Raw genomic sequence first — 72,089 nt, 5'->3', positions numbered from 1 at the left:
ACATTCACAAACATGAATCTATCAGTTTACATGGCCAGATCTTTGGCATGTCTTTAGAAAAGTTAGCACATTTTTTATAAGCATCAGTAAATCAGCATCTTATTATTCCGTTTTTTTTGCATTAGATTATCTCGGTTTTGGGACGCAAGCTTATGATAACAAAAATGCAATTATTCATCGAAATCGTACATTAATAATAAAATCAGGCTACCGACATATGGGATTCAATAACTCGTTTCTGGAATTTATTCATTGCGAATAAATTAAACTGTTCTGACGATTTCAAGGTAACGTTTGTTTTCTGACGATTTTAGTTTGAACACACTCGTAATCCGTCAGGCTCAGGCTCAATGGCACGTTCATGTAAGGACTATAGACAAGCTTGTTTCCGCTGTAGAACTAGTATTAACTAATAGAAAAATAACATCTAAGTGATATTTGTGTTTGTATAGTTTTCTTCAAAGGTGTAATTTCTAACATCAAACTTCAGCAATACACGACAAGCCCAGCGATGACAACTAAAGCTATGACAGAAACCATCACCCAGCGATCCCATCAACAGGGAAATAAACAACATAGAAAGCTGTACCACGAATATATGAGACTGTGATCATATTTTTTCGTGAATTTTCACTTTTTTTTTAAGTTTTCTGGTGGTCGGCATTTAAAACTTATATACAGTCATTTTAACAATCATAACGACATTTTTAAATGGTAAACGTATATCATAAACATGTTTGCTGTGGTTTATACTTAAGTTATTGTTCTATGACTTAGCACATTATCATTAGTTTTTAAATTGAAACTAGTTTACCTTTATATAATATTGTTTTCTCTTTCTCTTAATAACAACATTTTTAAACAACCTGTTTTATGAGACGGTATTCCATCAAATGCGCTGTTTTCGTACACAGTCCTCGGAGATCCGCGATCTTGAGGAAATCTTTATAGATTAAATACCAAGGTTACTGTTTAATGCAGATTAAGAAAATATCGAGAGTTGCAATTGTTATTTTTTATTATTAATTAAAATGATGTCAAATCAAATTGATAAGGTTAAGGGTGTGATGCTGTATATTGGCACCATTTCAGCAAACGTATTGATATTTCAGGAAATGTTTTTTCTGTTTAGTCTTACACAAGTTTAGCAAAGCCTCGTTTTGAGAACGAGCTTAATAATTTCATGTACACCGCTAAGTAGTTATTAATATATAATATGTTTAACGATGCTTACAAAACTTCGACTATATAGAGTGTTCATTATGATCATACAGTTTGAACTAAGAATAAAAAACGTCCTTATGCATGGAATAATACTTACTCTTCACAAGAAAGATCAAAGGCAAAAAGCTTAAAGACGAATTAAAATACCTCCGTTTTAGAACGACCACAATAACCACTATGAGTACGATTAGTGCCACGCCCCCTCCAGCTGCCCCGACAATGATAGCTACAAGTGAATTACTCGTTTTGTCATCTTCAATAGCTTCAGGTTGATTCCTCTTGTTGTTAGCTCCATCAGGGACGGTTACATTCACATCTGCATATAACTCAACGATTTAGGTGCTTTGTTTGCGGCACAAAAACAAGCAAATTACACATGGTAAAAATGAATTTTATATTTGTATTTTCATTATATTAATTAATGTACCACGAACTGACCTTGACACATATCCAAGTTTATATTAAAAATGGAGTTAGTTAAACAATGAAATAGTATTTCTCTTAGTACAATATAAAATACTTTTATATGCTAAAGTTTATTTGCATCGTGGAACTTATTAACATTAATATGCATACTATCAGTAATTCGTTTAATTTCCACATTTCCCCCTCTGAATTCTTTCACACAGCCATCGATACATTCGCCATCTACATCGCACAAAGCGGATGTGTTGTCTGCAGATCTTAAACACATTTCAGGGCACCTTCGATCGCAGAGAAAACCATTATATTGAGTTCAAAAAACGACATAGAACTTTTGAGGCAATAATTATTTAAGATGAGAGAGGCCATGAAGCATGAGATTGAAGTCTTACGCCTAGACTTGGATACGCTGACTAAAGTAAATTCTCTTTTCAACGAGAGATTTCACGCAACCCAAACTCCAAACGACATATTTAAACTGTAGCCTTTCCCTGTCAATGAGTAAATTGGCTTATATCAAAATGAATCTATACAAGCCATAAATAAGCGTAAGTGTTAATCAATTAATCTAGCTTAACATTTTGCTGAATTATGTACATAGTATCTGATCCTTCGCTTTGTTCAAAATGATGTATTTATATACATACAGTGTTAATATTCCATGAATTGTATTAAGGACTACAAAAGGAGGCGGTGGCTTCACATGCTTACCTTGTGTACGAACACGCCTTTATCATTCACAGTGTTTGCAAAAGTTTATCAAAATACATGTGTCAATCGATTTCAATTGTTGTCACAGCGAAATGTTAAGTCTATCTTCATGCACTCTCGGAAGTGTTATTTTCAACGCGCTTTTTGGTGGCAATCTGCTCACTGTTGAAGGTGTTTTTATTCTATGATTTAAAGTTGTTTTTTTTTCTATTTCGGAGTTATTTATGACATTTACAACGTTTTTCATACACATGTGGACGCGTATTTTGCTGAATTACAATGATTGAACAAACAGTGCGTTGAATTATACAGGATATATTTTAAAGGGATCTTTTCACGCTTTGGTAAATTGACAAAATTGAAAAAAGTTGTTTCAGATTCGTAAGTTTTCGTTTTAGTTATGATATTTGTGAGGAAATAGTAATACTAAACATTAACCATGCTCTAATATAGCCATTATATGCATCTTTTGACGATTTTAAAACCTAAAAATTATAAAGCGTTGCAACGCGAAACGATTGAATAATTTGGAGAGTTCTGTTTTTGTCGTTAAATTTTGTGAAACTACGAAGATTGCTTATATAAGGTAAAAAATACGTCAAGAATGAGTACTCGGCGGAATAGCTCAGTAGGCTAAAGCGTTTTTACTTCAAGACTCTGGCAGGACTCCAGGGGTCACTGGTTCGAAACCTGCTCCGGGCAATGTTCTTTTCCCTTTTTAAATTTTTTTCTTGATTTTTTACTGGAGCTTTTACGATCCAATGTTTACATTTATCAATATAAAGCATTTAATGAATAAGTTAAAAAATGCCAAAATCTGTGAAAAGGCCCCTTTAACCGTTTAAACAACTATTTTTAGCTTCGTATTCCTTTACCATTTGAAGTAGGTGATTTTTTTTTATTCTAGAAAACCGCTTCACATTCTCAAGTTTAATAAAAACTAACCGTAAAATTATATAAAGGCAACAACAAATGAAAGCAAAATGTTTAAAATTAATATTTGGATTGTGTTAATTTTTTAAAGGATGCCCAAAATAAAACGCTTGTGTAGATCAAGATTGGTAAAGTTGCTCATTATTTTTGAAGACAGCAGTTTTATCGACATCTAAAAGCAACCTTTCTTATCTACAACGTGAAATTCAAACACATGGTACCATTCGAACGCCGGTAAACGTAAGCTCCAAAAACAATTTCAGAAAAAATAGTGTTAAAGACTACATTTGTTTCAATCAATCATACCCGAAATCTTCATATGAATATCTGGTGATCTTAAAAACTTATCAGTTATTATACGTTGTCAATAGCATATAATTTGTAAATACTTTAGTACAGTGTATTACAAGCTACACCATTACAATAACAATGGTAACAGAAAACACATGACTTTAATTGAAATTTACATACTCGTTATTATGATTCACCCAGATTTGCCTTTAATTTCTAAACGAATTGAGGCCAATGTGTAGTCGTTTCATGTTGGCCATGTTTTGCACATTGGATATCGTATATACATTTGGGTATTAATTTGTATATTAATAACCAGTTGCTGTTACTTACCGTTCACCATTTTGACAACTTTAAAATTCGCTTCACAGAATCTGACTATAAAACGTTATGACATCGCCTCAATGTTGGGATAGTTACCGGCTGTACTATGTCTGTCATTCTTTTCTCTGCAGCGATGAACTTATTAGTGAAAACAGCAGAGAAGATGAGCCAAGGTCCATCTCAGGTATACGCCAGCCACCAACAAGAGCCTTCATGGATGACATGACAATAACATCTAAGTCTGTTCCAGAAGAAAGATGGATGTTGGAAGACTAAGAACGACTGATCTGATGGTTAAGCCAGCAAAGTCCAGGAGCTGAAGAAAGGAGAGTTACAGGACCGATTTCGCTTTAGAGTCAACGGAGAACTCATCCCGACATAGACTTAGCAGACAGCAAAGAGCCTTGGCAAGTGGTTTAGAAACTCTCTCAACGACAAGGAACGTGTAAAAGAGATGCGGCAGCATTTAGTTGAATGGATGTAAGCCGTGGACAAGAGCGGTCTACCTGGGAAGTACAAGGCTTGGATCTACCAAGATAGAGCACTACCAAGACTTCTGTGGCCTCTTTTGGTGTACGACGTCCCAATATGGACTGTCGAAAACATGGGAAGAAATTAAGTCGCAACATCAGAAGATGGCTCGGAGTTCCAAGAAACTTCTCAGTATCGGTATCGGCCTTTACAGCTCGGACAGGAAGCTACAGTTTCCGCTTTCATCTCTTACATTGGATTTCAAGGTCACCAACGTCAGGCAAGTCATGATGATGCGAGACAATGCAGACGAAAAAGTCAGAGGACCACGGGTGGAAGTCAACATAGGTCAGAAGTGAAGAGCAGACAAGGCAGTCAACGACGCAGAATCCAGGTTCAGACACAGCGACGTCGTGGGGACAACTACTTCAGGCACTTTGGGAATAGGATGTATCAAAAGAGCCAGTCGGAGTGCTGCATCAATCGCAGAGAAGAGGAGGATGGTCCACGACGAAGTTCGGTCGACAGAGGAGGAGGCAAGACAAGCGGCAGCCATTGGAATGAAAACAACATGGCAGTTGGTTTAAGTGGTAAGGGGTCCAATCAAGAAGTGTGTCTTGGAGTGACATGTTGAAAATGGACCACCATAGAATTTAATCCCTTCTACGCTCTGCCTACACCAACCAACCTTCGGACCTGGAAATTCACTGATGACCCCACCTGCAAGTTATATGGAAGGCCAGCAAACGTAGAGCACATCCTATCTTCTTTCAGAGCAGCACTTACGAGCGGGATATACCGATGGCGGCACGACAAGATTCTCAGCGAAATTACAGCAAGCATTGATGTGGCACGAAAGAAGAAGCCATCAATGCACACTTTGCCAACCTTCATCAATTTTGTTAAAAATGGAGGATCAGTACCAAGCAACAACAGGTCTACACATTCAGGCATCCTAGATTCAGCGAGGGACTGGGAACTTATTTTAGATCTGAAGAAGCAGCTAAAATTCCCGATAGACGTCGCCGCAACCACTTTACGTCCTGACGTGTTATTGCTGTCAAGAGCAACGAAGAAGCTAGTGTTTCTGGAACTTACAGTGTCATGGGAAAAGCGAATGGAGGAGGCACGCGAGAGAAAGAAGGCCAAATACCCGCCGCTACTTGATGAGCGCCGTCGACAAGGATGTACGATCTGGAACCTCCCTGTCGAGGTTGGTAGTCGGGGCTTCGCCGGGCAGTCACTCTGGAAGGCCTACGGGGTATTTGGCATCACTAGAATGGCAAGGGGACGGACAATAGAAGATGTCTGCAATGGTTCAGGCAGATGAGAGAGCAACAGCGGACAGCTAATTTTGATCACCCTCGGCCGGCGCACCTCCGGATGATGGCGTGGATAGCGCAAAAACATCTAATGAAGGAAGACTCCACCTGAAGAAGAGACTGATGCATGGACATTATCCATAGTTTAAAAGTGAGGAAACAGTCATACTGAACATTAACCATGCTCTAAAATATCCATTATATGCATGTTTTGACGATTTAAAACCTGAAAGTTATAAAGCGTTCAACGCGAAACGATTAAATATTTTGGAGAGTTCTATTTTCTTATATTTTGTGATACTATGGCCGAGTGGTCTAAACGATAAACTTTTACTCCAGGGGTCAGTGGTTCGAGCCCAGATGAGGGTTACTTTTTTGTTTCTTTAATTTTATTCTTGTTTGTTTTTACTGGAGCTTTTTAGATCCAATGTTTTCATTAATCAATATAAAGCATTTAATGACAAACTTAAATACATGTCAAAATCTGTGAAAAGGCCAGTTAAAACTTATGTAGAAACCATATGGCTGAGAATTTTTCAGAAAAAAATCCACCACATGTGTCATAACTCTTTGATCTTGTTATGTCCCCCACCACTATAGTGGGGGACATATTGTTTTTGCCATGTCTGTTGCTTTGTTTGTTTGTGTGTTTGTTTGCGTAAAACTTTAACATTTGCCATAATTTTTGCAATATTGAAGATAGCAACTTGATATTTTGCATGCATGTGTATCTCATGGAGCTGCTGCACATTTTGAGCAGTGAAAAGTCAAAGTCATCCTTCAAGGAAAAAGGTCACATATATGTGGACATAGTATTTCACAAACACATCGCTTGTTGATGTTAGTGACGATCGTTGAACCAACAAAACAAATTAAAACCTACGCCGTATTTAAAAAAAAAAAGATATTTCTTGTTTATGGCTTAACGGTACATTGAAGGGATAAATTGCACCTTTACATTATATTTATGTAACGCTCAAAGCGGTGATAATGTTGTTTGATATATATATAGGAAAAGCAATGTTGCCGCCTCATTTTATAGTTCTTATTTAAACTACAGGGTAGCCAGTACCCTCAGGGTCAAAAGAATATATGCACTACAGCTAAAAGTAGACGTAAGCAGTCAGAATTGTGTAACCGCCGTTACATATTTTAACCGTTATAATATTTTTTATCAATTTTAGTGTATTTATAAAGGTAACAGCGGTTACAGTCATTTATATACGCGGAAGAAGGTTATGACTGTTTGTTTATTTGTCTACTTGCTGTAACATTAATATCAGTGGGTGAATAATCGATCAATCATTGTTCGCGTAACAAAATCAGCTATGATGAAAATTTACGATTCCGAAAGAAAATAAGTGTATTTTATACATAATCATATTTCAAATAATTCTATATTGTTGAAGTTATTATAAATGTATCGTGTTCTTAATTATTTGGCAAAGCTGTTTAACCCAGCTTTACACCTGAAATGACCTTTGCATAACGCCAGCAAAACCAAATGAATACACTCCATTCCATTGGCTTATTTGAGCATAACCCCTAGAACTATTTACAAAATCATCGCGTCTTATGGTAAAGGATGTAACACTGTTCAGTATAGGGAAATGCGGACTACTATCTGCATGCTCATAGAAAACATTGATACACATTTTGGCCCATTTTCAATTATGCATAACCGGTAAGTTTCATTCCCAATTAACCCAAGACTTTCAGGGTCAGTGCTGGATCAACAAATCGTCAGGAGAAGACGGAAAGTACAATCAATCAACTTCATATGATGATAACACAGTATTGCTTTCAAGATATCTAATAACACAATTTTAGGGAAAGATATTAATGCAAACCTATCGGTAAATGCCATTGTCTTTTACTGTGAGACAAAAACACCGAAATAGTATAGTGTCCATGATAAAAGTGTCCTATAATTATTTAGCCACACATGTGTGGCATAAGCGGTCAGTCTGTCTTAAAATCTGCCCTGCAAGCCAAAATAAGCTACCGACATTTGCCAGTTTGCTTTAAATAACACAGTGTGAGTTCAATTTTCAATCGGAAACTATCGAGGTTTAATGTTCCATTTACAAGACGCAACATGACTTTTAAAGACCCGCGTCATTCGAAAATGGTTCATATGCAATATGATGCAGAAGTAGATTCAGCCCAGCCTGCGCATCCGCGCAGTCTTACTGAGGAGGATACTAATGAGATAACACGAAACATTGCGTGCTTAATTTTATAGAGGAAAGCGTAATCCATGATCAGACAGCGCAAGAGCACAGGATTGGCTTGAGCTACGCTAGCCGCATATGCCATAAGACCAATTTTCGAATGAAGCGGATGTAACAGTGTTATTTGTATTAGTGGAAAAAAAACTGCGTCTTTATCAAATATCAAAATACCACAAGTATCGATGACGAAGAAATATTTTCATTATAAGTAATGTGAGGACACAAATGATGTTATCTCACCTAGAAAATTTGTATCTACAAACATTGTTATGTAGTTTAATATGCTTATAAAAAAACATTTCATGAGATGGATATGAGACTATTTAGTGAACAAATGACACAACAATAACTAAAAAACGTAATTTTCTTACCTTTATTTCAAAGTCAGGATATACGCCGAATATATTTTTTAAAGATATTTCTTGTTCGGTGCTGTTTAAATAAAACTACTCTTATAACCATCATGACCATTTTATTTTAGGCCACAATAAATTGATTAAATGTTCGTCAGATTTGCCGCACCTTAAAATCTTTAAATGCAATAAAAATATTTTTATAATTATTTTGCTTTAGCAGCAACAATTTTGCTGCGCACCTACTCATTTAATGATTTAGTTTAATTTAGCCTACGTGTTTTACGACATAGTCTCTTATAACGCTATGCGTTATTAGATTGGTTTATGGTAAAACAATGGCGGCATTCGTCTGTCTAGTCGAATCGACCAAAGACACAAATGGAAATATTCCATTTTCCAATTTTTTCCCGGGGCAAAGAGTCAGTGCATCACAGATAATTTTAGTAATTTATTTATCTCAGCCGCATCTACATCAGGATGTGAAATGTCGCAGGTATGCGTACGTTTGGTGAAAATCTGTAATAAACTTGTTGGTATTGATTAAGTTAAAATATCAAACGTTAACATGCAAACTGTTGATGGCTAAGTCCAAGGTGTACATTTTGCCCCAAAAACGTAAGTTTTACATAAGTGCGAAAGTGAAGATACTTTCTGCACCTCAACAACTTGACTGGGATTTGATTGACTTTTATATTAAAATACAAACTTTTACTACCTATATCTTATTGTTGTTTCATTAGGAAGTTATGTTTTTTTTTACTTAACAAAACTTAAACTTCTCGTTTCTAATTTTTACAGTGCTAAACAAACAAAAGTAATGCATGGATAATCAAATAATACCATAACCTATGATATTTTGAACTAATACAAAATCAAGAGATTTCGTGTCAGTGTTGTTTTTTTCCTAAAATAACAGCCTCTTACAGGCTGTATTCTAATTTTAAAAAGTACAATATGCTGTTTTCCAATGGCAAAAAGGAACTTGTTTTTCCAAAAATCTGGCCAAAATTTCCAATAAATAAATAAATATGCCAACTTTTTAAATAAACTTAATTGGTTTATTGAGTTTATCATACAGCTGTTTAATTCCCTAGCACTTTATAATATACATTTTAGGAGGCAGTTAAACATGCACTTATTAAAGGGGCCTTTTCACAGATTTAGGCATGTATTGAAGTTTGTCATTAAATGCTTTATATCGATAGATGTAAACATTGGATCTAAAAAGCTCAAATAAAAAATCAAGAATGCAATTAAAAAAAGAAAAAAAGTAACTCTCAAGAAGGCTCGAACCACTGACCTCTGGAGTCCTTGGGTAAAAGTCGACCACTTAGACCAATCGGCCATCCGTGCTCTTACAACGAAATATATATTTTATACTTTATATAAGTAATCCTTGTGGTTTCACAAAATATAACGACAACAACAGAACACTCCAAATTAGTCAATAGTTTCGAGTTGCAACGCTTTATACTTTTCAGGTGTTTAAATCGTCAAAAGATGCATAAAATGGCTATTTTAGAGCATGGTAAATGTTCAGTATTACTGTGTTCTCACAAATAGCATAACTTAAACGAAAATTTGCGAATCTGAAACAACTTTTTTTTAATTTTGTCAATTTACCAAAACGTGAAAAGGCCCCTTTAACAATGTGTATACTGTTATTTATAATAATAATAATAATGTTTAAATTTTCCCAAATTTCATGGTTTATCTCATTTTTCCCCAATCGAAAAGGCACAGGCTGTGAAATATAACGCGAAGATAAATCACTGTTTATGCTTGATGTTTATTGTATTGTTTATTGTTTCTTGTTATTGAACCATCATTGACAGAAATCTGAGCTTGATAATGAAAAACAACCTTGTACCGTGTTACATTTAAGTAGTCACTACCTGGTGTGAGTAAGCAGAACAGCTATTGGAGATTTTTTAAATTTATTTTTTACAAACATTGGATAAGAGCTAAAACACAGTTATTACTACTTAATGATCTTGTACTGGTATTTTACAGATATCGTGCATTTATTTGGCAAAATATTACAGTTTACATAGACTATATATGTTCTTTTTTTAATTTTTCACTCTCCGCTCGCCTGTGATTTAAAAAAAAAGTAGAATAAAAATTAATTTATTTTTATTTCGCTCGCTCGCTCTATTTTGTGGGGGCTTAAATACGTAGAACAAATCTTCGATATGTCGTGGCCTTATCGATGGCTATGCTTGCCTTCATATTAAATCGTTTTGTAAGTCCTTATTTAATTGGTCAAAAAGTGGTGTGCTTAGTTTAAAATCTGGGTCAAATTCGATAATCACAATATCACAAAACAAACTGGGTGAGAAAAATCTGCAGATATAAAAACCCGAATGGAGGGCTAGAGCAAATGTATGCGCACATATCGGAGATTGCATGATGAACAGGTCTTAAAGACGCAGTACATTAAAATTGACAATGCATGATCAAACATGACAATGGCGAGTATAATTTGAAGTGAGCAAATAAAACTAGGAGAAGGTTTAGTTGTAATGTAGCTTATTTCCCATTTGGCAACGAGGTGGTCATCGCCGTCGGCAATGGCCCTGAAAAACACAAGAATTGATATTTGATGTCTACAAAGTACTAGCATATTGTTTCTCTGTGATATTCATAACATAGTTGGACGCGCGTAGCTCCAGCCCCAGCCTGCGCATTGGCACAAAGTGTTCATGGGCTAAGGTGTTTGTTATTGCTACCACGAAACATATTGTGACTTAAAAGCGGATAGGGTAGCATTGACGAGTAAGATCCGTTTTCGCATGACGCGGCTTGTATGTGAACATATATATGTATAGATGAAATATTATTACCAGGAAGACACTGGCGGTTAAACAATTTCTGTTTATACTTTTCAACAATTGTACTTTTTCAACAAAAATACATGATTTGGTCGTTTATTTTTTGTTTGAGAATCATTGAGAATCATTAAAACGAATTTTATCATATATGAATATAATATTGTCAAAAGCCACAATAGCCTATATTAGATACCTGGATGCAGTGCCTTTTGATAAAAAATAAACGGGTGACTAAAAGCCGCTTCTTGTTACCCGGGGGTGACTAGAAGCCGATTCATGTCAGCCTGGGGTGACTAGCGTCGGCTTGAAGTCACCCCAGGGTGACATGAATCGGCTTCTAGACACACCCGGGTGACTTGTGGGCCAGTTTAGGTCGAAAATGACCCAATGAGCCATAGTAAATACATTAACTTGATAGATTTAACGAAATTAAAGAGCTCAAGTAGTCAATAACCACAAGAGAGAATTTAACCTAACCAAATAATGTAAAAACACCATTGGGATACGGGGGCGGTCCGGTTTGAAAGAATACCTTTTTATCTTTACCGCTCGGCCATTCCCGAATTTTGAAGTTTTTATTTAATGTAAGTGAATATCAGGTTTAAAACAAAATTCTTAACGAAAACAACAGAATCGCTCCAAATCATGCTATCGTTTAGCGTATTTAACGTGTGTAACGTTTAATTATTTTACTAAAATCATATTATGGTTACTGAGGAACATCTATTTTCAGTTTATGTCAGTTTCAGTATTTAGTGTTTAATGTTTTGCTTACTTATTCAAACAATTCTTTAATTTATTGTTTTGTAAAAAACTATTTAAAAATCACTCTGCAGAATAATCTCTCTAATAATTAAATTACTCATCATGTTGTGTATCTATGCAGATAAGATTAATTTGTGAAAGAAATTTAACATTGAACGAAAAAACCAAGCGACATTTAAAGTTTAAACGAACCTCCCGAAATAGTTCAAGACAATAAAAGTTAAGTAGCACATTTTCATATACCTCCTTTAGTACAATTGCACGATGAACACCCGTAAGCCCTATTCAGCGTTCTAAGGCATTGGCCCTCGCTGCAGTCCCTTACACCGAGATGGCAGGCATACGGATGGCCGATAAGCGGAGTATCGCTGGTTGCGCCCTTGCACCAGTCATCTGAAATGCACGATGCATATAAGAATCCGAATTAAACACTTTTTTCCTATCTGCTCACAGTTGCTCAAAATGGTAAAGGCCGCATTACAAACCTATTATTGTCAATAAATATATATGTATTTTTTGTTTTATAAAGTGTTTTTTCTCTTTAAAAATTATACAATTGTTTGAAATCTTTCTTATATAGTAATGTTATGGTAATAGGCTGTTAGCTTAATTGACCTTAATGTCTATAGAAATGGTGCCAAAACCACAGCACACGTTATGCATATAAAGCGATACTTTTTTATCCACACATTGATGAATTTAGTTTGGGCTTGTCACAAAATGCCTGCCTAGCCACTTTATTTTATTTCGTAATGACTTCAACTTGTTTATCATGATGACCTAAACTTGGTCACGTAATGTACATGATGATGCGTCGTTTATTCTAATCGAACTACCCACGTGTCATGGATGTAATTCACCATGTCACGTTTTTCCAAAATACTAATCATAATCACGTCTCATTTACAAATACTATTTTAATAATTGGGTATTGATATTTTGTACAAACAAAAAATATAGGGCTTGGTCCAATGTAGGTTACTGAATAGTACACATTTAACACATGCTGTAATGCAGGTATCACTGAATTGCACAATTTTAACAAATGCTGTAATACAGGTATCACTGAATATTGCACAATGTTAACACATGTTACCTCGCTTACCTGGTACCACCTTTATGATCCCTTCATCGGACGATTTAACATCGCTGTTAAACATTTTCGACGACGGTTTTATCGAACAACGAAGCCGCTTGAAGTTCATTGACATATTAGCCTTGTATAAGGCAAACTTCAGTGTCTGATAGTTTCCACAAGATTTCGTATTCAGTTTGTCGTCGAAAATAAACCATATTGAGTTGTTTGTGTTGTCCTTCTTGAAGAGAGCTTGAAACTCGCCATCGAAGTCGCTTTCTATGATAAGCCGCCCACGCGGATCGCCTAGCTCGCCCTCGCAAACGAAGGGGAGGTCAGCTCGCGTGAACTTATTGTTTATTATCTCCCTTGACATAGTCAGCTTTGGAACTCCCGGAAGTCCTTTAGAGAAAAAAATTAAGTCTATTAAATAAACTATACCAACTGTTATAATTGACGAATACTATAGAATAGTGTTTTTATTTTTATTTTCGTATGATACTGTTTCGCAAAATGCACATTTTAAGAGTGTTAACAAAAAGTTTTTAGCACTATAAATCCATGTTTTATATATCTCTTTTTTGAAAGTATAATACCATGTGATGTAGCTCAATAATGGTATATGTAAAAATATAGATTACATATATAAAGGCAAGATGTTTCCAAATCAATTGAATTCCTGTTATATAAATGAAACAATAAATAAAATTTACTGATAAACCTTTTAAATAGCTTCGTTTTATCGGTTGCCCGTTAACACGTCTTGGTATTCACAGTATAAGTAACAGCCTGGTAAGCAACACATACCGGGATAATTAACTACGTTGGACGTACTTACGCTGGAAACGAATTCTCTGCGTCACATTGATCCATGTCAAATCAGTCATTTTAATTGAGCAGACGTATGTGACAATACCCGATTTTCCGGCAGAATCGTTGCACGAGACTGGGTTAAACAAAAGATCTATTCTGACAGACTGATTGGATAGTTGTGTCGTATTGAGTGCGGAAATGTGTCCGTGTGTCTGTGCTACTGGTACTGTGAATTCTCGGGAGATGTAGAGCTCTGTCCAGTCTGTCAGGTTGGTCATCTCGAACGTGATATTTCCTGGTTCCCCGATATTAAATGTGTAGTATGGTTTCTCGAAATCAACTGAAATGGCAATATTTATAGCGTGTTTTGGTAATTAAATCGAAGGTTGAAAAGACTCGCATATATGTTGTATAAAAAATGGCGCACACCTTTGTAATAGTTTATTTGAAAAGTTCAGCATTCATTTTGGAACTTCAAATCAATAAACTTTTCTGACAAGACATTGAAATTGATAAGATTTTTTATAATTATTAACTTATAGACATTTTTTTAGTTAATTCATTACAATAACCCTTCTATTTAGTATGAAAATCTGACTTTTACATCGATTTCTGTCTGCTTACCTGAAGGCTTTGAAGACTCTGAAAATAATACACAATCGAGTATTACAAAAAATCAATTACCAACTCGTCATTAAAATCAAGTTACAGAAATTTATGTTAACATTAGCATAGAGTATCCTGCACACACATGCGACACTTGATTTTAATATACCAAATATTGTAATGAGCATCCAAACTAAATTTAAACTATATAATCGTCGTTTAAACAAAAGCGCGATCACAGAGGCGTGAAATATTATTGTGTTTTGGCGCGATGGCTAAAAGGCGTGCCTAAACATGATTCGACTCCGATTTTAAACTTAAATTGATGTCGGCATTTCACAATGCATCTTAAATGACACACTTGGTTAGATGTTTGATTTTCTTTAATGTCTATAATGAGCCGAACACGCGACCAATTAAGACGCTGATTACAATCGGGCCGTCATCACAAAACTGTTAATAACTTAAAATGACTCATGGAAAGTGTATACAGCAACGAAATATCGATTCAATCCAAAGCTATCAACGCTTAACGGTGTGATTGTAACGTTCACAAAGCTTTACGTCATGCGTGTACATGTACTCAAATTCGGTAACGCGTTTTTGTATATACATAGTTTAACAACATTTGATTTTTTAAACTAAATAAATGTCTGCGTAACAAGAAGTATCATTTTTAATGCGAAATACGTATGTAAATGTACATAAACATAAGGGTTAAGTCATAAGGTAAATATTTAACTCTTGAAACGGCACTGGTTCGATAATCCGGAAGATTAGTTCATCCGGAAATTTCTGCCGGAACGGACGTGTCTGGATAAACGCGGGGTCACTGTACTTTTTGGGATATGCATTGTTTAAAAAACATAATTGAAAGGAACAACGTCTTGAAAATTAAAAGATAAATGAAAGGAAAGAACTGTTGTTATTGGATGATTGTTATAATACGTACATCCCACAAATATGAATTTATAGCGATTACTCTTTCGCCTTATTATATCATTGCACTTAAACTATATGTAACTGTTAAATGCTACACAAGGCATGTATTTTTGATATTTATATGTAGATAAAGAAGAGGACGGTCAATCAACCCTTACTATGTTATTATATTCATGTCTTTTAAATCAATAGAAAGCATCATCACAATGGGCTCTTACTAATTTCTAAGAAGAACACGACTGCAAATGTTGCTCCCGCCAGTACTATTGTTACAATTACACTGGCGAAGGCAATACAGTAGCACCTGTTCTTGCTACGTGTACTATTGCTAGGTGTACTATTGCTAGGTGTACTTGGGGTGTCCGGCTCAGTGTCACCTATTTCATCGTACACCTCGCTATAGACATCGTCATGTTCGTATTCCCTGCTGTTTGACAAAGACCTTTCGGGTTTCATCTGAAACTATAGCTGAAGTGGATACATATGGATTAAGAGGGATTAGGTCGTTCAATATACACGTATACCAACATTTACATGGATGTAGTCTACTGTGTATTCTGCATGACAGACTGACTAGTAACGTGTTTAACATCATTAAATGTCTCTTTTTTTTTATATAATATGATAAAAAAACTATTGAACATTATCCAAAATCCGTGTTATCAAAACATTCTCGTTGCGTGGTGTACGCCGTATTTGTCCTAAAATATACGTATCGAAACCCGACATTAATTACATCGAATTTAATTGTTTATTTAAGCTAAGTACGTTGGCTGAATGATTTTGCAGTAAACCATATTCGGTAAAATATTCGGTGAAACATTATCGCTGGAAAAAGTTTATTTACTAATTTTCGATTATTATTGCAGCGGAACGGTTAACGAAACGATGATTGTTCAAAACCTTCTTTTAAAAACGCTATCTGAAGTGCCTGGTTGACCTACCTTCTCCAGACCAGTTGCAACGCCTTTTGGAATGCCACCAAAGGTATATTGGCTTTCGTCATTATCGAACGTTGTGTACGGTTGATAGTCGGGTTCGGGTGGATTATCTCTCATCAGACCTCGATACCCATTAGCAACAGCCCCTCTACCCGTCTGTACGTTCGTCCCTCCTGAACTGCCGTCGACGTAACGTGCATGTGACGTTAGAAACCCAGGGTCATCGTTGGTGAGAGGCGCTTGTAAACGTTCACTCCTTAAGCCACCGTTAGCCGAATGAACTGGTAAGCTTTTACTCCTAGCATGGCCGTTAATCAGCTGATGGCGTGTCCTTGACCTTTTATCATCGCCATTGGCTAACTTTTCACGTAATACCAGTATATCACTCTTTACCAAATGTCCCCGTATCCTTTTCCCATCAGCATAACCATTGGTCAAAGGCGAATGAGCCCTAGTATATCCATTATAAAGACGAAACACGCTTCTGTCTCTGTGTTCACTCAGCGGTGTTAAGTAATCGATGTTTATATCTGTGGTATCTGTCATCTTATTTCAAAAGTTTTATATGTTTGTTGTTGTGTTTATACATTTAGATTGTCTCTAATATTTTCGATAAAAACATAGATCTGAAGTGTTATGTCCTGGTTGAGGTTTTGAAATACTCCGTTTGTGGCTAATGTGCATCCTTGTGTGAAGACATTGCGATTTCAAAATCATTAATACTTATAATTTAAAAAATTGCGTTATTGCGTTAAATCTGATACAGATCTGCCATAATATTTCAAAATAGTGTGATTTTTAAAATGTGCTTAAAAAAATTCCACTCATATTTTCCGTGCCTGAACATACCAACTGAATATACGCGCATTGTTTTCAGTTAAATTAAAAATACTGATCTGAAATGCTATGTCAGCATCCGACTTACAGAACTAAATATGATACGTCTTACTTCCTGATTGAGATTTTGAATTACACCGTCCGTAAGACAGGTACATTATTTTGTGACACTTTTTCAGAATACATACATAAGTTACAAAGAAAGAATGAAAGTTATTCAATGTATGAATTTATAATTATTTTATTTATTTAATTATGCAAACATAATACAATTATCAATAAATAACTGTAGATTGATATATTAATTGCGATAACTAATTTAACAACCAAAGTAAACGGCTACCAGTTAAAATAATTAAGACAAAATATGCAAATATGATGGCAAATATCATTAACTAACGGGAGATATGTATGTTGAGTGGAATTCCATAACCAAATTAATAAGTAAATTACTAGTCAAATATTGCCCATATGGTATATATCATACACTGCCCGTGATACCGTCCATAACAAATAATTTGCAAAAAAAAACACAACTTACTTTGGTATATACATAGTGTTTACGTAGTAACATGTTGTTTTTTTATTAAAAAATAAACGTGAATGCTGATTGGGTTTAGACATAAACCAATTCGGGTCCACGTAAAATTAATATTTGTCAATATGCATGGAAAAAGTATTTAAGAAAAAATATTCGGTGGTTATGTGGATCCAACCTTGAATGGAATGCTAAAACAGACAAGTTGTGTATACATTTAAAAAGTAAAAGAGCTTAACTCAAACACATCTATTCTTTCTAATTCTTATAATTAACAGTGCATATATTTTTACTAATATTCTTTATTTCTGTTACATATGGGAAAACTAAAACAAATCTTATATTTAAAAGTACACACTTTACCAAAAATGTTGCAACGATCATTTAGTTTAATAATTAAAACATAACGTTGGGTGCTATTTAATGACAAAGTTAGATACCTCACAATACAAATACATACAATTTGAACAATTTGTCGCAAATTTACATGAATGAACTGTGAATCTTTTATAACAACGAAGCGCACAGTAAACGGACAATTATACGCAAAATACTACTAGTATTTTGTATAAAAAACGAACATTTTAATTCAAAGATATAAGTGTATATAAGTGTATATAAAACATAGCCATGGGGATAAAAACCTGTTTATTGAATAATTATATGACAAAAATTAGTATATATCTTCACGAGCTAATGATTCTTAAGGGCTTTATTTATATTTTATTTATAATTTGAACATTAAAGCGTGTTATGAAATGTTGCATACATGTAAATAACTTATATATGTAAATTTGCTACAATTACATGGCTTTTTTTAATATGTTAGCTCTTAGATGGAACATTCAAGAGATGTTGGTCCTTGAAAAAACGACAATTCAACATAAGAGTAGCAAAAGAGTACACTAATCGCTAAAGATTTATATTTAAATACACAATTGACAGTCCAGTGATTTTTTTTCAAGGCGTATTTTGTTGCATTCGAGTAATCCAATTTAGAAGCACATAACGACTGTATTCAAATTAACAACATCCCAATTGTAAAACTTTGCATGTATTACCGGTATTGGCACACACATAATACTCATGTTTTATGTTTATAGTTTTATCGAGACATCTGATGCTTATAATTCAATATTTTCTCCACTAACTTCTAATTTATTGTTGTATTGTGAGAGAGACTATCTGAAATGAATGCTTGTTTGTAAAAATACGACCTCACGGTAAACGTCCTTTAACTATGCGAATACATAATTTATATCGCAGCAGAATAGGATCTGAAAGACAAATCTACATAAACATGTTAACTGTTTTAATAAGAGCATTGTCCAAAAATATGCATATAGGTAAACCTACTTTACTTTAAGGCATTGTAAATTAAGGAAATTTGGCTAAATTATGAGGTATTTTGTTCGCAAATCGCAATGAAATGGAACATGCAGTTAATAAAAAAGGATTGACTTCAAAAAACGACATAGAACTGTTGAGACAAGAATTATTACAGATGAAAGAGGCCACGAGGCATGAGCTTGAAGTCTTACGACTAGACTTGGATACGCTGACATAAGTAAATTCTCTTTTAAACGAGAGATTTCACGCAACCCAAACTCCTAACGATATACTTAAACAGCAGCTTTTCTATGTCAATAAGTAAATTGGCTTGATTCAAAATGAATCTATACAAGCCAGAAATGAGCGTAAGTGTTAATCAATTTATCTATCAAACCTTTTGCTGACTTATGTACATTATGGACTTATGTACTGATCCTTCGCTTTGTTTAAAATGATGTAGATTCTATTTTATATAAATGTAGTGTTAATATTCCATACATTGTAATAAGGACTACAAATGGAGGCGGTGGCTTCAATTGCTTACCTTGTGTACTTATACGCCTTTATCATTCAACGTGTTTTCAAAAGTTAATCAAAATACATGTGTAAATTGATTTTAATTGTTGTCACAGTGAAATATTAAGTCTATCTTCATGCACACTCGGAAGTGTTACTTTGAACGCGCTTTTTGGTGGCAATCTGCTCACTTTTGAAGTTGTGTTGATAATATGATGTTAAGGTGTTTTTTTTCTTTTGCAGAGTTATTCATAACATGTTCAAAGTATTTCTTACATGTGGACGCGTAATTTGCTAAAATCACAATGATTGAACAAGCAGTTCTTTAAATTATACAGGAAATATTATAACCGTTAAAACAACTATTTTAGCTTCATATTCCTTTGCCATTGGATGTAGGGGATTTTTTTATTCTAGAAAACCGCTTCACATGATCAAGTCTTAAAAAACTAACCCTATGATTATATACAGGCAACAACAAATGAAAGCAAAATGTTAAACATTAATATTTGGATTTTTATATTTTTTTAAAAAGGATATCAAAAAGAAAACGCTTGAGTAGATCACGATTGGTCAAATTACTCATTATTTTTTTAAGACGGCAGTATTATCGACATCTAAAAAGCAACCTTTCTTATCAACAACCTGAAATTCAAACACATGTTACCATTCGCACGCCGGTAAACGTAATGTCCAAAAACTAATTTCAGAAAAAAGTAGTGTTAACGACTACATTTGTTTCAATCAATCATACCCGAAATCTTCATATGATTATCTGGTGATCTTAAAACTTATCAGTTATTATACGTATAATAATAGCATATAATTTGTTAATACTATAGTACAGTGTATTACAAGCTGCACCATTCCAATTACCATGGTAACACAAAACACATGACTTTATTTGAAATTTAGATACTCATAATTATGATTCGCCCAGATTTGCCTTCAAGTTCTAAACGCATTTATTCCAATGTGTAGTCGTTTCATGTTGGCCATGTTTTGTAAATTAGATATCGTATACATTTGGGTATTCATTTGTATATAAATTACCAGTTGCTGTAACTTACCGTTCACTATTTGACAACTTCAAAATGCGCTTAACAGAATCTGACTATACAACGTCATGGCAACGCCTCGATGGTGGGATAGTTACCGCCTGTACTATGTCTGTCATTCTCTTCTCTGCAGCGATGAACTTATTAGTGAAAACAGCAGAGAAGATGAGCCAATGTCCTTCTCAGGTATACGCCAGCCACCAACAAAAGCCTTCATGGATGACATGACAATAACATCTAAGTCGGTTCCAGAAGGAAGATGGATGCTGGAAGACTTCAGAGTCAACGGAGAACTCATCCCGACATAGACTGAGCAGCCAGTAAAGGGCCTTGGCAAGTGGTTTAGAAACTCTCTCAACGACAAGGAACGTGTAATAGAGATGCGGCAGCAGTTAGTTGATTGGATGCAAGCCGTGGACAAGAGCAGTCTACCTGGGAAGTACAAGGCTTGGATCTACCAACATGGAGTACTACCAAGATTCTGTGGCCTCTTTTGGTATACGGCGTTCCAATATAGACTGTCGAAAACATGGAGAAGAAATTAAGCCGCTACATCAGAAGATGGCTCGGAGTTCCAAGAAGCTTCTCAGGTATCGGCCTTTACAGCTCGAGCAGCAAGCTACAGCTTCCGCTTTCCTCTCTTACATTTCAGTTCAAGGTCACCAACGTCAGGCAAGTCATGATGCTGCGAGACAGTGAAGACGAAAAAGTCCGAGGAGCGCGGGTGGAAGTCAATACAGGTTGGAAGTGGACAGTAGACAAGACAGTCAACGACGCAGAATCCAGGTTCAGACACAGCGACATCGTGGGGACAACTACTTCTGGCAGGTTGGGAATAGGATGTATCACTAGAGCCAGTCGGAGTGCTGCATCAACCGCAGAGAAGATGAGGATGGTCCACGGTAAAGTTCGGTCGACAGGGGAGGAGACAAGACAAGCGGCAGCCGTTGGAATGAAAAAAAAACCCATGGCAGTTGGTTGAAATGGGAAGGGGTCCAATCAAGAAGTGTGTCTTGGAGTGACATGTGATAAATGGACCACCATATAATTGGATTCCTTCTACGCTCTGTATACGACGTGTTGCCTACACCAACAAACCTTCGGACCTGGACACTCACTGATGACCCCATCTGCAAGTTATGTGGCAGGCAAGCAAACCTAGAGAACATCCTATCTTCTTGCAGAACAGCACTTACGAGCGGGAAATTCCGATGGCGGTACGACAAGCTCCTCAGCGAAATAGCAGCAAGCGTTTATGTGGCAGGAAAGAAGAAGCCATCAATGCAGACTTGGCCAACCTATATCAATTTCGTTTAATAGGGAGGATCAGCACCAAGCAACAACAGGTCTACCAATTAAGGCATCCTAGATTCAGCGAGGGACTTGGAACTTATTTTAGACCTGAAGAAGCAGCTAAAGTTACCACCAGACGTCGCCACAACCGCTCTACGTCCTGATGTGTTGTTGCTGTCAAGAGGAACGAAGAAGCTAGTGTTTCTGGAACTGACAGTGCCATGGGAAGACCGAATGGAAGATGCACACGAGAGAAAGAAGGCCAAATACCAACCGCTACTTAATGAGCGCCGTCGACAAGGATGGACGACCTGGAACCTCTCTGTCGAGGTTGGTAGTCGGGGCATCGCCGGACAGTCACTCTGGAAGGCCTACGGGGTACTTTGCAACACTGGAATCGAAAGAATAGAGGGACAATAGCAGATTTCTGCAGGCAAGCAGAATCAGCCTCAAAATGGTTATGTCAGATGAGAGTGCAGCAGTGGAAAGCTAATCTGTCTCCGATCAATGTTCATCACTCGGCTGGCGCTGTCGTGGACAGCGCCGAAACATCTTATGAAGGAGGACTCCTCCTGAAGAAGAGACTGTGAGGAAACAGTAATACTGAACATTTACCATGCTCTAAAATATCCATTATATGCATCTTTTTGCGAAACGATTGAATAATTTGGGGATATCTATTGTTGTCGTTATATTTTGTTATACTATGGCCGAATGGACTTTTAATCCAGGGGTATTTACTTTTTGTCTGTCTTAAATTGTATGCTTGTTTTTTTACTGACGCTTTTTAGATACAATGTTTTCATTAATCAATATATTTCATTTAATTACAAAATTCAATACATGGTAAAAAAGCCCCTTTAAACTTATGTAACAACCACATGGCTGTGAATTTTCCAGAAAAAAATCCCCCCACATGTGTCATAATTCTTTGATCTTATTGATGTGAGTGGCGATCGTTTAACCAACAAAATAAATTAAAACATACGCCGTATATATTTAAAGAAAATTTCTTGTTAATGGTTTAACGGTACATTGAAGGGATAATTTGCACCTTTATATTTATGCAACGCTCAAAGCGGTTATAATGTTGTTTGATATATATAAGAAAAGCAATGTTGCCGCCTCATTTTATAGTAGTTTCTTTAAATTTCAAGATTTAAACTACCTGGTATCCATACCCTTTGGGTCAAAAGAACATATATGCAATAAGTAGACGTAAGCAGTCATAATTGTGTAACCGCTGTTACATATTTGTAACCGTGATAATAATTCAAGTGTATTTATAAAGGTAACAGCGGTTACAATAATTTATATACGCGGAAGCAGGTTATGGCTCTTTGTATATATATGTCTTCCTTCTGTCACATTAATATCAGTGGGTGAATCATTGTTTGCGTAACAAAATCAACTAAGATGAAAATTTACGATTCCAAAAGTAATAGTGTTTTTTTATAAACAAACACATGTCAAATTCAAATTATTCTATATTTTTTAACAAGTTATTGTAAAGGACTCGTGTTCTTAATTATCCGGCAAAGCTGTTTAAACTCGCTTTTCACCTTAAATGACCTTTGCATAACGCTAGAAGACCCAAATGAATACACTCAATTCCATTGGCTGATCTGAGCATAATCCGCAGAAACATTAGCAAAATCACCGCGTCTTCGTAGTATAGGATGTAACACTGTTCAGTGTAAGGAAATTCGGACAACTCTCTGCATGCTCATACGAAACATTGGTACACATTTTGGCCCAGTAACAATTACTCATTACCGGTAATTTCTATCCCCAATTCCCCAAGACTTTCGGGGTCAGTGCTGAGTCAATAAATCGGCAGGAGAAGACGGAAAGTACACTCAATAAAGACTTATGTTGATAACACCGTATTGCTTTCAAAATATCAAATAACACGAATTCTATGGAAAGAAATTAATGCAAAGCTATCGGTAAATGCCATTGTCTTGTACTGTGAGACAAAAACACCGAAATAGTATAGTGTCCATGATTTAAGTAAGGTCCTATAATTATTTAGCCACACATTTGCATTAGCGGTCAGGTTGTCTTCAAATCTGTCCTGCAAGCCAGAATAAGCTACCGACTTTAGCCAGTTTGCTTTAAATAACACAGTGTGAGTTCAATTTTCAATCGGAAACTATCGACGTTTAATATTCCATTTACAAGACGCAACATGACTTTTAAAGACCCGCGTCATTCAAAAACGGATCATAATTATGCTGCAAGCGTATCTCCAACCCAGCATCCGCGCAGTCTTGGCAGGATATGCAAACTGAAGAGGATACGAATGAAATCACACGAAACCTTGCTTGCTTTGTTGTATAGGGGAAAGCGTAACCCATGATCAGACTGCGCAAGAGCGCAGGTTTGGCTTGAGCTGCGCTTGCCGCATATGCCAAAAGACAAATTTTCGAATGAAGCGGATGTAACAGTGTTATTTTAACTAGTGAAAAAAAAACTGCGTCTAAATCAAATATAAACATACCGTATGTATCGATGACGACGAAATATATTTATTATAAGTCATGTGAGTACACATATGATGTTATCTCACGTAAAAAAAATTGTATCTACTAACATAATTACTTAGTTTAACATGCATGCCCTAATGAAAAACATTTTATGAGGTGGATATAAGACTATATTAAGTGAAAAAATAACACAACAGTGACTTAAACAACGTACATTTTCTACCTTTATTTCAAAGTCAGGGTATACGCCGAATATCTTTTTTAAAGGTATTTCTTGTTCGGTGTAGTTTAAATAAAACTACTTCCTGAACCATCATGGCCATTTGATTTTATCGATGGCTATGGTTGCCTTCATATTAAATCATTTTGTAAGTCCTTATTTAATTGGTCAAATAGTGGTGTGCTTAGTTTAAAATCTGGGTCAAATTCGGATATAACAATATCACTAAACATACTGGGTGAGCAAAATCTAAACAATAGAAACACGAATGGAGGGCTAGTGCAATTGTATGCGCACATATCGGATAAGGCATGATAAACAGGTCGTATAGACGCAATACATAACAATTGACAATTCATGATCAAAAATGCCAATTGCGAGTATAATTTTAAGTGAGTAAATACAACTAGAAGAAGGAAAGATGATAGTGCAGCTTATTTCCCATTAGGCACCAAGGTGGTCGTCGACAATGGCCCTGAAAAACACAATAATATGATATTTGTTGTCTACAAAGTACTAGTATATTGTTTCTCTGTGATATTCATAACATAGTTGGACCCATGTCATGCGATAAAGGGTATTATACCATTTGCTTCGTGCGTAGTTCAAGCTCCAGCCTGCGCATTGGCACATATTGGTCAGGAGCTAAGGTGTGTGTTACTGATACAACGAAACCTTTTGTGACTTAAAAGCGCATAGGGTAGCGAGTTACATCCATTTCCGCATAACGCGGCTTGTATGTGATCATATATATGTATAGATGGAAGTATTATTATCAGGAAGACACTGGCGGTTAAACAATTTCTGTTCATTAATTGGTTTTCTGTTGACAAATTATTTAGACATGCTTTAAAGGGTAGTGTTAAAATGTTTTATATGTTTAGAAATCTCCCATATTAAATGCATAAACTTGATAGATTTAACGATATTAAAGAGTCGTCTATGACATCATGATAGATTTTAACCTAACCGAATGATGTAAAACACCACTGTAATTCGGGGGTGGTCCGGTTTGAAAGCATACCGCCTTAACCGAATAAAGATTTATTTAAGTTAATTGATTAACATGTTTAAACAAAAAAATAACGAAAACAACAGAATTGCTCCAAATCATGCCATCGTTTAGCCTTTGTAACGTTTGATTTTTAGTAGCACTTTTTCACATACCTCCTTTAGCACAATGGCAGGAATAGCACACATAAATGTATGACAGAGAGTGAAAACAGTTTAGAGTGTTGTCCTGGCTGCAGCCCGCTGGGACGCCCAAGACGATGCCGAACTCGCTGCACATGACTCCGAGATGACATTCGTACGAATGGTCTATGATAGAAGTCTGCTTGGTTACGCCCTTGCACCAGTCATCTGAAATAAAAATGCAAATAAGAATCCAATTTAAACACGTTTTCCCATCTGGTCACAGTTGCTCAAAATAGTAAAGGCCAAATTACAAACCAAATAGAGTCAAATAATATATTTGTTTTGTTTTATAACGAGATTTGTTTCTTTTTAAATTATGAAATGTTTGACAAACAATTGCCTGAAGTCGCTATTTTATGTTAATCTTAAGGTAATAGACTGTTAGCTTCAGAGACCATTTATATTTGTCGCAATCGTGCCAAAAAACAGAACACGATATACGGTACATATACAGCGATACTTTAATACACACATTGTGCTTGTCACATAATGCCTGCTTAGGCACTTTATTCCAGTTCGTAATGACTTCAACGTGTTAATCATGATGACACACACTTGGTCACGTGATGCGCATGATGATGCGTCGTTTATTCTAAACGAAGTACCCACGTGCCATGAACGTAATTCACCATGTCACGTTTTGACAAAATACTAAGCATAATCACGTCTCATTTACAAATACTATTTTAATAATTGGGTTTTGACATTTTGTACAAAAATATGTACGGCTTGGTCCAATGCAGGTATCATTGTACACATTTAACAAATGCTGTAATGCAGGTATCACTGAAATGTAGAATTTTTACAAATGCTGCAATGCAGGCATCAATGGATTGAACAATTTAACAAATGCTGTAATGATGGGATAACCGAATTTCGCAAGTTTAACTAATGCTTTTATGCATGTAGCCATGAATTGCACATTTTGTTTTACAAATTTTGTAATGCAGGTATCACTGAATTGCACAATGTCAACAAATGGTGTCTTGCTTACCTGGTACCACCTTTATGATCCCTTCACCGGATGATTTTATATCGCTGTTCAAAATTTTCGAAGACGGTTTTATGGAACAACGAAGCCGCTTGAAGTTCATTGACATATTTATCTTGTGGAAGGCAAAATAAAATGTCTGATAGTTTCTACATGAATTCGGAGTAAGAGAGTCATTAAAAATAAACCCGATTGAATTGTTTGTGTTGTCCTCCGTGAAGAGCGCTTGAAACTCGCCATCGAAGTCGCTTTCTATAATAAGCCGTCCACGCGGATCGCCTAGCTCGCCCTCGCAAACGTAGGGGAGGTCAGCTTGCGTGAACTTATTATTTATTACCTCCCTTGACATTGTCAGCTTTGGAACTCCCAGAAGTCCTTTAGAGAAAATATTTCAGTCTGTGTAATAAACTATTACAACTGTTTTAATTTACGAATGCTATAGAATAGAGTTGTTTTTTAAATTGTCGTTTGAATCTGTTTCACAAAAAAAACATTTTTAGTGTGTACGAAAAATGTACAAGTTTTAGCAATATCAATCCATGTTTTATATGTATTCTTTTCGAAAGTCTAATACCATGTGATGTAGCTCAATAATTGTATATGTAAAAATATAGATAACATATATAAAGGCAACATGTTTTCCAAATCATTCGTATTCCATTTTTATAAATGAAACAACAAATAATATTAAAAACCTTAAATAGCTTCGTTGTATCGGTTGCCCGTTAAGACGTCTTGGTATTTACAGTAAAAGTGTAACAGACTGGTAAGCAATACATACCGGGGTTCTTAATTTCATTGGACGTACTTACGTTGGAAACGAATTCTTTTTGTTACATTTATCCACGACGAATCAGTCATTTTAATTGAGCAGACGTATTTGACAATCCCCGATTTTCCGGCAGAATCGTTGCACGAGACTGGATTAAATAGAAGATCTATTCTGACAGAATGGTTGGAGAGTTATGTCGTATTGAGTGCGGAAATGTGTCCGTGCGTTTTCGCATTGGGACTTATCCTGTTGGCCGATTCGACTGGCACTGTGAATTCTCGGGAGATGTACAACTCTGTCCAGTCTGTCAGGTTGGTCATCTCGAACGTGAGATTGCCTGGTTCCCCGATATTAAATGTGTAGTCTGGTTCATCGAAATCAACTAAAATAGCCATATTGATAGCATGTTTTTGGTAATTTAAGCGATGGTTGAAGAGATTTACATCTATGTTTTATAAAAATGGCGCACACCTTTATATTATCTTATTTGAAAGGTGCAGGATTCATTGTTGAACTTGAAAAATCAATAAACGTTCCTGACAAAACAATGAAATTGATAACATATATTTTATAATTATTAACTTATAAACATTGTTTTTACATAATTCATTAGAATTACATCACTGTTTAATATGAAAATTTGACTTTTAAATCAGTTTCTGTCCGCTAACCTGGAGGCTTTGAAGACTTTGAAAATAATAAACAACCGAGAATTACAAAATTACGATTACCCACCAGTCATTATTATTCAAGTTACAGAAAGAAATGTTAACATTAATATAAAGTATCAAATTACTCTCTGCAAACACATGGGACACCGGATTTAAATAATAATATCAAATAATGTAACTAGCATCTAAACTAAATAGATATATAAACTAAATAATCCATTTACTTATTGGGATATGCATTTTTAAACAACATGGAAAGGAAAACCTCTTGAAAGTTAAAAGACAGATAAAAGAAAAAAAACTGTTGTTATTGGATGATTGTTCTAATACGTACATCCCACAAATATGAATTTATAGCGAATACTCTTCCGTCTTATTCTATAATTGCACTTAAACTATATGTATACTGTTTAATGCTGCATACGGCATATATTGTTTGATACTGATACCATCATAAATAAGAGAACAGTCAATCAATCTTGACTATGGCATTATGTTCATGTTTTGTTAATCAATAGACATCATCATCGCAATGGACTCTTACTGATTTGTAAGAAGTACACGACTGCAAATGTCGCTCCCGCCAGTACTATGGTTACAAGAACACTGGCCAATGCAATCAAGTAGCATCTGTTCTTGCTAGGTGTACTATTGCTAGCTGTACTATTGCTACGTGTACTTGTGATGTCCGTCTCAGTTTCACCTATTTCATCGTACACCTCGCTATAGACACCTTCCTGTTCGTACTTCTTACTGTGTTTTGACAAAGACGGGTTGGGTTTCATCTGAAACAATGGTTGATAAATATGGATTAAGAGGGATTGGACCGTTAAATATACACGTATACCAACAGTTACAAGCATGTAGTCCACTGCATATTCTGCCTGACAGATTAACTTATAATGTGCTTCATATCATTAATTGTGTCCTATTTTGTTAAATGATATGATAAAAAACTATTGAACATAATCCCAAAACCGTGTTATGAAAAAATTCTCGTTGTATTGTATAAGCCGTAATTGTCCTAAAATGTACGTATCAAAGGCCAACATTTATTGCAACGCATGTTAATTTTTATTTTAACTAATTACTTTGCTTGAATGCTTTTGCTGTAAACCATATTCGGTAAAATAACAAAAATCGGTGAAACATTATCGCTTGAAAAAATATTATTTACAATTTCATATTTGTATTGCAGCGTAACTTTTCCGGAACGCTGATTGTTCAAACACTTTTTTTTAAAAACACTATCTGAAGTGTCTGCTTGACCTACCTTTTCCAGACCACGTGTAACGCCTTTCGGAATGCAACCAAAGGTTTACTGGCTCTCGTCATTATTGAACGCTGTGTACGGTTGATAGTCGGGCTCACTGTTATCTCGCATCAGGCCTTGATACCCATTACCAACAGCCTCTCTACCCGTCTGTACGTTCGTACCTCCTGGACTGCCGTCAACGTAACGCGCATGTGACGTTTCAGTCCTAGGATCATCGTGGGTAAGAGGCGCTTGTAAACGTTCACTCCTTACGCCACCGTTGGCCGAATGAACTGGTAAGCTGTTACTCCTAGCATGGCCATTTTTTATCTGATGACGTGTCCTTGACCTTTTATCATCGCCGTTGGCCAAATTTGCACGTGATAACGGTATATCACCCTTAGCGTCACCATTTACCAAATGTCCCCGTATCCTTTTCCCTTTAGCATAACCATTGGACAAAGGCGAATGTGCCCTTGTATATCCATTATTATGACGAGACACGCTATTGTCACTTTGTTCACATCGGTGTTAAGTAATCAATGTTTATATCTGTGGTATCAGCCATCTTATTTCAAAGTCTTATATGTTTGTTGTTATGTTTATAAATTAACATTTTCACAAGCAATTTCAATTTCTAAACTCACCAATTTGATTTACGTGCATTGATTTCAGCTCAATAACACAAATATATATGAAGTGCTATTTAAATACGCGTCTTCAGATAAACTTACAGACCTTAATATGATACGTGTTTCTTCCTGATTGAGGTTCCTAATCACTCCATATTTAGGATATGTAAACAGTTATGTAAATATATTTACACACACTGAATAAACGCCCATTTATTTCAATTCGATAAAAAATACAGATCTGAAGTGTTATGTCACCCGTCTGACAGAAGTAAATATGATACTGGTTGCTTCCTGGTTTAGGTTTTAAATTACTCTGCATTCTTGTGTGACGCCATTGTGACTTCAAAGGCATGAATACTCCTTATTGAAAATATGAATTCAGACGATTATTTGAATACTTTTGCGTTAAATCTGATACAGATCAGCCATCGTATTTCAAAACAGTGTGATTGTTAAAATGTGCATTAAACACAATTCAACTCACATGTTCCGTGCCTGAACATACCAACTGACTGTTTTTTTAGTTTAAGAAAAATCTTGATCTGAAATGCTATTTAAATACCCGTCTTCAGATAGACTTATAGAACTTAATACCCTGATTGGGGTTTTGAAATACACCGTCCGTAAGACAGTAACATTATTTTGAGACACTATTTCAGAATACATACAAATAAAACGTGTAACGGAAGAATGAAAGTTATACAATGTATGAATTAATAACAAGTGTGTTTCTTTATTTATGCAAACATACTGACGGATATCAATAACTGTAGATAGTTTTATTAATTGCGAGCCCATATAAAATTAAACAAGCAAAGAGAACGGCTTACAGTTAAAATAATTAAGACAAAATATGCAAATATCATGGCAAATATAATTTACTAGCTGTGTATAGTGATGTTCAGTGGAATTCCATAACCATATAAATAAGCAAAATTTAAGTTCAATGTTGTCCCATATGGTATATATCAGACACTGTCCATGATAATGTCCATAAAAAATAAATTGCAAAAAACTTAGTTTGGTAAATGCATAGTGTTCACTTAACAACATGTGTTATTTAATGAAAAATAAAAACGTAAATGTTGATTGGGTTTAAACCTTAAACAATTCGGGTCCACGTAAAATTTAATATTTGTCAATATGCCTGGAAAAAGTATTTAAGAAAAAATATTCAGTGTCTATGTCGATCCAACCTTGAATTGGAATGCTAAAACAGACAAGTTGTGTATACAGTTAAAAAGTAAAAGAGCTTAACTCGAACACCTCCTATTCTTTCTTATTGTTCAAATGAACAGTGCATATATTTAAACTAATATTCTTTATTTCTGTTTATTTTTTTAATATTGGAAAACATCAAACAAATCTGCCATTTAAAGGTATACGATCTGCAAAAAAGGTTTCAACAACCATTTAGTGTACTGTTTAAAACATAACGTTGGGTGCTATTTGATGACAGAGTTAAATACCTCTCAGCAATACACATACATACAATTTGAACAATTTGTCGCAATTATATATGAATGAACTGTTTATTTTTTATAACAACGAATAAAACAGTAAATGGTCAATTATACGCAAAATACTATTTTGTTTTAAAAACCGAACGTTTTGATTCAGATATATAGTCTTATATAAAACATAGCCTTCGTAGAAAAAGCCTGTTTATTGAATAATTATATGAAGAAGCAGTTTAGATGTTCACGGGCTAATGACCTTTAATTGATTTATTTGTTTTTAATTGATAATCGAACATTAAAGCGTGTTATAAAATGTAGCATACATGACAATTACTTATGTATATAAATGTGCTATAATTACATGTCTTTTTGATATGTAAGCTCTTAGATGGAACATTCAAGATATGTTGTTCCGTGAAATACCGCGATTTAGCGTAAGAGTAGCAAACGAGTACTGAGACATAATCCTTGATACACGATTAACTTAAACAAAGTCCATTTCAGATTTATGAGCGTTTTATTTCTGCTTATCAAACTCAACGCAACGTTTGCAAATGTTTATGAATTCAAGATAAAAGCGAAGATCCCGAACGGGCCCCACCCGTGACAGCAAGAAATTACGACCTCTCCTATCCGGCTGTTGGCGTGATATTGACTATTTACTAAAAACAAAATACAGAAGCTGATTGTAACGCATGCAAAATCTGATGGGCCGTATGTAAAGTCATATGTCTTACAACTGCAACGTAAATATGACGTATGCAACGGAAACATAACGAATACATAAGGAATAGACCGATTTATTTTTACAAACAAGATAAACAAGGACTTCTGTCAAGTCTTATTAACGTTTAATACCCGAGGCTAATGAAATGTTGATCTAGATGACTACCTATTGAAGATTGTATGAAATTTGGTTTATAGCGTTAATACAAATTTCGATTATTATATTGATTCAATAATGCCCTAAATATTCGTTACGTTACAGTACATGAATCGCTAAATATTTATAATAAAATACACAATTGTTGACAGTCCAGTGACTTTTTCAAGACAGATTTTGGTGCATTCCATTAATCTAATTCAGAAGCACATAACGACTGTATTCATATTAACAACACCCCAATTGTAAAACTTTGTATCGATGTATTATTTGTTCACATATAATATTCATGCTCTATATTTATACTTGTATCGAGACGTCTGGTAGTTTTCATTCAATATTTTCTCCACTAATTTATAATCTATTTTTTTATTTTGAGAGAAACTATCTGAAATAAATGCTTGTTTGTAAAAATACGACCTCACGGTGAACGTCCTTTAACTAAATGAATACATTATTTATATGGCACTAATATTCACACGGATCTGGCAGCAGAATAGGATGTAAAAGATAAATCTACATGAACATGTTTACTGTTTTAATAAGAACATTGTCCAAAAATTTGACATATAGGTAATCCTACTTTTAGGCATTGTAAATGAATGAAATTCGGCTAAATTATGAGGTATTTTGTTCGCAAATCGCAATGAAATGGAACATGCAGTTAATCATAAAGGATTGTCTTGAAAAAACGACAAAGATCTGTTGAGACAAGAATTAGAAAAGATGAGAGGCCACAAGGCGAGACTGCAGTCTTACGCCAAGACTTGGATACGCTGACAAAAGTAAATTCTCTTTTAAACGAGAGAGTTCACGCAACCAAATTTAAAACGACATACTTAAATATACCAACACTATTATGTAGTTTTATATACGTGCTCTTGGTGACAAACATTTCATGAAGTGGATATGCGACTATTAAGTGAAAAAAAGAAACAACCATGACTTAAAAAAGTAAATTTTCTACCTTTATTTCAAAGTCAGGGTATACGCCGAATATATTTTTCAAAGATATATCTTGTTCGGTGAAGTTGAAATGAAACTACTTCTAAAAATCATCATGACCATTTCATTTTATCGATGGCAATATTTGCCACTATATTAAATCGTTTTGTAAGTCGTTGTTTAATTGATCAAAGAGTGGTGTGATTTTTTTAAACTCTGGGTCAAAGTCGGCAATCACAATATCAAAAACAAACTGAATGAGAAAAATATGCGAATATAAAAACACGAATGGAAGGCTAGTGCAAATGTATGCGCACATATCGAAAACGGCATTATGAACAGGTCTTAAAGACACACTACTAAAACAATCACAATCAATGATCAAACATGACAATGGCAAGTGTAATTTTAAGTGAGCAAATACAACTACAAGGAGGCATAATTGTAGTCCAGCTTATTTCCCATTTGGCGGCACCGTGGTGATCGTCGACGTCGGCAATTGCCCTGAAGAACACAAGAATGTTACATTTGTTGTTCTCAAAGTACTAGAATATTGTGATATTCATATTAACATGTTTTGACCCGCGTGATACGAAAAAGGGTATTATGCCATTTGCGGCGTGCGTAGCTCCAGCCATAGCCTGTGGATAGGCACATATTGGTCAGGAGCTAAGGTTTCTGTTAATGATACCACGAAAATTATTTTGACTCTTAAGCGGATAGGGTAGCATCTGACGGGTGACATTCATTTCCGCATGACGCGGTTCGTGTGTGAACATATATATGTATAAATGAAAGTATTATTATCAGGAAGACACTGGCGGTTTAAAACATTTAGACATGCTTTAAAGGGTATTGTTTACATATGTTTCACATGTTAAGAAGTCGTCCATCTTAAATGTTTTAACTTGACTAATTTAACGACATTTAAGAGCTCAGGTAGTCTATATTAACAAGAGAGTATAAAACCTAACCCAATGATGTAAAAAACACCACAGGGATTCGAGGGTGGTCCGGATTACCGCCTTGACCGCTCGGCCATTTACGAGTTCTATCTCGCTTCTTAAGAGTTTTATTGAATGTAATTGATAAACATGTTAAACAAAAGATTAACAAAAACAACAGAAATGCTAAAAAATCATGTTATCGTTTTGCGCAAGTAACGTACGGAGACGTATGTGGTACACCCGGATATTATGGTCATGCCGGATCAGTTAATATCTACTTACTGTTAAATAATATGGTATGTCGTCATAATTGTGAAGGTTTTTCTATTGAAAAGTATATGGTTATGGAAGCGTATATGGTACACCCTGATGCTGTGATGATGTCAATATTCTATGACGACATTATGAAAAAGGTGTCATGGCGTAAAAAAAGCTTATCGTGTCGACTAAAACTATGATGGCAAGTCATTTTGACAAGAGCATGACGCCGAAAATTATGTTTATTCGTCGATTTAGATCATGTCGACAAAATATTTTTTTGTGAACAGCCGAAAACATTTACATCGAGACTTGAACTTAATGTCGTTATAACGAGTAAAATTAAGAGAAAAACCCTACAAAACTATGACGACATACCATTTTATATCACTGTAAGTCGATATAAACTAATCCAGCATGACCATATTATTGGGGTGTACCATATTCTATGACGGCAAAATATGGAAAAAGTGTCATGGCGTAAAAAAAATAGCTCATCGTGTCGACTAAAACTATGATGGTAATTCATTTTCACAAGAGCATCACGCCAAAAATTATGTTGATGTGTCGACTTAGATCATGTCGACCAAATATTTTTTCGGGAATATCCGGAAACATTTACGTCGAGACTTTAACTTAATGGCGTTATGGCGAGTAAAATTAAGTGGGAAAAAGCAAAAAACTATGTTGACATACCATGTTATTTCACAGTAAGTCGATATCAATTAATCCGGCATGACCATATTATTGGAGTGTACCATATACCCATAGTATGTCGACATAGTTTTGTAGCTTTTTACCTCTTAATTTTACTGGCCATAACAACATTATGATGTTGTGATGATGTCAACATTCTATGACGGCATGATATGAAAAAGGTGTCATGGCGTAATAAATAACTCATCGTCGACTTAAGCTATGATGGCAGGTAATTTTCACAAGAGCATGACGCCAAACATTTCGTTGATTTGTCGACTTAGATCATGTCGACCAAATATTGTTTCGGGAACAGCCGGAAACATTTACTTCGAGACTTTAACTTAATGTCGTTATGGCGAGTAAAATTACGAGGGAAAAACCTACAAAACTATGACGACAAACCATGTTATTTCACAGTAAGTCGATATAAACTAATCCGGAATGGCCATATTATTGGGATGTACCATATACGCTTCCTTAGAAGGACGGATTGTTTATTAAATTTTTTGCGTCCCGATGACATTTTTTATATAATATGAAGACGAGTAGATATAATTTAAGTGCACAAAGGGGTGTGTGTACAAATGTTCGCATAATATCTGCGCGGATCACTGGATGTCGACATGACTCATCGATTTATTGATATAACATATGGATATGTCGATTTATACATGACGATATATATCGTCAACATTATATTGGTGAGATTACCGAGATTATGTCGACTAAATGATTTTTCGGGAAAAGCCGGAAATATTTACGTCGAGACTTCAACTTAATGTCGTTTTGGCGAGTAAAATTAAGTGGCCAAACCTACACAACCATGACGACATACAATGTTATTTCAATAAGTCAATATAAACTAATCCGGCGTGACTAAATTATCGGAGAGTACCATATACGTTTGAGTAATATGCAGATAAGTTTGATTTGTTAAAAATTTCATAATATTGAACGAAAAAAGCAAGCGAATTTCAGAGTTAACATGAACCTTTAGAAATAGTATTAGACTATACAAGTTTAGCAGCACATTTTCATATACCTCCTTTAGTACAAATGCACGAGTCACATCCGTAAGCCCTATTCAGAGTTCTGAGACATTGGCCCTCTCTGCAGTCCATTGGGACGCCTAAGACTATCCCATTTGTACTGCAGCTTACCCCGAGATGGCAGGCATACGGATGGCCGATAAGCGGAGTATCGCTGGTTGCGAACTTGCACCAGTCATCTGAAATGCACGATGCAAATAAGAATCAGAATTAAATACTTTTTTTTCAAATCTGTTAACATTTGCTCAAATGGTAAAGGCCGAATTACAAACCTAATAGGGTAAATTACTATATTTGTTTTGTATTATAATGAGTTATTTTCTTTTTAAATTATGAAATGTTTGGCAAATAATCGCCTGAAGTCTCTCTTTCATGTTACTGTTAAGGAAATGGGCTGTTAGCTTAAACGACCTTTAATGTTTTAGCAATCGTGCCAAGACAACTGAACACGTTATTCATATAAAGCGATAATAATTATTTACGCATTGAGGGATTTATTTTGTGCGTGTAACACAATGCATGCTTGCCAATGGTTTCCATTTCGTAACGACTTCAACGTGTTAATCATGATGACCCACACTTGGTCATGTATCATGCGTCGTTTATTTTAAAGAAATATGTCACCATGTCAAGTTTGTCCAATACTGATCATGCTCACTTCTGATTAACAAACACTATTTAAATAAATGGGTATTGACATTTTGTACAAAAAAATATATACCTGTCCAATGCAGGTACCACTAAATTGCACACAAGTAACAATGGCTGTAATGCAGGTCTCACTGAATTGCACAATTTTAAAAATGCTGTAATGCAGGTGTCACTGAATTGCACAATTTTAACACATTCTGTTATGTAGGTATCACTGATTGAACAATTTAAAAAATGTTATAATGCAGGGATCACTGAATTGCACAATTTTAACAACTTCTGAAATGTAGCTAACACTGAATTGCACAATTTGAACTAATGCTATAATGAAGGTAGCAATGAATTGCACATTTTTAACAAATGGCTGTTATGCAGGTATCACTAGATGCACAATTTGAACAAATTGAGTCCCTTTTACCTGGTACCACCTTTATGATCCCTTCACCGGATGATTTAACATCGCTGTTCAAAATGTTCGACGACGGTTTTATCGAACAACGAAGCCGCTTGAAGTTCACTGACATATTGGGCTTGTGGAAGGAAAAATTCAATGTCTGATAGTTTTCACAAGATTCCGTAGTCAGTTTGTCACCAAAAATAATCCCTATTGAGTTGTTTGTGGTGTCTTCCGTGAAGAGAGCTTGAAACTCGCCATCGAAGTCGCTTTCTATGATAAGCCGTCCACGCGGATCGCCTATTTCGCCCTCGCAAACGTAGGGGAGGTCAGCTCGCGTGACCTTATTGTTTATTACCTCTCTTGACATAGTCAGCTTTGGAACTCCCGGAAGTCCTTTAGAGAAAATATTTCAGTCTATTTAATAAACTATTTCAACTGTTTTAATTGACAAATGCTATAGAATAGTGCTTTTTTAAATTTCGTATGAAACCGTTTCGCAAAAAATACATTTTTAGTGTGTAAGCAAAATGTACAAGTTTTAGCAGTATAAATCCATGTATTTGTTGTCTCCTTTTTGAACGTCTAATGACATGTGATGAAGCTCAATAATTGTATATGTAAACATATAGATTACATGTTTTCCAATTCATTCGAATTCCAGTTTTATAAATGAAACAACAAATAATATTTCCTATCTCTTAAATAGCTTCGTTGAATCGGATTCCCGTTAAGACGTCTTGGTATTTACAGTATAAGTGTAACAGCCCGGTAAGCAATACATGACGGGGGTAATTTAAGTGACAATATGGGCATCTAACAGTTTAAAGGTGTCTATCGCAACCGTTTTTTATTGTTGGTGTTTTCACTTCATATACACTTATATTTGTTAATGCAGCATCAACATACTAAAACAATTTCCCGGAAAGCTAAAAAATAATGCATTTGAATATCAACCGTGCTTTCATTTGACAACTGATCCTGCATGTACGACGTGAACCTAAATTTAGTTTTAGTGCAGATTCGTTCATAGGACACAAAGACACAATTTTGTTTTATGGATCATTTCGGCTTAGAGGACTGGGTGAGTCACGTAAAATATTGAATATAAAATATATTTTTTGTAAACAACTGGTAGCAAAATGAGTTGCAGATAATTGGTCAGTAACCACATTTTAACTTACTCTTTTGACCTGTTAATTCTTTTCAGTTTAATTCAACAGTGAAAAATGCCCATAATATCACTTTAACGACATTTTACGTACTTACGTTGGAAACGAATTCTTTTCGTTACATTGATCCACGACGAATCAGACATTTTAATTGAGAAGACGTATTTGACAATCCCCGCTTTTCCGGCAGAATCGTTGCAAGAGACTGGATTAAATAGAAGATCTATCCTTACAGAATGGTTGGAGAGTTCTGTCGTATTGAGAGCGGAAATGTGTCCGTGCGTCTCCACATTGGGACTTGTTCTATTGGCCGATGCGACTGGTACTGTGAATTCTCTGGAGATGTAAAGCTCTGCCCAGTCTGTCAGATTTGCCATCTCAAACGTGAGATTTCCTGGCTCCCCGATATTAAATGTGATGTCTGCTTCCTCAAAATCAACTGAAATTGCCATATTGAAAATGTATTGGTAATTAAAGCGAGGGTTGAAGAGATTCGCATATATGTTGTATAAAAAATGGCGCAAACCTTTATATTATTTTTTTGAAGGGTTCAGGATTTATTGTTGAACTTGAAAAATCAATAAACGTTCCTGACAAAACATTGACATTTATAAAATATTTTATAATTATTAACTTATAGACAGATTTTGTTTACTTAAATCATTACAATAACACTACTATTTACTAGTATGAAAATCTGACTTTAAAATCAATTTCTGTTCGCTTACCTGGAGCCTTTGAAGACTCTGAAAATATAACACAGTCGAGTATTACAAAAATACGATTACCAACTAGTCATTAAAATCAACTAACATTAAGTAATGTCAACATAAATATAAAGTATTTAATTACTTTTTGCTAACACATGAGACACTGGATTTTTATACACCGAATAATGTAATTAGCATATATACTAAATATAAACTAAATAATCCATTTAATTATCGGGATATGCACTGGTTAAAATACGTACTTGAAAGGAAACCCCTCTTGAAAATTAAAAAGCAGATGAAAGAAAAAACTGTTGTTATTGGATGATTGTTCTAATACGTACATCCCACAAATATCAATTTATAGCGTATACTCTCTCGGCTTATTCTATAATTGCACTTAGACTATATGTATACTGTTTAATGCTGCACACGGGATATATTTTTGATATTGATACCATCATAAATAAGAGAACAGTAAATCAATCTTGACTATGACATTATGTTCATGTCGTGTAAATCAATAGAAATCATCATCGCAATGGACTCTTACTGATGTCTAAGAAGAACACGACTGCAAATGTCGCTCCCGCCAGTACCATGGTGACAATGACACTGGCCAAGGCAATCAAGTAGCATCTGTTCTTGGTAGGTGTACTTTTGCTTGGTGTACTATTGTTAGGTGTACTTGGGATGTCCAGGTCTGTGTCACCTATTTCATCGTACAACTCGCAATAGACATCGTCCTCTTGATATGTTATGCTGTGGTTTGACACAGATCTTTTGAGTTTCATCTGAAACTATAGCTTAAGTGGATACATATGGATTAAGAGGGATAAGGTCGTCAAATATACACGTATACCAACATTTACATGCATGTAATCAACTGTGTATTCTGACTGACAGACTGACTTATAACGTGTTTAATATCATTAATTGCATCCTTTTTTGTTAAATAATATGATAAAAAACTTTTGAACATAATCCAAAACCCGTGTTATAAAAAAATTATTGATGCGTTGTGTACGCCGTAATTGTCTTAAAATATACGAATCGAAAGCCCACACAAATTACTTCGCATTTGAAGGATTATTTTAGCTAAGTCCTTTGCTTGAATGCTTATACTGTAAACCATATTCGGTAAAATAACAAAAATCGGTGAAACATTATCACTTGAAAAAGATTATTTACAATTTTCCTAATTTTATTCCAGCGGATTTTTTTCCGGAACGCTTATGGTCCAAACCATCTTACAAAAACACTCTTAAGTGTCTGGTTGACCTACCTCCTCCAGACCACGAGTATCGCCTTCCGGAATACCACCATCTGTATAATGGCTCTCGTCATTATTGTCCGGTTGATTGTCTTGTTCGGGTGGATTATCTCTAATCAGACCTTGATACCCATTAACAACCGCCCCTCTATCCGTCTGTACGTTCGTCCCTCCTGGACGGCCGTCGACGTTACGTGCATGTGATGTTTCAGTCCTAGGGACATCGTTGGTAAGAGGCGCTTGTAAACGTTCACTCCTTAAGCCAGTGTTGGCAGAATGAACTGGTAAGCTTTTACTCCTGACATGGCCATTCATCAGCTGATGGCGTGTCCTTGACATTTTATCATCGCCGTCGGCCAAATTTTCACGTGATACTTGTATATCATTCTTAGCGGCGCCATTTACCAAATGTCCCCGTATCCTTTTCCCTTTAGCATAACCATTGGCCAAAGGCGAATGTGCCCTAGGATATCCATTATTATGACGAGACGCGCTTCTGTCACTTTGTTCACTAATCGGTGTTAAGTAATCGATATTTATATCTGTGGTATCTGTCATCTTATTTCAAAAGTTTTATATGTTTTTGTTGTTTCTTAAACATATACATTTTCTCTAAAAGTTACACAAACAATTTTATTTCTTAACTCACCAATTGAATGTACGTACATTTATTTCAGTTCAATAACAAAAATATATATGAAGTGCTATTTCAATACCTGCCTTCAGATAAACTTACATACCTAAATATGATACGTGTTACTTCCTGATTGAGGTTCTTTATTACTCCGTCTGTAGGACATGTACACAGTTACGTGAGTCTATTTAAAACACACACACACACACACACACACACACACACACACACACACACACACACACACACACACACACACACACACACACACACACACACACACACACACACACACACACACACACACACACACACACACACACACACACACACACACACACACACACACACACACACACACACACGCTGAATATACGCCCATTTATTTAAGTTCGATTAAAATAAAGATCTGAAGTGTTATGTCACCCTGCAAAACTAAATATGATACTGGCTACTTCCTGGTTGAGGTTTTCAATTACTCCGTTTGTAGCTCAGGTGCATCCTTCTGTAAAGCCATTACGACTTCAAAGGCATGAGTGATCATTATTTAAAATATGCAGGCAAAATATTATATGAATAGTTTTGCGTTAAATCTGATGCAGCTCAGCTATCATATTTCAAAAAAGTGTTTTTGTTAAATGTGCATTAAACACAATTCCACTCACATTTTCCGTGCCTGAACAAACCCACTGAATATACGCTCATTTTCAGATAGACTTACATAACTTACTTCCTTATTGGGGTTTTAACTGTCACCGTCCATGGAATAGGTTCATAACAGGGGAAAGCTATTTCATAATAAATGAAATTATTATGTGCAAAGGAAGAATGCATGTTTAGACTTTATGAATTCGTTATGATTGTGTTTATTCAATACGCAAACATTGTGTCAAATATCAATAGCAAACTATGGATAAGTTATGTTCATTGCACGTCCATATTAAATAAAACCTGCAAAATATACGGCTTCAAGCCATAAACATTGAAACAGTTTAAACAATAATTAAATACCTATAATTCAATATGGTATATATCAAACAAGTGCATGCAAGTTCATGCGTATACCGGTAACTAGAAAACTGTTTTATATTAGAAAATTATTGTCAAAGAATTTTAAGTATATTAAAGGACAAGCATTTTTTCACAATGAACCATGACTATTAAGGATGTGCTGAAATAATACTAATAGATATTGCATTTGTGTATCCTGATATAAAAGAGATTTATGTGCTGATTATTCGATTTTACATGTATGCGATTTGAACCTATTCATATAAAAATAAATTGCAAATTTACTTGATTGATTGATACATAATGTACCCTTAATAACATGTTAATTAAAAAATCCCGGTCCACGTAAAATTAATATAAGGGTATACGACTGGCAAAAGTATTTAGGAGAATATATGTTGTTTATGTGAATCAAACTTTGAATTGCATGTTCAAATAGACAAGGTTTGGACACAATTAAAATGTAAAATGGCTTAACTAAAACATATCATTTTCTTTCTCCATGTTAAAAATAAAAAGGCTTACAGTGCACATAGTAAACCTTATATTCATTATTGCTGTTATATATGGGACAAATCTAATGAATCTTATATAAAAAAGGTATACGCTCTACACAAAAATAGCGACAAACATCTTGTGAACTATGAAAAACATAACGTTTGATGCTATTAAGTGACAGAGTTAAATACCTCACAGAAAAACACAGATAAAAAAGTTTTCAATTTGTGGCAATTAAATATGAATACACTCTTAATCTTTTCTACAAACGAATCACACTGTTTACGGTCAATTATTGAATAGTTGTAATTTTGTAAGAAAACAACAGGGTTTAGCTTAAGAGTGCATGGATCGCGAGCACTTAGGTGGAACATAAATAAATAATGATGTTCCGTGAAACACTCGGCTTAAGCATAAGAGTTGCATAGGAGTACATGAATCGCTAAATATTTATATGTCAATACACATATAGTTATTTAAGCAGTGATAGTTACAGGACGTGTTTTGAATCAGCTATGAAATACGCGAGTTATATACGTTTTGTGTCATATTTTCGATTATTTTTTTGTGGTTGTGTAGTATGAAAGATGGGAAAGGTGTTCGGCAATAATGCTTCAGGAAAAATAAAAATACATTTCATATACACGACGGGTATGCGGATACTTTGTAAACAGATGGCACTTCGATAACAGAGCAAAACAAAAGCCACGCACGGGAGGAGCGTTCTTCAGCTTTTTTTGCATTGATATTATGTTCATCCGGTTTTCAGACACGGGACATAGTTGGGGCAATAAATGGTATAGCACTTCGTATTGCGAAATAAGAAAATCGCAGAAAAACGGTGGATTATATAAAAACACGATACAATTCCTCGATAATCAGCATGAATTGAATGAGCAGTACATATTTCAACATTATAAAAATACTTGGAAATAAGCCAATAACATTCAAATTTTTAAAGAGTCGTATGCCAAATTTCCATGGGCACTTCTTTAACCGATAATCTCAATGATAATGGCCATTCTATTCCCGTTTAGGCGACACTTTTTACCAGATAGAACACACTATTTTATCAGAAATGCAGAATTCTCTGTTGAATACTTTTATAGTTAGCAGACAATGTATAAAAATGTATGTTCTGGAGTAAATAAAAAACGAATTACCGAAACATGTTCTTCTCCCTTTGGAATATGATTCTGATTTTGTATAAATGTAAAAGATAAATGGAAATTTATTCGATATGTCTGAAGAGTACCGTCTATGTGACCATATATTTTCCAGTTTTCGAGTCACCCAACCGCTGGATCTTCGCATAGTACACGAACTTCAACAATACTAACGTTTTTTGTAGCGAAACGGTTTATCTAAAGAATGTATAATTATGTCCTAACAAAGGTACCAAGGTCATTTACTTATATATTACATAGCATGTCACGAAACATGATTCTGCTAAAACTGCTTCTTAAAGATAAATATCGCCAATAACGTGATTTAGGGTCAGATGAATCGCACTTCGAGCGCACGTTATCACTGTGTAAAACTAGGTGCTTCTTATAAGCAGAGCTCAAGATGAAGGGAGTTTTCAATAATCGTATTTGTGCTGTGGCTGCGCATTAGTATCGTCTTGATGATGCGATTCTAATGAGCACCAACGACATAGGATTTTATGAGGAACAAAGGTGTATTTCCTCTTAAAGACCCCATCGTTTCCGCTATTAAGTGCTCTGCTATAAGTAAAAATAAACACGATCGTGTAGATCCAAATGATCCGTTGTATGTTCATCTCACAAAAACTCAAGTTACCACTAAAAAAAGTTTAGTATGTAGATAATTATTTCCGGTCGTAACTTGAAAGGAATATATTTCTTCAAAAATAAGAATTATAATCTAATTTTTCGTAAATGCAATTATAATATAAGTAGTATTCATTATGTGAATTTTGAAAACGATCAACGCCATTGGTTATATTTCACATGTGTTTTTAATTAAATAATGCACAGGTTCCTAATGTGTCGCGCCTGACAAGGCACATTGATTCGTACTTCAAAATGTTTGGTAAGAATAGCCAATATATACATAAATGCATTTCATGTAGAAGGTAAAACACGGTTATCAGAGTGCCCAATTTGTTGAAAGTCTCTGTTATTCGAAGTGTCCTTTATCGGGAATCAAAGTATCCGCAACTGCATGAATACCACCTTTTAAAACATGCCCTACCTTCGTGTATATTTCATTGAATAATATCAAACTTTCATTATTTGAAGCACAGTAAATACTCTACATGCTGGAATATCAAAGAATTTCTTGCAATATTTCTAAGTAGTTTTATTATGTTTAATGTTTACTGTTCATCCAGTTCATGCTGTTTTCCGACCGAATTTTAAATCATTTGAAGAAAAATCTACCATTTTTCCGTGAACTTTTTTATTCACAATAGAAAAAGATACACCATTTATAATCTCGACATGTGCCTTGTCTAAAAACTAATTTGGTTAATAACTGTACAAAAAAACACTGAGGAACTCTCCTCTCGCGCTTGACTTTTGTTGTTCTCTGTTATCGGAGTCCCATCTGTAATCAAAGTATCCGCATAACTAACGTGATATAGTACTTTTGAGAACATGAAATATATTTAGCGACAAAATATCTCGTCATTCTAGCTTTCGTGAGCGAATATTCATAAAATTAATATCGGGGAATAATTGTTTATGTCTATTGGCCCTGTTTGTAACTCAAATCGGGATTGTGTACTGTGGTGGTGATATCAAAGTTTTATATGTTGATAGTTTGCCTTACGGAAGCATTTAACCCGAGTAAGAAAAGTTCACCGGGTAATTATCTTTGCCATGTTTGAGTGTAACGCAACCACCCAAGATGGCTAACGGAGACAACTTTCAATGCAGAGATAATGTTCTCTTTATTCTGGGTGAAGATAAAGATCTGTCAGCCTGTTAAACACAGAAAACAGGTGATGTTGAATATCATTGTATCAGTCTTAATCAATGACAACAAAACACGAATGTTGATAACAACACAGGCAGCACAGACAATAGACATGATCCAGTAGCAAAGTTTTCCCTTCTTATCTTGTTATCGACTTGACGCAGTCACAGTCACTTATCTTCGGTTTGGTCCCAAACACAAGACAGAACAATAACAAGACAGGAACCACATGTGTAAAGGGCAAACGGCAAGCGCAATCGGCGACACCTGCCCCAACGCCAGGAGCCCAAATCAAAGGGAAACGAAAGAGTAAGAAACGTCGGCTTGTGGACTCATAATACACTAGACAACGAAAGTACACTCTCTATAATAGCGGGAAATGTATGCATTATTACAGCCTTATATAAACTTACAAACAAAATGCGTGAAAGTCTGAGAAATAGAATGGAACTAGAAATTAGTATTGATGATAAAATAAACATACATCAACAGTGAACACAGAGGTTGGACAAGCAATCTCTTAAAAACAATAAACGATCTTAACAAAGAACTAACAAAGGTCCGTGCAAACGTTAAACTTGCGTCCGAAAATGCAATAGGAAGAGTAATAGTAACATGTAACGTGAGAATGACAGCGAAAGCCGTTCTTTACATATAAGCATCCAACCAGACACACGCGACAAAAAATAGTCGTCATAAAGCTAACTAAATGTGAACAGATGGAGTATTGATAAACGTGAAAGCAGTAGCAACCGAAGATGGTAATATCCAACTACGAACTTGGAATCATAATAGCTCAATGCAAACATGAAGACGAACTTGATAAAATCTTGAAAGCTAAAAATACATTGAAGCTTAGCAGAGCATACAGCAAAATGTTGATCGAAAAATCTAGAGTATCGTTAGAAAGAGAAGCGATATTTTATCTTACAACGATTGCGAATCGTATCGGTAAAGACAATATAACATTGCGAGGAAAGAAGCGTGTACCTCGACATGACGCTGACAACCGGAAGAACATTTGGCGGAAGAACGACAAGACACATATAGGCACGTTACCCGCGGATCGCAAGCTCACGAACAGAGATTAACATACACTTTGGCACGAACAGGTGCGAGTCACGAGTCCCGCAGGGACGATGGCAGAGGTTACATCGGAAACTTCACAATAACGAAAACAAAGGCAATTACTCCAATAACGCAGGGCGCCCCTACAGGGAAACATCCTACCGGCGTCATAAGGTGGCATGAGAGTTTTGGAATCCAAATAGGCTTAATACAAATCATTCATCTGACAATTTTATGCTAAAAAAATACTGCACCAATAATTTAAAGCTAGATATCGTTGGGATCGCCGAAAGTAGATTAAAGAATCCAAAAACATAAAGTTGAGAGAGTACACTTGGTATGGAAACAATTGAACCGATACACATATAAACGCCCGAAAAGGGAGTCGGTATTTGTGTGAAAAATGAACTCTTTGAACGCTTCCATATAAATCGTTTAGATAAATCCTATAAAGGAATAATATTGATATCCATAGAAAGCAAATATACCACAGACTCGTCGAGACAGGGAAATGAAAACGATTTTCTGCACAAACTTCTAGGTTAAAATGACGTCAATCGAAATTGGACAATACTGACAGTGATTTGTGATTCCAACGCACGTATCGGTGATACACTTCTCCCATTGACTAACTAGTGCATCGTGATGAAATTGAATACGTAAAAAATCAATATTGTTTACCTTTTGTAGACTTTCTATTTAGTGCAAACTTGTTAATACTTTACGGAAGAAACATTACGAAAACAACGACTTCAATAGCGTTTTAAAGCGTAGGTGTGCGGTAGTCGACCACTGTTTACTGCCATACGAACAGTTAAACAAATTTACGAATTTTCAAGTTTTGCGCCTATATCCTTTTTGTATCCAATTCATTAAACATTATCAGCCTAAATAAACATATTTTCCAGACCATTCACTCCCGGAATAGAATATCTGTCTTACTACAGTTTGAGAAACAGTTAACGCCCAAAAAGACAATAATATACGCCGAATTCAAAGCACACGATACTACCGAGGAAATAAATCAGAGACGTTCATGATGTAGTAATGTAATTGAATTGATTCGCAATAAAAAAATAATTAAGAAACAAATAAACATGAGCGGAAACGTATTGACAATTCGTATGATGATTCCATCCGGTGAATCGAGGGAAAAAAACATGGTGAAATAAAGATCTCGATGTACTAGGGTCAAACGTGTGCATCAGCAAAAAAACAAATGATCAGACTTTGACCACATACCAAGTGAAATGTACAATAACAAAACTTGACACACGGTATAATAACACCTGTATTATAAATCCTGCAATCGAAGCAGTCGAGGTATAACGGTTACTTCGGCCTTCTCTAAAGCATAATGCGCTGTGCTGAACAAAACAAATGAAGACCGAGGCTGAGGAAAACAATAAAATATGTATCAACCAAAACGGCGTTTTAAGCGTAGTACAACTGCTCATTTATCGACGCTGACCGACATACTGGAGTACATAAAACGTAAACGTAGACTTTTCCAAAGCCTATGACCCAATGAACCATGGACTACTTTTTAATAAACTATCGAGTTACGGTATAAAAGGTAAATTTCTAAACGCAATCTTTTATCTGTACATAAATGATTTGAGTGAACACTTAAACAAAAGTGGTATAGGTATTGACTTGGATATAAAATCGATGAATTACCTATTTTACGCGGATTACCTTATATTGTGTCACATAATGCCTAAGATATATTAATAGGGGTAGTTGAAATCTATATTTGTATATTTGTCCATTGATTGTTGTATAATTTTATGTAAATGGCGGGCCGACTTCCATATACGTCCGTTTCATATATCATATTACGTTGCTACATTTGGGCATGTGGTTTTGCATACATTCCCGTCGGAAATCGAACACGTCACCATTAAGGGTACCAACTATATTAGTGTATTGTTCTTCAGTAGAGAGGTCATTGCTACGCACAACGCCGGATATTGTGGTCATACAATTTGTTATTGTCATGGGACCGATACATTTAGCTTGTAGTTCAGCATATTTTACGAACACTGGAAAACGTTGTGTTGTAATTAAATAAATAGAAATTAAACGATATAAACACTGAAATGGATTTGTGTACGTTAATTTTGTTTTAAAGACTACGTTACCATTGTAAGTAAAAAAACGAGGAAAACCTGCATCTACTGATCGATGTATTATGTCAAAAGTGCATGACAACATTACAATAAATATCAATGAAATGAAAATCTTTCGTTTCAGAACAGCAAACACATCGCCGACGGAATTTATGTTCAAGCGAAACCTATTAATTATTGAACGATTCAGCCAATATCGCAATCTGGACATTGTTTAAATTGACAAATTGGACTATTCTGTAACCGCAAAAACGTACAACAGAGGGCGTCCAGAGCTCAAAGATTACTTATCTCGAAGTATAAAGTGCTAAAGGGAGAGGACTGTGAAGTATTTACTATGCTTTACGAAACACTGGTGTGGCCGACACTAGTCTACGGAGCTGCAATATTGGGAATACAGGAATTTTCATGAGTAACTGCCGTCAATCATAAAGCCTCTCGCTTCTCTCTATGTGCAGGGAGATACATGTATACATCAAACGCAGCAATGAAAGTAGACTTGGGATGGACCCAGCCGCACATTCGACAATAGAAATCTTTGCTAGGACAATGGTTTCGCTTAAACAGGATGGACGACACCAGACGTAAGAAACAGCACTTTGACTTCTTTACTAGACAGGACGCACGCCGAAACAACTACAGCAAAATTATAATCACGAAAGTCAATACAAAACTGCAAAATGCCACTCTTGGCCATAATCATATATATAGCAAAGATCAACAAACGTCGATAATTAATAGATTTCAACAAACCATGTTGAACGCATTTAAGCGTAAATGGGAAGACATCGTTTATGGATAATATGTGGAAATGTTGAGGGGTAATACAATTCGGAACAATAGGCAGTTTATGTCAGAATTCACTGTGGAGCCATACGTCAAAAGTTATACGATAAGATGAGCGAAACGTATTGCCTTGGCAAAATTAATTTCGCTGGGGTGTTGCACCTCTTCGTATAGAGACAGTACGTTATGAAGATTTACAGGACAATAAACGATATTGTTGTATCTGTAAGACGTTTGTCGAACGTGAACAACATGCCTTAATGATGTGTCCGTTAAACGCAAATATAAAAGCCACTTTAACAGAAAGTGCTCTTTTGGTAGCAAATTAAACAAAAGAGAGAAAATTAAGTTCTTGCTGTCAGATGATCGCATCATTCAACCCAGTTCCAGAGCCTATCATGACATTTTAATGAAGAGACACAACCACATGTATATATTATCAATTAAATGTGTGCGCATAGTAAATTGCGTATCAAATAATAAATCGTAACTGCACACCTGTTCATAAAGTACACATTGTATATTCTCTTATTGAAGATGTGAGTTAAAATATATTTTGTTTTAAAGAAAATTAATAATTTAAAATTGAATTTCCTGAATGATCTTTTTATATTTCTGACGAATGTGTACATACTATATTTATAAATGATTTTCTCTGATATGCTGTGTTTTTATGTTAAAAAGAAAAACGTTAATAAACTATTCAGACTGTCTGTTTATGGTTTGTAAGTCCACTGACTTTTTCCATGCAGATTATGTGCATTAGAGTAATCCAATTCAGCAGTAAACAACTACTGTACTCTTTCTAACATTTTATTGTAAAATGTTGTATCGATGTTTAACAAGTACGCAAATAATACTTATGTGTTATGTTTATACTTTGATCTTGACATGGACGCTATCTCAAAACGTTTTTTACTGTCGTATTTTGAGCAGACAATTAGGTTAAACTAGTTGTTAATAAGAATACGATCTCACGATGAACGTCTCCAAACTCTTCAAATACATCATTTGTATCGCTCTGGGAAGGCCACACTTATATAAGAGAATAAAAGGCGTGAAAGGTAAGTCTTCACAAATAGTTTGACTGTTTTAATTTAAAACAACTATCTAATAATACGACATCTAGAAACATGTTGTCAGCAATACTATTGACCATGCTACTGGTTGGCATTGTTGTTGAAGAAACAAAAAACTTAATCAAGAGGTATTGTGTTCGCATTTCGCAATTAACAGGAACATTAAGTTAATGAATTGTGACACACATGAACGACATAGAATTGTTTCAACAAGAATTAGAAAAGATGAGACCGTTGAATGCTGTCGAGCCGGATATAACTGAGCTGATCGTCACGCCATGTCAAGAGAGGCAGCTGTAGAAGAAAACGAGCGCCAAGACGTTGCTGGTGGTCCATGTATAGTCATTATCTCATGTTTTCACTTAATGTCTTTGACAAAATGCTCACTAGTAAATATTAGAACTGTACTTACAGTCGGTTAATTTGTTTGAATCTAGAGTACCGTTTCACATGCTCAATGCGTCAAAAAGAACAACAACAACCGTTTAATATACAAACAATGTACTCCTAAGGAGCCGTTTCACCCTCAAACAGCATATAAAACGTTCAATCCTGAAATTGACAATTATATTGAAGTGATTGGACTGAATTTAAGATTTATTTTAAAGGTTGAACAAACAAAAACATTGGGTAAACATCGCTGATATTAAATGATGTTATGTAAATAATAAATGATAACGAAGTTCCAATAGAATGATGCAAATTAATTACTTTGTATTTCATATTTTGGGATAATAAATATCTCCAGTGCAGATTTTACTTTTCGTTTTCTATTTATGTTAAATAAGCTGCACCATTAGCTGTTTAAGCTTCTCACAGCTTTGTGAGAACATAGAACCAAGTTTGAAAACAAATATCGACGTTACGGATAGATTTGTAAGTACATTTCAGAGAAAATTAGCAGTTTTAGATATCACCCGCCAAGACTCCAAAAAATGTCTATTTACTTGTTAATACTTCCGAATTTCCATATCAAGCAAAAGCGGAGATGTGCACCAAACAAAACTCTAGATAATTGACGACGCCTTGCTCCCAGCGAGCGACAATTTTCGACTTTAGACTTTTAACGAGCGATTTCACTTAAAGTGCAATTTCGGATTGAATGATTTAAAATAGCATTGTCCTCGTTTTTTATGTTCGGCAAACTTTAAAAAAATATTTATCAGATATTCTCTTTCATTGTGATTTGAACGCAGGTCTTCTACAGATAAGTCAGAATCCTTTTTACAATCTTTCAGTTTCTGTCTTTGATTACTGTTACTTTAGAAATATGCAGTGAATAATTTACTGTTTTAAATCAGGATATGCTTAAATTATATTCAATTACCTTATAAAAAATACATATCTTTCAATGACAAGCAAAGTCGTTGAATTGATATCCCACGCAAAATAAACTGTGTTTATGGATCGGTACATGTCCCTTGATATACAGTAAAATCATTAAGTGTAGGGTTATAATTACTAGGTAATAATTAAGTGTAGGGTATTTTTGGTTAATTTCAATTATCTTTACTGATATCTACACTACCATGATGTTTTATGTTGCAATCTTATAGCGTATCTGAGATATAGCCTTGAAAGGTTACATCATACAAAACAACAAATGGCAAAAAACTCATAGTTAACAAAGTGCAGGGTTATGGTTCTTGCGCCTGGCTCTTCTGCCCACTGAGTTATACACACCAATGACGTTTCATGTTGAACTAGCCTTGAACAGTTCAATCATGCCAAAACAACAGAGGGCAATAACTTTCTTTTAAAGAAAGTGAAGAATTTTTGTTTTTTAGTATGGCACTTTTCCTTATTGGTATCATTACATCTATGAAGTTGTATGTGGATTTCTTATGTCTCAGAGAGATAGCCCTAAAGGCTTTGTGACAGACGGACTGACGGAATGACAAGCCCAATTCTATATCCCTCCGTCTTTAACGAGTGACAAATATGTGCAAAGTTGGCTTCACCAGCAGATTTAAAACTATGATAGCATTGCATTTCTTGGAGAGAACTAATTGCCAAACTGAAAGACACAAAACACACATAATTGACAAGATTCACACATGGAAAAAAATAAATCAATTTGTTATAACAGATTTGGGACAATAAATAAAAGAACATCTGCTGTTTAAACAGGTTTTAGAAAGCTCCGAACTTTACGATTGTTCCAAAGAATTTCAAAACATTATAGTATATAATTAAAGTTTTATAAAAAAAGTGTTCATAGATCATTTACCATACGGACATGATTGTCTAAATAGAAAAATCATATTTTGGAAATTATCAATAGCGTTTATATCATAACAGACGTGGTTGAAGAAATAAAATAATTGAAATTTGACAAAACATTCAATATAAAAAAGAAAACACCCATACAAAATGTTTACCTAAAGGAATAAATTCGTAACATAATTCTTACACATAAATGGATGTTAATGACAGCCATACATTACGTACAAACGTTTACTCGGTTTTATGGTATTCCTGTATTCTTTTCCAAATTACTGTCAACACACCCCTCGTCAATCGGGTCAAGCGTCAGAAAATAATTTAGAGCAGTTTCTACCACGTGATTTAATTAGTAAATTAGTCAATCAACAGTGAGCACGTGCACGGGCGAACAATATTTTCCAATCAAATTTTAAATACGGCATCATTGCTTGATAGGCATGTAGCTGTTCATATTAACTTCAGTAGGGAAAGCTATGCACGCTATACAACCGCAGATATGTCACACTTACTTAATGTTTTAGCGAGGCCGTAAGGACCCGCTTTTATCTTGTATTTTGTGAACATTTAAAACGTTTGTGTTAAAGATCAATCAACGAAAATAAATCTCCATGATAACTGTATGGTCTTGTGTACGTTCTTGTGTTCCACCGACTATGCGACAACCTATGATTTCCATATTCCTAAATGTTAATTATCTTGTCTTTATAACGACTTTTATTGAACGGCATTGATTGGCAGACACCACAAATAAGCAATACACATAAAACAAAACACCTATTGAGGTCTCTTGCCCACGACTTACGAATTAAATTATAATTTATAAGTCTTTGATTTATGTCATTATGGAATAAAACACGTGTTATTAGACAAGAAAATGAAGACGTTGAACTCAACAAACATGTCCTGTCAAATTTGATATATTAGACAAAGATGATCTTTTTAGTGAGTTTCCGGCAGGCGAAGCTCATCCTGTTATTGGCTGTCAAAAATTTTAATTTTTGAACAAACTGTTTGCTATGAATAGACAAAGTGAAAGTAATTGGATCTTGTAAATCATCTTGCATGCAAGGGATATCTGTGCGAAACAAACAGTATGGAAAAGGGGCACTCAAACGCTGTTTTAAGAATATTGATATAATACATTAATACATTAATTACATGCTATATCGTTGAAGATTAAGTAGTCATAATATGAGTTCACGTTTAACATGTGTTGTGGCGTCTAACCCAGGTTTTTTTTATACCTATGCAAACATGAATCCAAAATATGACACAGACCGTATTTAATCCTCATATTTACGTAGCAGATTCAAAGCACATCCTGCCACTATCACTGCTTAAATAACTATATGTGTACTTAAATATGAATTGTAAGCGATTCATGTACGCCTATGCAATTGTTATGATTAAGCCGAATGTTTCACCGAACATCATTTCTTGCATGTTCGATTTAAGTCCTCGCGATCCATGCACGTTTATGCTTAATCACCGTGTTTCACGGAACAACACATCTCTTGAATGTTCTAGTGTAGAGATAGCATATCAATTCAATAATTTATGTAATTATAGCAGTCTTCATACGTTCATTATTTTCATGTATTCATAAAACGCTAAAAAATACAATTACTAATCAAACAAACATAAAGCTTAAAAGAATAATAAGGGCCGGAAGAACTGACAATTTTCGTCCAGTCTGTATAGATTATTTATATAATTAAATGTTTTATGGTTTTATTGTTTAGTATCTTTGTATTAGAATGTTCGTTTGTTTTCTTGCAAAATTATACCAATGCGTATAATTGACCGTAAACAGTTGATTCGTTGTTCGAAAAGATTAACAGTGAATTCATTTTTAATTGCGACTAATTGAAAACGTTTGATATGTTGATATGATCGCCATCTTGAAGTTCATGCTTTGTTTTAATTTTCTTATTTCGTGGTGTTCAGCCTACATATACTTCCGTTTTGGAGTTATCTCATGTAGCTGCGGATGAAAAATACATCATGAATAACACGACAGGAAACGCCACTCTGTTTTCTAATTACGAAAAACTATTTTCCCTTATACACGACGTCTACACTTTCCTCCTCATGCCATTGGTTGCTTCGTCAATTTTTAAAAATGTGCTAATTCTTGTCGTTGTTACAAAAAATAACGTCACGACAACAAGCGTTTTGATCGGAATACATGCAGTCGTAGATTTTGTAACATAACACTCTATAATAATCAAAATTTGTAACAAATGTCAAACAATCTTTAATAGGCAGTCACCTAGATCAACATTTCAGTAGCCTCGGGTAATCAAATGTCAGTAAGTACCGAACACGAATATTTGCTTACCTTATTTGTCAATCTTCAGTCGATTCCGTATGTTTTCGTTATGTGTCCGTTGCATACGGCATTTTTATGTTGCAGACACGTGACTTTACAAACAGCCAATCAGAATTGCACACGTAACAATTATCAAAGCATTCGTTGTTTATATCTATATTAATAAGGAGTCTTACTTGAGCAGCGGGACATAAAAGGCGCATTATTGCTTGCTGTCGAGGGCTAGGCCCGTTGTGGGCTTCGCGTAATATCTTGCATTTGTCAAACATTTTGAAAACGTTGTGTTGTGTTAATAAGCAGAAATAAAACGTTAAGAAATCAGAAATGGACTCTGTCTATGTTTATCGTGTCATTGTCTTCTCCGTCAAATATGTTACACAGCTTTGAATGGTTGCCGTACCAGAAGCGAACCGAGAAGTAAAAAATCCACTATACGGACATCTGTTGCCACGTAATTTGCTGAAATCATTTTTTAATATTTACTGAATGATTTATATATTTCTTTTTCGATAGGGCTTACTTATCGGTAAATGAATTTGATCGCTTGTGTGTTTTGTTTATTTTCATTAAAGGAATTATTCGGAAATTATTTTTTTAAGAACTTTATCACTTATTATACGTTTTTCACTAATAATGAGCTTCTCTACTTTTTCATTGTTTAAAACGTTTTGTTCGGGTTCGTTTAAATATGTGATGTGTACTTGTGGGTGCAAGCGTGTGTGCGTGGGGATGTGCGTGTTTGCGTGTGTGTTTGTGTGTGTGAGAGAGATTTTGGGTGTGTGTTTGTTGTTGTTTTTGTGTGTATGCGTGTGTGCGTGCAAACACACACACACACGCACACACGCACACACGCACATATATATCCACACCGTTCAGGGTTTACAAGAAATATATGCATCTTGTACATTTTACCATCAATAGCTTTTACATTGCAATACAGAAAGCAAAAAAATATTTGACAATATATGACTTATTATGTCTATTTTTAAAACTACTGAAAAAGTAGTGACACTAGTTCCCATTCATTTTTTTGCATCAAATCATTAAAAAAATAATTTAATACAAGGTAATGTAAGGACAGGTACGATTTTGTTGTTTTGAGTGTAGGCATAGTTTAGTGTATTTTACTATTACAAAGATATATTTTAATTAAAATAAATATAAGGCTTAAAGGCCCATTTGTATTTCCACGTCCCAGTATAAAGGAAGGCATGTTTAGACAGTTCGAAATTCGATTACAGCCAGAAAACAATTATGCTAATAGTGTATTGACATACATTCCAATAATAAATATTGACTAGTTTCACATTCAGTTTGAAAAAAGTGCAGTTGACTGAGGTGGCATTTCCAATTTCAATTAAGAAGGAGTTTGTACCCATGATTCTATGTGTAATTCTGTATTGAAACCGCTGCAAATTCGTACCCAGTGTGATATGGAAACTGTGTACATCTATTTATGATTTATTTTCCCAAAAGCATGTATTGCTGATTATGCGAATAAATAAACCAAACCAAAACAAAGATATGTCGCCATTTTTTTTTTCAATATAGTTAAACATATTCGCCAATTTATTTATGCACACTGCCGCAGACTCATTTTGGGTAATTATTTTATACACAGGTTGTTTACTCTTTTTGTTAATAAAGATGGATCGTAAGCTAGTAAGAAAATTATGCAAATCACAGCAACCTGTGACTACAATAGCGACCAATATTTGTCATCACGTTTAATTGTGATATATTGTTTGTGCCATGGATATTTCTTGGCCAATACGCAATGGAAATGCTGCAATCTTGATAGGTAGTTAATACACTAGTAAACCCATGCTATATCTCAACAAATGGGCACGAGTTTGAGGTGAGATTGTTCATACACTGAACACACACTATCAGCATTACAATCAGTAATAAACCAATAAATTACGGAGTAATTTCTTTGTTTTTCTGGATGATAAAACCTATCATAAAAAGACTTATTTTACTGGCATGTGTAATTGTTTTAACAAGAACTCAATTAGATATTAACTGTGTAATTGTGTCTTATTTGTAAATGAAATTATGCAAATATACTGATTCGCTAGAGTAAAATACATGTTTCAGAAGTATTTAAATGCACTCGCATTTGTCCTTCCCATGTTTCTTTAACCAATTGCATGCTGGGAAATTTGTCGTCTGCTAAAATGTTGTCTGCAGAATTTTTTAAATTAGCATTTTTTTCGATATTTTTTCAAAGAATACTATCAGAATAGCAAACAGTTTGGATCCTGATGAGACGCCACGTTCTGTGGCGTCTCATCTGTATCCAAACTGTTTGCAAAGGCATTCAACATTCGGTTCAAGCACTGAAAGAGTTAATGCATTAGAATTGCATTGACCTGACTTGCGGTTATTCCTATAAATTATGTATGCCTGTTTTATAAATTTCAATTAAACATGGTTAAAGCGAAACAATGGTAATAACTGGTTTGCATAATCTTACATTACGTAGTGGTAACAATACTGTTTAAAAGCTGAGAGCATTTTGGCATTTGAACGCTTCTTTCGGTTTATAAATTGCAACAAATTGAGAAGAAATTGCAACATAGTTTGTCAAGTAAGTATGTTAACATAGACATTTTGTCTTGTTCTGTTATTCTATTTCATGTTCACATGGTAATTTAAATGAAATTACACGTAAATCAAAAAGGCTGTCTTCTGTTTAAATTAAATTACGCGACCGTCAATTATTATTATCAAGCATGCTTTTTTTAAACCAGCTATATCCGGTAGTATGCATCTATGGTATAAACAGGAACGAAACTTCCATGGGCGTAAATTCTTCACATCGTATTGATTTAAAGATCTACAACATGTATCTTTATTTGTTTTGCTTATAAATTTGAATTATAATGCAGTTGAGTTAACGTTTACTTACAGTTTTGTGATGTTGCAATTCACATTGGCTAAGCGTCATTTCGACATGCCTTCTAATCGGTTTGTAAAAGCTTTCAGTGAACATAAATAATGTTTCTTGAACTTCAAATTCCTAAATAGATTGATATACAATCTTTGATTCTTCTGTAAAATTGGTTTGCAAAATACATTTATTTCTTTGATTAAAAAAGTTTTATATGTTTCCCAGGACAATGCGGTAAGTTTTCTTTTTGCCATCAATCACTTAATCGTTTTAATTATTTATGATTGTAGTGATCATTGAATGGAGCTTAATGTTACTGTTTGTTCTTCACCGATTGCCGCTACTCTTGCAGTCTGAAGCCAGTGTTACTTTTGCATAATAGTTGATAGAAAAGCGCTACCAATATCTTCAGTTTCTGATAAACCCGAGGATACATTTTTTCCATCGTAATGGTACCTAGATTTTATAATATCATCCACAAGTGTGATATTTATTCAAACTGTGTTAATTAATTAACGCAAATTTGCACTTTGCTGATTTTATGTGTTCTATTTGGTAAAGTGTGTCTTACTTGTAGTTCATTATTTGAGTTTTTCATTCTAAAAATAGTGCGATGGTCTATATGATTAAATGGTGATGATAAGTAATTGTAATGAACTTCGTTTAAGGGGTGTTTCTGCAGTTTTGCTGATTTTTTTCCATCTAATGGATTTTGTCCAAAATTTATATTTAAGATATATACATATATATATATATATATATATATATATATATATATATATATATATATATATATATCAACTATATGAAAATGAAATAAAAACATGGGTCACCGGCCTCGTTTTGATTTTATTCACCATTATATAACATGTACTTTTTCAATAAAAATTGAAAAATCTCTAATTGCGTAAAAATAATTTATAACCTATGAAATTGGCAACATGTATATATAATATATACTAAGATACATCAAATACCATTTGATTAAACCACACAATACCAATAAAATTGAGTACACAAGTTAAATTTTAAGAAATTATTTTTTTATAATTTTTATGTCACCCCAAAAAATGTCATTTTTTTACTATTGTAACCACATAAATGAAAAAAAAATTCTGTCTAATTCTGCGAAACTACTCAAATATGTTCATCTACGTATTTTCATCATAAACTACAAATAAAAAAGGGGGTCACCGCACTTTTAACAGAGATTTTTTTGTTTGAACAATCCCTACCGTCTGCGGTAAATTTCATAAAAAACAGCAATTAGGCAAAACCCAAGTACCGGTGCATAGATTGTTAAACTATGCATAAACATTTTACAATCTTAACTGGGATCACAACAGCTTACCAAAAGACGTTAATAAAAAACAATATTTAATCACAAACAAAAGACCATACAGTATCAAACTCAACCTTAATCAGTAATAACTTTCATGTACTTGTTCACAGATTTCGGCATGTTTTGAAGTTTGTGATTAAATGCTGTAAATTGATAAATGTAAACAACAGGACTAAAGAGCTCCAGTATAAAACAAGAATGAAATGAAAGAAAGAAAAAAAAGTTTAAAAAAAAGTTAACCCAACCGGGATTGAACCACTGATAATTGTATTACGAACCAACTCTATGGAACGCCTTGACTGTCTTATTATACTAATACTTGTGATATTACGTCAATCTGACTGTGCATGAATGCCTGTAACCATTATACATATGCATAATCACAATATATAAATACATTATTCAAATATATACTTATAAAGCATCAATATATAAAGATATAATTTTCTTATATATAGATAAAATGTAAACATATACAGATACGAATGTATTATATACAGATAATAGTCCATTATATAAAGGCATTACTTCTTTATATGAAGGCAAAAGATCTTTATATGAATGCCTGAAACCATTATGTATATGCATAATAACAATATGTAAATACATATTTTGAATATATACTTATAAAGCATTAATATATAAAGATATAATTTTCTTATATATAGATATATAATCTTCCATTATATAAAGGCATTACTTCTTTATATGAAGGCAAAAGATCTTTATATGAATGCCTGTAACCATTATATATATTCATAATCACAATATATAAATACATAATTTCAATATATACAGGTAAAGCATTAATATATAAAGATATAATTCTCTTATATATAGATATATTATCTTCCATTATATAAAGGCATTACTTCTTTATATGAAGGCAAAAGATCTTTATATGAACATAAGTTAGTATTATGCTACCACGGATTACTCCGTTAACAAACACATTCAACACGAAATTTCATGATAGTTGTTTTGTCATTTACACCCAAGCAATTAAAGTCGTACAGTGACATAAGTGATATGATGTCCGGTGTTATCTTCTCTTGTCTGAAGCGCCGTATCACTCCTTCTTCCACTCCAATTCGCTCAAGTATCAAATCCATATCCATTGTTGTGAAATAATGCAAAAAAAAAATTATCCCGTGTGTAATAAAAGCTTCGTATATTTTTAATGTTATCTTTAAATCATTTAGATTATATATATTGCTTACGAAATTAGGTATTAATGTAATTTATTTCGATGTTCATAAGCATCTTAACTTTGTATGGATTTATGTAATAACGTAATTATCTTAATAAAACAACTATTTATGCACATACAAAACATTAAAATCTTTCTGTACTATAAATTTATCTTTACGTGTTGAAATAACATATTTACATAAATTAATTTAAGATTTTTAACGTATTTTTCAAATTTTATCTGCATATAAAGACGATATGGGTTTATATAATTACGATTCATGTTTATATAAAGGTATTCTGCCTTTATATAAACAAGTTATGCCTATATATAATGAGAAAATATTCGTTATCATTATTAAATAACGATTTATGTTCATATAAAGATATTTTGCCTTCATATAAAGCAGTAATGCCTTTATACAATGGAAGATTATCTGTGTATAATACATTCGTATCTGTATATTTTTACATTTTATCTATATATAAGAAATTATGTCTTTATACATTAATGCTTTATCTGTATATATTCAAATTATGTATTTATATATTGTGATTATGCAAATATATAATGGTTACAGGCATTCATACACAGTCAGATTGACGTAATATCACAAGTTTTAGTATTATAAGACAGTGAAGGCGTTCCATACAACTCGGTCATTTATTATGATACTGATCACAAAAATAATGAATTGTGATAATAGCATCTTTGGTGTTGCTATTAATATATCCTCGATTAAATAAACTTCCGCAACACTCCTTACAGGGGCCTTTTCACGTTTGGGTAAATTGACAAAATCGAAAAAAGTTTTTCAGATTCGCAAATTTTCGTTTTAGTTATGATATTTATGAGGAAACCGTAATACTGAACATTTACCATGCTCTAAAATAGCCATTATATGCATCTTTGCTCACAGGTGGTTAGCGTGTGGCTATGATATTAATTAGTGAAAGCATAATTTTGAATGATAAATAATCATATTATAACGAAAAATTAACTTTTATCAAAAATTCGAGTTGTGTATCGTGTTATTTCTTAAAAGTTGACCCAGCATTTGTAAAAATATTGCAAGACATATACATTGCCAGAACGGAAATTAATTTCTGCGTTGAATAAGACCGAGATCGTGAAAACCGCTGCACAATTGATGAAGATATGGCTGTTCAAAGCGATGCAACCCGTTTTGGGGTGATTTTGAGTTGCATACCTTGCTATATATATATTTGATAGTGAATTTTTTTTTTCAAAAAACTTAATTTTTCGTTATAATATGATTATTTATCATTCAAAATGATGTTTTCACTAATTAATATCATAGCCACTCGCTAACCACTTGTGCTTTTGCCCATTTAAAAACCCGAAAGTTATAAAGCGTTGCAACGCGAAACGAATTAATAACTTGGAGAGTTCTGTTGTTGTCATTACATTTTGGAAAACTACGAAGATTGCTTATATGAAGTATAAAATACGTGTGTAATTGTATCGGGGAGCATGGTCGAGTGGTCTAAGTCGTAGACGTTTTACTCCAGGACACCAGGGGTCAGTGGTTCGAGTCCTGCCGAGGGTTACCTTTTTTAAAATTTATTCTTAAGTTTTAACTGGAGCTTTTTATATCAAATGTTTATATTTATCAATATAAAGCATTTAATGACACACTTCAAAACACGCCAAAATCTGTGAAAAGGCCCCTTTAAGAAGCTTGGTAATTTATTATAACACTGCATTATCATTTTGTTACTCTAACATGTATGGCTTACATAGTTAACAACGTTTATCAGATAAATAATTGAATTAGTGGACGTAATCTGAGCTTATATAACTTCCCAAGAAGAAAGAGAAACGGAAAGATACAACAAAAGGCAACAAGAATAAATCGTGGCGAACCCGTTCGGCATAATTGCAAAATTTATACGATGAAAGGAGGACGCAGGAGAACGTTAATGTAAATTCACGTACAGGTGACGTGATCAAAGGCACCGATCAAAGTGTAAGTTATATGATTTAGATCATGAAAGATCGTCTAAAATCACCCTTGAAGTAATCGGTGTGTTATCGCTGTGAAGTACTAAACTAGACTTTCATGTTATTTTAAGTCAGATTAGTTTCTATGAAGTTAATTTTCCGTAATTATTAGTTTTAAAGTATTAAAATGGTAGTTAAAAAGGTAACGTATGTCCTGCGTTCGGTCCGCTAATCTCTTGGTTATACGCGGCCTTTAAATACTACGGATATATGCGTCTGTGTCATTTGCGAAAGCATTTCATACATCATCCACATACAAAAATGAATGAATCAGGAAACGCCTCGGCGAATAGTGGTTTCGGAAATCGGATGGAAACAATGTACGAAGTATTTAATTTCCTTTATATGCTTATTGCGGCGTCGTCGATATTCGGCAATATGTTAATTATAGTAGTTGTTGCGAAGAACAAACTAACTACAACAAGTTTTTTGTTCGGAGTACTTGCAGTCAAAGATTTATTTGTAACAATCCTTGGGCCATGCTATAGAATAGTTTTAAATAGCTCCGTTGCACGGAAAGTTCTGGATGGTTATCCGTCGGTTATAATTTCGCTGGAGTTCGGATTCCAAACATCGGTTTGCCTATCGATTTGGACTCTGGTTGTTATAACGATAGAGCGATTCTTAAGTATAACAATTCCTTTGAAAGTGAAACAAGTTCTTACTCTTCGCGTGGTCGTTATAGCAGAGGGCGTAACATCTTTAGCTGTTTTTGTTATTCAATTTTTACTCCACTTCATCGCAGTCCAACTCATCAATTTACGGGGGATACTGTTGCTTCGTCCGATAAACATTGCGTGGCAGATTATGTTCTTTATTTCTGACTGGATATGTGTTTTTATTCTTCCATGTTTCATCATAATTTCAGCTAGTATAGTTATTTGTGTAAAGCTTCGGACATCATTTGGCGGAAGACACGCAAACTCCGACAAGGTGCGTTCTGTGACAATTAATTTATTGGTCGCCAATTTAACATTCCTTGTGACCATCATCCCTTTTAGAATAATCAATACTTTGATTTATACATATCGACATATTTTTAATTTAGATGTGTTTCAGGAGCAAATAATAAGGGAACTCGGTGTGATACTCGTGTATCTTAATCACGCCCTTAACTTTTACGTGTATATACTTAGTGGACGGAAATTCCGAGAAGACGTAAAGAAGCTGTTTTCAATTATAAAATTACGTTAAACAGTATCATTTAGTCACTCTACGTCATACGTAAATTAGCGTCCGGTCATTGGTTTGTCCTTTTAATGAATTATTGTTATCAAATGATTACCCAATGTTTAAGTAAATGCTGAAATATTAAGAAAAAATTCACTTAAAAATATTCTGAACTGTTTTTAAATTTGTATTATAGAATGTAGCGGTCAAACGAAAAACTTACAGGACATTTAAACAGTAAGCAATATGTCTTATCAAAACTCTTATTTTTTATAAGAGTTATTAATTTTTATCACAACTTGCTTTTGTTCCTTTTTAAATAATATTTGCTTATTTATTAATGTATTCATTAATTAATATTAATATAACACACTAAGGCTATAGTCTGGCTATTTTGACTCGTCTTAGCATAAGTTATATAGGTATTATTAATGAAGTAATTAATATTTGACTTAATTATGCCGAATTTGATGGCTTTGAGTTTTCCATTTTATGCCCAGGCCTTTCTATCTAATAACACATATACACTAATCTTTTAAATTTAAATGACGTTCGACTGTATACTTTTCGTATTTACAAAGCACGTACGTGAGATTTTATTGTACTCTGTATGAAAAAGTGTTAACTAGCAATATAGACAGCATGGAGTAAATGTAAACCAGCATTTTAAACCACGTAAAGTATGTGAAAAAAAAGCCATATATATACTATGTTTGTAAGTAAGTGTAAACCAGCAAACTACAATGTATACTTTTGTAGCATAACTGGTTTTGTGTATCGACTAAGCTAATTTAAATCTAGCGATAAGGTGTTTATATAAATAATTAACTTATCCAAAAAGCTCCGATTATAAAATCGGCGATTTTCCTCATCTTAGCTTTTTCGTTGAATACATAATTTATAGAAACATTCGCTAGACCGATTAAATAATCGGAGCCTTTTGGCTAAATTTATAATTATATACACACTTCATCACTAGATTTAATCATCACAGTCGATACACAAAATCCATTAACAAAGCATATCATTGTATCATGATTTAAAATTATTTTCAAGTGTCGTTAGTCTCATCTTAACTTTCGTGTTTTGTATTATAAAATGTCCAAATATGATGCTCATCAATGTCAAAAAACATCATCATATATTTTTGTATAACTGTTTAAAGATTATAATCATTAAATAATTTAAAAAATGTAAATGTTTCATACAAAAAAATCATCATTGTATCATGATTTCAAATTAAATAAATGTATAAATAATTTGTAAAAAAACACATAAAAAAATTCATCATAGCATGTATCATGTCTTGTATTTTATGTCTAAATGTTATGCTCATTGATGTCAAAAATATCATCATATTATTTTATAATTGTTTCAAGAATATTGGGTCATATGATTGTTATGATATGTCATAATATTCCATGTTGTAGAATTCTTTATTGTGTATTGGATCATAAGATTGACTTTTTGTTAGTTTTCATGTGGACTAAGTAAAGATATTTCAATCATAAAATTAAAAAAATCGAGTCATTATATCATGATTTAAAATTATAATAAAATAAAATGAATAATTTATTAAATATTTTTTAAGAAATCATCTTTAATTATATCATGATTCAAAATTATTGTTTATTGTCGATAGGTCGCATCTCAAAATGTCCAAATATGATGGTTATCATATTTCAAGATAATTGTCTGTGTATCACTCTAGCTTTGTATATTTAAGAATGATGTTCAAGTATTGGGCCAGTATGATTGTTATGATATGTCATACTTTATCATGTTGTAGAATTCTATATTGTGTATTAGATAATAAGATTGACTTTTTATTTTTAAGTTTTTATGAGGACTTAGTATAGATTGTTAATTCATAAAATATAAAAATCTAGTTTGATGAAAAAGAGGTATGTTACGTACGGGTTTTGTGTATCGACTAGGATAATTGAATCTAGCAAAAAAGTGTTTATATAAATTATGAATTCAACCAAAATACTTTGACTATGAAATTAACTGATTTTATAACAACGTATTTTTATATATTATGCATATTAGTGTTATTTAATATATTGATGGAGTGTTGTGAATTCAACTAAAACGCTTCGATTATGAAATTGACCGATTTCATAACAACGTATTTTATCTGTTATGCATATACGTTTTGTTCAATCTATTCATGGAGTGTGGTGACCGCCAGACACTTATACATTCACACATAACAGTTGTCGATTGTATTTACACATTTTCTGACTTCAAACTAAAAACCGACTGTTTTTATGTAATAGCATAATAAGGATAAATTAATTATATTATTGGTCATGAAATTTACCGACAATATATTTATATTACGTATGACACCTAAACAAAATGCCGATTATTACGTGTACTTTTATATAAGAATACATTAAATACATTTTTTATTATAAATGTGACCGACAACGTATGTTTGTAGGGACAAAACTATAGTCATCCATTCAAGATAAAAAGCGGGATGTGTATTCAGAAAAGAAGATCAGCTCATTTTGAAAAATAGCTTGTAGGAGAACATTTAGACGTATTAATGATTTTATAAAAATTGAAACTGACAATTGTTGTTTAGGAGTTTGAAATTATAATAATTGGGAACTTTGCATAAAAAATCAATAACATCACATAAAACGAATAAAGTTGGAATTAATTTTATGTGCTGAAATATTAAGAAAAAATTTACTTTAAAAAAGTCGGAAATATTTTTTGAAAATTGTATCAGAGAATGAAGCGGTCAAATGAAATACTTACAGGACATTTCAATAGTAAGCAATATGTCTTATCCAAACTGTCATTTGTTATCAGAGATAAAACATTTTTTTCACAACTTAAGTTTGCTTCTTTTTAAATAATATTTGCTTACTAATTAATGTATTAATTAATTAATATTAATTTAACACTGAAAGGCTATTTTGACACGACTCAGCTTAATTTGTATACGTATTATTCATAAAGTAATTAATATTTGACTTAATTTTCCCGCAGCTGGTGGGTTTGAGTATTCCATTTAATAACCAGGCCATACTATCTCATAACATATATAATATAGTCTTTTAAATTTAAAGGACGTTCGACTGAATACTTTTCGTATTTACAAAACACATAGTTGATATTTTAATATACACTGTATGAAAAAAGTGTAAACTAGCAATAGACACTGTATATTGTAAATGTAAACCAGCAATTTACACCATGTGCAGTAGGAGCAAAACAGCCATATATACGATGTTTTCTATCGATTCAATCAAAAAGCTCGGATAATGAAATTGATCGATTTCAATTGTTGGTTGATATATCACAGTCTAGACACAAAACCCGTTAAAAATCATATGATTGCATCATGATTTGAAGTTCTTTTCAATTGTTGTTGGTCTGATCTCCAATATTATGTTTAGTATTATAAAATTCCCAAATATGATGGCTATCATACTTTAAGATAAGTATTTATGTATCTCTCAATATATATAATTGTGTATTTGAGAATGATGTTCAAGTATTGGGCTAGTATGATTGTTATAATATGTATTAATATTTCATGTTGAAGAATTCTATATTGTGTATAAGATAATAAGATTGACTTTTTTGGTTTTCATGTGAACTTAGTATAGATTTTTAAATCATAAAATATCAAAATCTAGTTTGATGAAAAAGATGAAAGTTACGTACGGGTTTTGTGTATCGACTTGGATAGTTATATCTAGCGATAGTGTTTTGATAAATTATGAATTTAACCAAAAAACTATGACTATGAAATTAACCGATTTCATAAAAACGTATAATATAGTATGCATACAAGTGTTATGAAATCCATTGAAGGATTGTTGTGAATTTAACTTAAAAGCTTCGATTATGAATTTGAACGATTTCATAAAAAATGAAACTGACAATTGTTGTTTAGAAGTTGGAAATTATAATATCTGGAACCTGTGTATAAAAAATCAATAACATCGCATAATTAATATTATTTAAAAAGAATAAAATTTGAAATTAATTTATATATTTAAATATAAAGAAATCTTTCACTTAAAAATATTTTGAACTTTTTTTTTAAATCGTAATATAAAATGAAGCGATCAAATGATAAACTTACAGGACATTTAAACAGTTAGCAATATTTCTTATGCAAATTGTCATTTTTTTTCAGAGATAAAACTCTTTTTTTAAACTTGATTTTGCTTCTTTCTAAATAATATTTGCTAATTGATTAATTAATGTATTATTTATTATTATAAATTTAACACTGTAAGGCTATAATCTGGCTATTTTGACTCGTCTCAGCTTAAGTATACGTATTATTAATGAAGTAATTAATATTTGACTTAATTTTGCAGCAGTTGATGGCTTTTAGTATTCCATTTAATACCCATGTCGTTCTATCTAATAACACATACAATATAGTCTTTTAAATTTAAAGGACATTCGACTGAATACGTTTCGCATTTACAAAGCACATAGTTGAGATTTTTATATACACTGTATGAAACAAGTGTAAACTAGAAATAGACACTGCATATGGTAAATGTAAACCAGCAATTTACCCCATGTGCAGTAAGAGCGAAACAGCCATAAATACGATGTTTTGTAGAATTAAATCAAAAAGCTCGGATAATGAAATTGATCGATTTCAATTTGTGGTTGAATTCATAATTATATAAAAACTTGATCGCTATATTTAATTATCTAAGTCGATATACAAAACCCGTTAGAAAATCTTATCTTTGTATCATGATTTAAAATTATTTTCAACTATCATGTTTTGCATTTTAAAATGCCCAAATAGGATTCTTATCAATGTCAAAAACACCATCATAATTGTATTTATAATTGTCTGAAGATATCATCATAAAAAATAAATATAAATATTGAATAATAATTAATAAAATCATCATGTTATCATGATTAAAGATTATTGTCTATTGTCGTTGGTCTCATCTCAACTGTCATGTTATGTATTTTATAATGTCCAAATATTATGCTTATCAATGTCGAAAAACATCATCATTTTATTATTTATCATTGTTTCAAGATTATTGTCATCAAAAAAATAAGTAAATAAATAATTCAGATATAAAACAATCATAATAATTAAAAAATGTATAAATGTATGAATACTTTGAAAAATAAATAAATATATATCATAGTATTGAATCATGTTTTGTATTTTATAATATCTAATTATGATGCTCATCGATGTAAAAAATATCATCATATTATTTTATAACTGTTTCAAGATTTGTATCATCAAAATAATATTTTTTTAATTTATAAAATAATAAAAAAATCATCATTTAATTAAATAATGATTTAACATTATTGTTTATTGTCGTTGGTCGCATCTCGAAATGTCCAAATATGATGGTTATCATATTTGAAGATAATTGTCTGTGTGTTGTCTCTCTAGCTTTGTGTATTTAAGAATGATGTTCAAGTATTGGGCTAGTATGATTGTTATGATATGTAATAATATTACATGTTGTAGAATTCTATATTGTGTATAAGATAAAAAAAAATTGACTTTTAATTTTTTTAATTTTTCATGTGGACCTAGTATAGATTTTTAAATCATAAAATATAAAAATATAGTTTGATAAAAAATATGTATGTTACGTACGGGTTATGTGTTTCGACTAAGATAATTAAATTTAGCCATAAAGTGTTTATTTAAATTATGAATTTTACAAAAAAACTTTGACTATCAAATTAACCGATTTTATAACAACGTATTTTTATATGTTTTTTATAAAAGTGGTATTAAATCTATTGATGGAGTGTTGTGAATTCAACTAAAAAGCTTCGATTATGAAATTGACTGATTTCATAACAACGTATTATATATATTATCCATATACGTTTTATTAAATCAATTCATGGAGTGTGGGGACCCCAAGACGCTAACACGTTCACAAATAATATTTGTCGATTGTATTTACATAACTTCTGACTTTAAACCGACTGTTTTTATGTAATAGCATAATGAGGGTGAATTAATTATACTATTTGTCATGAATTTAACGACAATATATTTATATAACTTCTGACTTCAAACAAAATTCTGACTATTACGTGTACTTTTATAATAAGAATAAATTGAATGTATTTTTATTATAAAACAAGGAATGTTTTAGAGACAAAACTAAAGGCATCCATTTCAATATAAAAAGCGGGATGTGTATTCAGAAAAGTAGCTCAGCTCATTTTGAAAATTAGCTTGTAGGAGAACATTTAGACGTATTGCTGATTTCATAAAAATTGAAACTGACAATTGTTGTTAAGGACTTTGAAATTATAATATTTGAAAGCTTTGTATAAAAATGCAATAACATCACATAATTATTATGATTTTAAAAGAATTAAATTGAAATCAATTTTATAAAATACTTTGTTCTGAATTGTATTACTTTGTCGTCGTTCGGAGTAATTACGCCACACTATATACGTTTACAATCCATCGTCAGCCAGTACATATAGAAAACAATGCAAAAACACTCTTATCACATTATCTGCTAAATGTAATTTTGCAAATATTTCAGCACTACCATTTCCATGTTAACTTTTTTTTATCGCGGAAGACAACATTAATGTCGCTTTATTGCCGTTTCAATATGTATAGTATTCGCATTGCATGCATGGTGTAGTTTGATTATTGTGTGCTTTAATTTCAATATTTATAATATAATATGTACACAAATAGTATTCACTGTAACTGAATGCCGTTTTAAAACAACAACTGTGTAGGTGTACCATTTCGAATGTTAAAAACGTTTGAACAGTTTACATGCTTTAACAGTTTATTCCTTAATATTTTAACAAATGCGTGCGGGCGTATGACGTCTCCGTGTGTACCGTTTATTTGTTTATTACGGCCGGAAAATAATACTAAATTAATGATAAAAGCAACAAATGAAGGATAAATACTTTATTCATCAAACGAATAAAAAGCAATTTATTTTCACTGCTTTTTGTGCTATACTATGGCTTTTTTACCCTGAACGATAAAACTATTTATAGCAAAGCTTAAGAGATAAATGAACTTATATGTAAGTACGTACTATATGTATAAATGACAAATGATGGTCACTCTATACAATTCAAGCGTGTCGTTAATTGTAAAAACTTGCTTCAAAAGTGATATATGTCTTCTTATTAGTTCAAATAATTAATATAGGGTGCGAATGTTTTGCATTTTACTCCAGATTGAATTTATCACACACTCATCAAAACGGCAAAAAAAATGTTTTACATTCTTCACAGAAAATAGGTGGCAGTAATCATAGCATGACTTTTGCATATAAGGTTTTCTATGCAACTGAAGAAAAATTACGATTGGTTAGCTTTTTAAAGATATGAATCTTTATTCACATTGATCCCATTTTATAATGTTCATATTTCATCAAGATATCACGACATAGAATTCCATACAAAGCTACAATTAAGAATAGATCAACTAAATGACAGCTGTTATCAGGATTATATTAAAAAATCGTACGTTTGTCTTGTCTGAAATTATCAAAAAATTACAGTGGAAGCACTGATGTAAAAATAAAAACGAATGTTCTAATGTTTCTACGGTTAAAACAAATCCAAAGTTAAAAAAAACATCCTAATGAGGGCTACTCATAGCTCTGAATAACAATGCTGGGCAAATTATATATGCAATCGTGTGTTCAGTGGGAACAATTATGGGTTTATTTTGATGTTGTGCATGCCATCAACCGGATTCAAGAACATATTTTAGTGTTTTTAAGCACATTAAATATAATTACTGACACAACTATACAATTAAGAATATTGACATTTATTTTAAAAACAAACTTAAAGTAACATAAGCGCTGATACAGACTTGACCTGAGTCCTTCGCACGACAAAATTCAACTTGCTACTGAGGGACTGTGCTGTCTGCTGAAACTAATTCCTTATTTGAAAAGCTTTGAAATATGTTTAAAAAAATATAGTTTAAACGCGATGCACACGCTTTATTGATTTACATATTACAATCGGCGATTATCCGTAAACGAGCCGATAGACGCAGATATATTTTAAATATTTATCTTTGTCAGGACTTTTCACTTGCTCAAATATTATGTACAAATTATTTTTTCCGAATCTATGAATCTATTTTTCAAATTGTTATTCTGCCAAACGTGGTAAATGTCTCTTAATACCCACGATGCTGTGCAATTACCGTTTTAATGCGGTGAAACTCGTGTTAATCATGCTATTG

At 33.6% G+C, this 72,089-nt stretch overlaps 2 protein-coding genes across 4 annotated transcripts; one reads left to right on the top strand and one right to left on the bottom strand.

Annotated features, from left to right (window-relative positions):
* The first annotated feature begins 21,075 nt into the window (after positions 1-21,075).
* LOC127857350 (uncharacterized) lies at positions 21,076-22,259 on the top strand. Its single transcript, XM_052393750.1, has 2 exons — positions 21,076-21,523; positions 21,907-22,259. The coding sequence occupies exons 1-2, from the start codon at positions 21,076-21,078 to the stop codon at positions 22,257-22,259; spliced, it is 801 nt and encodes a 266-aa protein (XP_052249710.1).
* Positions 22,260-32,987: 10,728 nt separating this feature from the next.
* LOC127857536 (uncharacterized) lies at positions 32,988-41,451 on the bottom strand. 3 transcript variants are annotated; one of them, XM_052393971.1, is made up of 7 exons: positions 40,523-41,449; positions 39,791-40,031; positions 39,256-39,273; positions 38,625-38,966; positions 37,380-37,751; positions 36,304-36,489; positions 32,988-33,861 (listed from the first exon to the last, which is right to left on the bottom strand). In XM_052393971.1, exons 1-7 carry the CDS (start codon positions 41,066-41,068, stop codon positions 33,812-33,814), a joined length of 1,755 nt encoding a protein of 584 aa, XP_052249931.1. In that variant the 5' UTR covers positions 41,069-41,449; the 3' UTR covers positions 32,988-33,811. The 3 variants fall into 3 exon arrangements, with proteins under 3 accessions (XP_052249931.1, XP_052249930.1, XP_052249932.1); XM_052393970.1 differs by having other exon boundaries at positions 39,791-40,037; positions 40,523-41,447; XM_052393972.1 differs by lacking the exon at positions 32,988-33,861 and adding an exon at positions 37,032-37,092 and having other exon boundaries at positions 36,341-36,489; positions 39,791-40,037; positions 40,523-41,451.
* Between the last annotated feature and the right edge of the window lie 30,638 nt (positions 41,452-72,089).

This window comes from Dreissena polymorpha, chromosome 14 (assembly GCF_020536995.1).
Source record: "Dreissena polymorpha isolate Duluth1 chromosome 14, UMN_Dpol_1.0, whole genome shotgun sequence".
In the NCBI taxonomy this organism is placed as follows: Eukaryota; Metazoa; Mollusca; class Bivalvia; order Myida; family Dreissenidae; genus Dreissena; species Dreissena polymorpha.
Note: the sequence above shows the minus strand (reverse complement) of the source record. Positions and strands in the feature narration are given on the sequence as shown.

What these genes read in the sequence shown, in the direction of transcription:
- LOC127857350 (XM_052393750.1), top strand. Translation starts at nt 21,076, where the DNA reads ATGGAGAAGAAATTAAGCCGCTACATCAGAAGATGGCTCGGAGTTCCA. An exon ending in AAAAAAACCCATGGCAGTTG is followed by an intron (nt 21,524 to 21,906) that starts GTTGAAATGGGA and finishes CTACCAATTAAG; the next exon opens with GCATCCTAGATTCAGCGAGG.
- LOC127857536 (XM_052393970.1), bottom strand. Translation starts at nt 41,068, where the DNA reads ATGACAGATACCACAGATATAAATATCGATTACTTAACACCGATTAGT. An exon ending in GAAAAGAATTCGTTTCCAAC is followed by an intron (nt 37,752 to 38,624) that starts GTAAGTACGTAA and finishes TTTTCTCTAAAG; the next exon opens with GACTTCCGGGAGTTCCAAAG. An exon ending in GATCATAAAGGTGGTACCAG is followed by an intron (nt 36,490 to 37,379) that starts GTAAAAGGGACT and finishes CGTGCATTTCAG; the next exon opens with ATGACTGGTGCAAGTTCGCA.